This window comes from Pristis pectinata, chromosome 5 (genome assembly GCF_009764475.1).
Source record: "Pristis pectinata isolate sPriPec2 chromosome 5, sPriPec2.1.pri, whole genome shotgun sequence".
NCBI classification, from domain to species: domain Eukaryota; kingdom Metazoa; phylum Chordata; class Chondrichthyes; order Rhinopristiformes; family Pristidae; genus Pristis; species Pristis pectinata.
In genome coordinates this window covers 47,602,942-47,675,030 of record NC_067409.1, presented here as the reverse complement: position 1 = coordinate 47,675,030, position 72,089 = coordinate 47,602,942, and the positions used below count along the sequence as shown (strand labels likewise).

The 72,089-nt window shown below is 41.5% G+C and overlaps 1 protein-coding gene and 1 long non-coding RNA gene across 2 annotated transcripts; one reads left to right on the top strand and one right to left on the bottom strand.

Moving 5' to 3' along the window:
- Window positions 1-33,474: 33,474 nt before the first annotated feature.
- LOC127570956 (uncharacterized) lies at window positions 33,475-41,195 on the bottom strand. The gene is made up of 3 exons (XR_007956433.1): window positions 41,163-41,195; window positions 34,634-34,741; window positions 33,475-33,687 (listed from the first exon to the last, which is right to left on the bottom strand). It is a non-coding gene; the product is annotated as an uncharacterized LOC127570956 (long non-coding RNA).
- Window positions 41,196-41,224: 29 nt separating this feature from the next.
- On the top strand, window positions 41,225-71,782 carry pdia4 (protein disulfide isomerase family A, member 4). Its single transcript, XM_052016629.1, has 10 exons — window positions 41,225-41,538; window positions 56,789-56,951; window positions 57,645-57,850; window positions 60,876-61,014; window positions 61,391-61,596; window positions 62,472-62,630; window positions 64,556-64,707; window positions 65,186-65,342; window positions 66,456-66,689; window positions 71,085-71,782. The coding sequence occupies exons 1-10, from the start codon at window positions 41,457-41,459 to the stop codon at window positions 71,498-71,500; spliced, it is 1,914 nt and encodes a 637-aa protein (XP_051872589.1). The 5' UTR covers window positions 41,225-41,456; the 3' UTR covers window positions 71,501-71,782.
- Window positions 71,783-72,089: the final 307 nt, after the last annotated feature.

The following is a 72,089-nucleotide window of genomic DNA, read 5'->3' as shown; positions in this document are numbered from 1 at the left end:
CAGGACTTCCTAGTAGGCCCAGGTGGGAGGACCCTCCTGTGTGACATGGCTACCGGCCAACCTCACCCCATCGTCCCGGCATCCTGGCGGCAGCGAGTTTTCGACTCCATACACGATTTGGCGCACCCATCCATCAGGACAACCATCCGGATGGTGTCCAGCAGGTTTGTGTGGTACGGCCTTCGCAGACAGGTCAGTGAATGGGCCAAAACGTGCATGCAGTGTCAAGCAGCCAAGGTGCAGCGGAACACCAAAGCCCCGCTGCAGCAGTTCGAACCCACCCACCGGAGGTTCGACCACATTCATGTGGATATCGTGGGGCCCCTGCCAGTGTCAAGAGGAGAGCAGTACCTCCTAACTATGGTAGACTGGTTCACAAGATGGCCAGAGGCGGCCCCACTCACTGACACCTCCGCCGATTCCTGCGCCCGAGCGCTGATCGCAACCTGGGTAGCACGCTTTGGGATACCGGCCCACATTACCTCCGACAGAGGCGCCCAGTTCACCTCCAGCCTGTGGTCGGCCGCGGCCAGCCTGTTGGGAGCATGGTTACACCACACTACTGCCTACCACCCACAGTCGAATGGACTGGTGGAACGTTTCCACCATCACTTGAAATCGACTCTCATGGCCCACCCGAAAGGGCCTAACTGGGTGGACGAGCTCCCCTGGGTCCTGCTCGGAATCCGCACAGCACCCAAAGAGGACCTGCACACCTCATTGGCCGAGCTGGTGTACAGCGCACCCCTGGTCGTCCCAGGAGAGTTCCTACCAGCCCCAAGGGGGCAAGAGGAAGAACCCATGGCAGTCATGGACAGACTACGCGAGAGGCTTGGCAACCTGGCCCCCGTACTGACTTCACGGCATAGACAGATCCCCACCTGCATACCCAAAGACCTGCAGGACTGTAAGTTTGTATTTGTATGGAGGGGCGCACACCGGACACCGCTAAAGCGGCCGTACGAGGGGCCGTTCAAGGTACTTAGGAACAACGGATCCACGTACGTTCTAGACATTGGGGGGAAAGAGAAGGTTTTCACGGTGGACCGGCTCAAACTAGCCCATGTGGACTTGGCGCAGCCAGTCGAGGTTCAGGCTCCGCAGTGCAGAGGCAGACCGCCCAAACAGTGACTGATCCAGGCTGTGGACTTTGGGGGTTTATCGCCGGTTCTGGGGAGTGGGGGGGGGGGGGGGTGGTTATATGGCGACCCACGTTTGACGCAAGTGAACCGGCTCCAAAGTCGGCGCACGTTGGCAGACAGGCCAGCCACAAAATGGCGCTGGGCCTTCTTCTTCAACAGCGAGGGGAGAAAGCCTGCGCATGGGAAGAGGTTCGGTTGGCGCACATCTGACGTCATCGCCGCGCGTTGAGCGCGGGAACTTAACTGCTTAAAAGCCAGCGCGGCAAGATTTGAATAAACCAGTCTCGAGTTCAACCCACCAACTACGTATCATTATTCCTAGCTCAGTGCGTAGCCCATCACTACAGCACAATAATTTTCATTTTTTTGTTGTTACTATTGAAACCAACATTTGCAAGTTAATCAATACAAATAAAACAAGCTGTGTTTAGATTATGTTGTAAATGCAAGGTAATAAGTTGTACCATTTGGTTAGTCAAGAGGATGAGTGAGTTTATTTTTATTGTTGCTGTTTTCAATGTGTTTATCATGTGTGTGCTAATTGCTGATGACTATTTTTAAACACAGTAATTAGCAAACTGACTTAGAACAAGATAATCACCACAATGAAATAGCCCAAAGAGGAATTTGTGCATACATTTAGCTCATAGAGTTAAAAATAGGACAAAAAATACTTCCATGTGTTCACAAACCAGGAAGTCAGAGAAATTAGAGTTTTCTTTTGATAGAATAATGAGTCAATAGATTTTTTTTCTTATTATTTATATTTTTTATGGAGTACTTTTTTTTTCCATTTCAACTCTGGAAACCAAATTTGCTATTAAACTGAATACCAAACTGTAAGTTAATGTTTTGCTATCCATAGCCCTTGTTTCTGTTTAGTTTATTAAAGGATTTGATCTCATGAACAAACCTCTAGGGGTAACCTTTCTCTCTAATTAATTTGCATTATAATTTCCAATTACCATCACTAAATTTCACAATGAAGTATAACAGTTTATTTATTTATTTTCAGTATATAGCCATTACTGACAAGAATAGCATTTATTGACCATCTCTCATTATGAGTGGCATGGTAGTGTAGCAGTTAGTGTAACGCTATTACAGCGCCAGCGACCCAGGTTCAATTTCTGCTGCTGTCTGTAAGGAGTTTGTACGTTCTCCCCGTGTGTCTGCGTACGTTTCCTCTGGGTGCTCCGGTTTCCTCCCACATTCCAAAGACCTACAGGTTAGGAGCTGTGGGCATGCTATGTTGGTGCCGGAAGAGTGGCGACATTTGCGGGCTGCCCCCAGCATGCTCTCAGTAATGCATGAAGATGCATTTCACTGTGTGTTTTGATGTACATGTGAATAATAAATAAATATCTTATATCTTAATTCCCCTTGAGAAGGTGATAATGAACTGGCTTCTTTTTGGTGAAGATATTGCCACAGTGCTGCAGGGAAGGACTTCCAGGATTTAGATCCAGTGATAATGATGTGTGACTTGGAGAGGAACCTGCAGGTGGTAGTGTTCCCATGTGCTTGCTGCCCCTGTGTTCTTGGTGGTACTAAGGAGAAGTCGAGGCAAGTAATTGCATTACATTATGTAGATGTTATGCACTGCAGCCACTATGTGCCAGTGGAGGGAATGAATGTTTAGGGTAGTTAATGGGACGTCATTCAAGCAGACTGTTTTATCTTGGGTGTTGTTGAGCTTCCTGAGCATTGTTGGAGATGCACTCTTCCAGGTAAGTGGAGAGTATTCCTTCACACTCTTGACCTGTCATGTACATAGTGGAAAGACTTTGGTGTGTCAGGAGGTGAGTCATTCACCACAGGATACCTAGCCCTTGAACTGCTCTGTAGCCACAGTGTTTGTGTGGATGGTCCAATTGAGCTTCAGGTCAGTGGTGATCCCCAGAATATTAACGATGGGAAACTCAGTCATAGCAATACCATTGAATGTCAAGAATAGATGGATTAGACAAACTCTTTTTGAGATGGATATTGCCTGGGATTTTGTGGCATGAATGTTTACTGCCACTTATCACCCAATCCTGAATATTGTCTTGGTCTTGCTGCATGTGACATAGGCTGTTTCATTTGCTGAAGAGCTGCGAATGGAATGCAATCATCAGCAAACATCTCCACTTCTGACCTAATGATGGAAGAAAGATCATTGATAAAGCATCTGCAGATGGATGGGGTTAGGACATTGTCCTAAAGAACTTCTGCAAAGATAATCCAGAAAGAAATAAACTATATTCTAAAATGTCCCATACTGCTCTTGAAGGAATCATTGCTCACTGACTAGGCATTGCTTTCTGAAGTTATCTGTGACCGGCCACACTTCACAATAGCTAATGAAGCAGCAGTATCTGTGTTACATTATGTACTTGAGAAATGGTTCCCGGTCAAAATTTGTTGCCTTTTATGTCGATGACTGAAAAGTGATGGGTTAACAGACCTTGCGCAAGGATCAGCACACCCATATACTTCTGGGAGTTTTGTAGCTTTTGAAAGGAAAGGAAATCACAAGAACAGAAACAACCAAGGGGAACATATACAGTAAAACATGACACTGAAAAAGGGTCCATTGACGAGAAATAGGCTGTTTTCATTTTCATACAGGATTGTTAGTGACCAAGCCACCACTGTAGATTCCACTTCCTGATGTTGATCCAGGACAGACAAAGGAGGATCTAAATAAATCCAATATTTATCTTTGGACTGATTATGCTCAGTAATTCCTTGTGTGTGTTTCTAAAATTATGCATAAATGGGGCTGAAATTTGACTGACTGCAATTTGGGACTGCTTAAGATTAGAGTGCCATCTAGTGATGCTTTGTGAATTTTTTTTAAAAGAACTATAGGAACCTAATTTTCTGATCTCAGTGAAAAAGGATTTTGCACTCACAATTCACAGGTACACTCTGCAGCTCGGGAGATGAGATGTGCTGAATTTCTGCTCTAAGCCCCACCTCTTGATTTGACTGGTACACAAAAAGTTTATCCAGAGAACATCAGGAAGACAGGGGTGTTAAGAGAACAACATTTGGCAATTTTTTAAATGTGCAATTCAGTGTAAATGAAGTTGTGGTGGGCACACATAAGTAATTGTTAACACTTCTGCATTGAAAATATGCAAGCAGCTTAGCTACTTTTGATGCTGATGATTTGGAGGTACTGGAGAATGCTTGGCCTGCATAGATTGAATGTTAGAGCCATACAGTCATAGAGCAATACAGTACGGATACAGGCCCTTCTGCCCAACCAGTCCATGCTGACCACAATGTTCTCCCAGATAGTCCCAATTTCCTGCATTTGGCCCATATCCCTCTAAGCCTTGCCCCTCCATGTACCCATCCAAGTGCTTCTTAAATGATACTATTGAACCTGCCTCAACCACTTCCTCTGGCAGCTCCTTCCTTATACAGGAAGTCCCCGACTTAGGAACACATGTCGGCCTGGCCCCCGATCCTACCATGGCGGCGGTACACCTTCTTTGGCCCAACCCCGGGCTAAGTGCGCATATGCAGCTGGGGAACCCCGAGCCAAGCGCGTATGTGCGGCTGGGGCCATGTGCGGCCGCGATCCCCAGCCCAAGTGCGCATGCACGGACACTGTTCCGAGTTGCATACAAAATCGGGTTACGAACAGTCTCAAAAACGGAACTCGCTTGTAACCTGGGGACTTCCTGTACTCACCACCCTCCGCATGAAAAAGTTGCCCCTCAAGTCCCTTTTAAATCTTTCCGCTCATACTAAATCTATGCCCCCTAGCTTTAGACTGCTAGGAAAAGACTGCTACCATCCAACTTATCTATGCCCCTCATGATTTCATAAACATCTATAAGATCACCCCTCATTCTCCTAAACTTGAAGAAATAAAGACCTAGCCTGGCTAACCTCTCCCTATATCTCAAGCCGTCTAGTTTTGGCAACATCCTCGTAAATCTTTTCTGCACTCTTTCTAGTTTAGCCACATCTTTCCTATAACAGGCTGACCAAAAACTGTACACAGTACTCCAAGTGCGGCCTCACCAACAACATACAACTGCAAAATAATGTCCTAACTCCTATACTCAATGCCCTGACTGATGAAGGCCAGAGTGCTAAATGTCTTTGTCACCACCCTGTCTACCTGTGATGCTTCTTTCAACAAACTATGCACTTGTACTCCTAGGTCCATCTATTCCATTACACTCCCTAGTGCCCTACTGTTCGTAAGTCCTACGCTGGTTTGACTTTCCAAAATGCATCACCTCACACTTATCTGTATTGAAATCCACTTACCACTCTTCAGCCCACTACCCTAACTGATCAAGATCCCCCTGTAATCTACGATAATCTTCTTCACTATCAACACCTCCTCCTAATTTCATGTCATCCGCAAACTTACTGATCAAGCCTTGTGTATTTGCATCCAAATCATTTATATAAATAATGAATAACAAGGGTCCCAACACTGTTATGTCCAATTTGTGCTGCCTATTAAGCACAGTTTAATGTACAGCATTTGTACAATACAATGGCCTCCAGTTAGTAACAACAATGTGGTAAACTATATTAGTAACAGCAGACTGGTGAAATGGACAGACATATGGTCAATGCAATTTAATGTGGGTAAGTGCCGAGTGGGAGGATCAGCACAAAGAAACAGTATAACAGAAATGGTACTATTTTTCAGGGGTGCAGGAACTGAAATATGAAAATCGATATACACAAATATTTGCAAGGTGAAGTATATGTAATCTTTGACTTTATCAATAGAGGGACTGATAACTATCGCAAGAAAATTATATTAAACCAGTGTAAGTCCTAAGGTATTGTTCAGATCTGGATGCCAAGTTTTAGAAAGGATTTCAAGACATAGAACATAGAACAGTATAGCACAGGAACAGGCCTTGGGCCCACGATGCCTGTGCTAAACATGGTGCCAAATTAAACTAATCTCTTCTGCCTGCACATCCCTCCATTTCCTGAATATTCATGAACTTGTCTAAAAGCATCTTAAACACCACTATTGTATGTGCTTCCAGGCAGGTACCACTCTCTGTGTTAAAAATGTACCCCATACATCTCCTTCAAACATTGCCCCTCTCATTTTAAAGCTATGCCCTCTAGTATTTGACATTTTCTATCCTGGGAAAAAGATTCTGACTGCCTACCCCATCTATAGCTCTCATAATTTTATAAACTGTCAGGTCTCCCCTCAGCCTCAGATACTCCAGGAAAAACAATCCAAGTTTGTCCAACCTCTCCTTATAGCTAATACCCTCTAATCCAGGCAGCATCCCGGCAAACCTCTTCTGCACCCTCTCCAAAGACTCCACATCCTTCCTGTAATAAGGCAACCAGAACTGCACTCAATACTCCAAGTGCAGCCTAACCAAAGTTTTATACAGATGCAATATGACTTCTTGACTCTAATACTCAATGCCCCAATCATGCCATATGCCTTCTTTACCGCTCTATCTACTTATGTTGCCACTTTCTGGGACATATGGACTTAGACCCCAAGATCCCTCTGTACGTCATTGCTGTTAAGGGTCCTGCCAAGAGCTTGGAAAGACCACAAAAGAGACTTGAATAGCACTAGGGATGAGGGCTTCAGTTATGTGGAGAGAATGAGTTCAAATTGTTCTCCTTGGAGAAAAGGAGGAACCTTCTTAGAGGTTTTAAAATTAATAAGCAGTTTGAAAGAGTAATTGAGAAACTGTTTCCAATGGCAGAAGGAATGGTAACCATTTTTTCCCATATTAAAGAAAAGCGATGGGGATAAGCCAGAAAACTATAGGCCAGTGAGCCTTAGATCAGTAGTAGAGAAACAATTGGAAAAATAATCTTAGGGATTGCATTTATGAAAACCTGAAAAGGCAGGTATTGATTAGGGGGAGTCAGCATAGTTTTGTGCATGGGAAATCCTGCCTCACAAATGTGATTGAGTTTTTTGAGGAGGTTACTGATGAAGGCAAGGCAGCAGACATTGTATACATGGACTTTAGCAAGGTTTTGATGAGGTCCCACATGGTAGGCTGTTCCAGAAAATAAAGGCATATGGGATCCATGATGTTTTGGCAAATTGGATCCCAAATTGACTTGGTGATAGGAGGCAGAGGGTAGTGGTAGAGGATTGTTTTTCTGACTGGAAGTCAATAACCAGTAGTATACTGCATGGATAGGTGCTGGAAGCATTGTTGTTTGTAACATATATAAGTGACTTGGATGAGAATGTCCCTGGTCTGATTAGTAAACTTGCTGACACACTAAGGTTGGTGGAGTTGTAAGTAGCGAGGATGGTTTCCTAAGGATACAGAGGGACATAGATCAGCTGGAAGGTTGAATGTATCAGAAGTTATACCAGAAAGTTTATATAGTTCATATACACACCAATATACCACGGGGAGAGGTAGGGCAGGCTAGGACTTTATTCGTTGGAGCATAGGAGACTGAGGGGTAACCTGACAGAGGTGTATCAAATCATAAATCATGCAATTTACCGTATAGTTTCCCCTTACGTTTGACCTCCCAAAGTGCAAAACCTTACGCTTGTCCAGATGAAACCCCATCTGCCATTTCTCCACCCATATCTGTAACTACTCTATATCCTGCTGTATCCTTTGACAACCTTCCTCACTATCCACAGTTCTTTGATTGAAAGACGATTCTCATCAATGAACTCCATATTCATTCCCTGCAAAACAAGTGACCCTTTTCACACTCCACTTCCAGCCAACACAGTATAGAAATAAATCACAGAAACATACAGCACAGAAACAAGCCCTTTCAGTCCACCTCATCCATGCCAACTATGATGCTTATCTATGTTAATCCCATTTGCCCATATTTGGCCTGTATCCCTCTATACCTTTCCTATCCAAGTACCCCTTTAAATGCCTTTAAATATTGTAATTGTATCTACCACCACTACCTTCTCTGGCAGCTTGTTCTAGATATTATTACATAATTTTCCTCAAATCTATAGGCACTTTACAGGAATTATTTTATTTAACTGTCAAGCGAGCTCAAATGAGGCATCAAATTCCCCTGTAGGTCTACCTACATTCCTTAAAACACATCAAGGAATTAATCCCTTCTCTAACTATATAAATAAATTACCATGACATATCTCTATTTTCTGCTTTGTAGCACCTCACTTCAAGCACTCTAAATCTCACAGAAAACACTCATTCAGAGGAGCTCCACTATGCAGACGTTAACAATCATTTAAAACTTTCAGCCTGCTGAACAACATCAATAATGAATACTCACCATTTCAGAAAAATGCAAGTGAATGAACAGAGTGCACCTAGACTTTCTTGAGTTCAGGAGATTGGGAGCTGATCTCATTGAAACAAGCAAAATCTTTGTGTGGCTTGATGTGATAGATGGAAGGATGTTGTTTCACCCGGATAAGATGCCTAGAGCCAGGGATCACTGTCTTGGAATACTGATTGACCACTAAGGCTGGAAATGAGAAGGAACTTCATCATTCAAATGTTGTTGAATCTTTGAATTTTCTGTCCAAGAAGATGTTGGAGGTTTGGTATATTGAAGAAAGAGATCAAAAGAGTTTTGGATTAGCATGAGAATCAAGGAATACAGCATTGGTACGAGAAAGTGGCATCAAGTTAAAAGATCAGGCCTGATTTAAGCTAAAAGATCAGTCAAAATACCATTCAGTGGTGGTGCAGTTGAACACCCTCAGCAGCACCTTATTTGTAGCTCTACCAATTTGATTGGCTTGGAGAAAACCCTCACAATTAGATCCTCCCACTCCTTCTCCAAGACCTTCTCCAACAAAGGGCAGAAACACAGTCCACAGAATTCTCTCTCCCCTGATGTTCCTTTTCACTCCTTCCACTTGAATCTACAGGGCAGCACCTCAGCACTAGATATCCTGGTGACTGATTGACCAAGGGATTCAGCAAATAAATTGTCAAATCTCTTTTCCTGATCATTGCAATGCATACATGTACAAATGCATTTATAAAATCAAAATATTACAGTATACTTCACATGGCATTAATGTTTGTATCATGATTAAATTACACACAGAAAAATATATTGTGGATACATAGACTTTAAAAACACAACAGAATTCATCAAGGAACACTAATCTAAGATAATACAAGTAAAAATTGGTAACAATAAGTTCATCTTTTCTAGATGTTTTCTTAGTAACATAAAATCTGAAAAATAAAATTTATTTTTTGCTCAATAAAAAGGATTCAAAAAGTTAATTGTTTTCACTCACTTTTGGGGTATGGATGTTGCTCACAAGGCCAGCATTTATTGCCCATCCCCAATTGCTCTTGAGAAGACAGCGGCCAGCTGCCTTCTTAAACCTCTACGGTCCTTCTAGTCCTTCTACAGTACAGTCATATGGCAGTTGGGTAAGGAGCTCCAGAACTTAGACCCAGCTAACACTAAAAACTGGTGATGCATTTACAAATGAGAATGGTGTGTAACTTGGAGGGGAACCTGTAGACGGTGCTGTTTCTGCAACCTGCACGTGATGCCTTTGTCCTTCTTGGTGATAGTGATCGCAGGTTTGGGAGGTACTGTCAGAGTAGCTTGGGTGAGTAGCTGCAGTGCACTTTGAAGGTGGTATGTGCTGGTGATGGAGAATATAAATGTTTGGAATGTTTGATGGGGTGCCAATCAAGCAGGCTGCTTTGATTTAATTGTCAGACTTACGGTTTTGTAGCACTCATGGAATCGGTAAACTAATTTCTCACATCTAATGCATAAGCTTGTACTCTACATAAGAATATTATAGCTCTCACAGTACCATTATTGGTTAGAGTGGTGTGTACTTGCACTAATTTGTAGAAAAAGATCCCAAACAGATTGTCAAATAGGAATGACAGTAGATTTGGAGCAGGAATTGGAAGAATTAATGGGAGTGATTAAAGCAGCTGAAGACAAGTATTGGTTTGTTCAAATATAGAATGTACAACATAGAAACAAGCTGCTTAGCCCAGTTGGTCAATATTGCACCTAAGTCTCCTCTCTTTACTTAATCTTATCAATATAACCTTGCATTTGTTTCTTCCTCCTGTGTTTGTCTAGCTTCTCCTTAAAGTAAACTGGTAAATTGGTTTATTATTGTCACATGTACTGAAGTACAGTGAAAAACGTGTCTTGCATACCGTCCATACAGATCATTTCGTTACAACAGTGCACTGAGGTGGTACAAGGTAAGAACAATAACAGATTGCAGAATAAAGTGTTACAGAGAAAGTGCAATGCAGGTAGACAATAAGGTGCAAGGTCAAAACAAGGTAGATTGTGAGGTCAAGGGTCTACCTTATAGTTCTTATCAACTACTCTTAATAGTTCTCTAAAGGTTTCTGATGCTCAGAAGCACAGCAGAGGGGATCCAGGAGTCAGTGTATTCAAATTATCCAAAAAGACTAGATTATCAGTTGGGGATGCAGAGGTGAGGAAAGAGCAAAGGAGAAGATGCCAAAAGATTATGCAGGTCTGTATGGAGATTTCAGCTGTGGTTGGAGTGAATTAGGAATGCAAGTGGTGTATGCTGAAGAGGAATAATATGGCAATCTTGATGACATGCTGGTTAGCTACTTACTTCTTATTTTCCTGTAGCCCTGTAACAGAACAACTCACATATCACTATTAGAATTGTTTTTACAATATCCATTGTGAAAATTCAAAGCTATGTCAATGCAATGTTCCATAAATTAAAATTCCTGATATACATTGCATCTTCCTTCTACATTGGACTCCTAAATTTATATCAATACACAAAAAGTACTGGGGGAACTCAGCAGGTCAGCCCGAAACGTCCACTATTTATTTCCCTCCATAGATGCTGCCTGACCTGCTGAGTTCCTCCAGCACTTCTTGTGTATTGCTCCAGATTCCAGCATCCGCAGAATTTCTTGTGTCTAAATTTATATCAAGTGCCCATTCACATCTTTTAAAAAAAGCTCAGAAAATAGAACACCTACAGTGTTGGAGATGAGCAGCTATACCTGACTCTCAATGCACATAGCCAGCCATAATTTCAGTGAAAACTTCTTGACTCCACTAAAACTAGTCACTGCAAATGCTAGTAAAACATTTCAGTTGGCCTCAGAATATCTAGCAAGTGCTTTGAATCAAGGTAAGACACAAAACGCCCTATTAAATGCAGCTACATAAGATATCAAGGTTTGTTCTAAGCAATCGGACAAAGAGAGTAGAGACCAGGAAGTTTAATTCCCATTATGTATAAAGTTAATTGAACTCAACTGACACAAAGGTACCTCTGCCACAACTGGCCCTGTACTTCTAGGTTAGGGAAGAAAAATTGGAAACCTTTTCTGCTCCTAGTTGTGAACAAGAACTGCTGCTGGAACCAGATCTGCAAGTTTCGGCTGGGAATGGTGACATTCCAATGTGACGCACCCAGAAGCAATTAGCCCGCCAATAAATGATTACACAGTTAGGATGCTGGAGGGCAATTGCATATAGAAGCATACTCCTGTAAGGAATAAATGTCAAAAAAATTGAATTTAATACAAATGCCCAAATGAATCCCCTGCAAATAAAATCATGGATTTAGGCAATATTATGGAGACACAGATGCTGATGCTGCTTGACCCACTGAGTTCCTCCAGCAAATTGTTTGTTGCTTAGGCAATATTATGTTTGCACCCAGAATCAAGCACTATAACAGGATCTGCGTGGTTCCTGATGGGACCAGGATCAACTGATTCCAACTTAGAAACATAGAAAAAACTACAGCACAATTCAGGCCCTTTGGCCCACAAAGCTGTGCCGAACATGTCCCTACCCTAGAAATTACCAGGCTTACCCATAGCCCTCTATTTTATTCAGCTCCATGTACCTATCTAACAGTCTCTTGAAAGACCCTATTGTATCCGCCTCCACCACCGTTTCCAGCAGCCCATTCCACGCACTCACCACTCTCTGAGTAAAAAACTTACCCCCGATATCTCCTCTATATCTACTCCCCAGCACCTTAAACCTATGTCCTCTTGTGGCCACCATTTCAGCTCTGGGGAAAAGCCTCTGACTATCTACCCAATCAATACCTCTCATCATCTTATATACCTCTATCAAGTCTCCTCTCATCCTACGTCTCTCCAAGGAGAAAGGACCGAGTTCCCTCAGCCTGCTTTCATGAGGCATGCTCTGCATTCCAGGCAGCATCCTTGTAAATCTCCTCTGTACCCTCTCTATGGCTTCCACATCTTTCCTGTAGTGAGGCGACCAGAACTGAGCACAATACTCCAAGTGGGATCTGACCAGGGACCTAGATAGCTGCAACAATACCTCTTGGCTCCTAAATTCAATTTCCCGATTGATGAAGGATAATACACTATATGCCTTCTTAACCACAGAGTCAACCTGCGCAGCCATTTTGAGCGTCCTATGGACTCGGACCCCAAGATCCCTCTGATCCTCCACGCTGCCAAGAGTCCTACCATTAATACTATATTCCGCCATTGTATTTGACCTACCAAAATGAACCACTTCACACTTATCTGGGTTGAACTGCATCTGCCACTTCTCAGCCCAACTTTGCACCCTATCTACATCCCTCTGTAACCTCTGACAGCCCTCCAAACTATCCACAACACCCCCAACCTTCATGTCATCCACAAACTTACTAACCCACCCCTCCAATTCCTCATCCAGGTCGTTTATAAAAATCACAAAGAGTAATGGTCCCAGTACAGACCCCTGAGGTACACCACTGGTCGCCGACCTCCACTCAGAATACGACCCTTCAACAACCACTCTTTGCTTTCTGTGGGCCAGCCAGTTCTGGATCCACACTGCAATGTCCCCTTGGATCCCATGTCTCCTCACCTTCTCCATAAGCCTTGCATGGGGTACCTTATCAAACGCCTTGCTGAAATCCATATACACTACATCTACTGCTCTCCCTTCATCGATGTGCTTAGTCACATCCTCAAAAAATTCAATCAGGCTCATAAGGCAGGACCTGCCTTTGGCAAACCCATGCTGACTATTCCTAATCATATTATACCTCTCCAAATGTTCGTAACTCCTGCCTCTCAGGATCTTCTCCATTAGCTTACCAGCCACTGAGGTAAGACTCACAGGTCTATAATTCCCTGGGCTATCCCTACTCCCCTTCTTGAATAAAGGGACAACATCCGCAACCCTCCAATCTTCCGGAACCTCTCCCGTCTCCATCGACGACGCAAAGATCATCGTCAGAGGCTCCGCAATCTCCTCCCTTGCCTCCCACAGCAACCTGGGGTACATCTCATCCAGTCCCGGCGACTTATCTAACTTGATGCTTTCCAAAAGTTTCAGCACCACCTCTTTTCTAATATCTACATGCTCAAGCTTTTCAGGCTGCTGCATGTCCCCACTACAATCCCCTAGATCCTTTTCGGTAGTGAATACTGACGTAAAGTATTCATTAAGTACCTCCACTATTTCTTCGGGATCCATACACACTTTCCCACTGCTGCACTTGATAGGCCCTATCCTTTCGCATCTCATCTTCTTACTCTTCACATACTTGTAGAATGCCTTGGGATTTTCCTTAATCCTGCCGGCCAAGGCCTTCTCATGTCCCCTTCTGGCTGTCCTAATCTCTTTCTTAAATTCCTCCCTTTTAGCCTTGTACTCTTCCAGATCTCTAACATTACCTAGCTCTCCGTACCTTTTGTATGCTTTTCTTTTCCTTTTGACCAGATTTATTATAGCCTTAGTACACCACGGTTCCTGTATCCTCTTGTGACTCCCCTGTCTCATTGGAACATGTCTATGCAGAACTCCACACAAATACCCCCTGAATATTTGCCACATATCTTCTGTACTTTTCCCAGAGAACATCTGTTCCCAATTTAGTCTTTGAATTTCCAGCCTGAGAGCCTCATATTTCCCTTTACTCCAAGTAAATGCCTTTCTAGTCTGTCTGTTCCTATCTCTCTCCAGTGCTAACGTAAAGGAGATAGAGTTATGATCACTATCTCCAAAATTTTCACCCACTGAGAGATCTGACACCTGACCAGGTTCATTTCCCAATATCAAATCAAGCACGGCCTCTCCTCTTGTAGGTCTATCTACATACTGTGTCAAGAACCCTTCCTGAACACACCTAACAAACTCCACCCCATCTAAACCCCTCACTGTCTGGAGATGCCAGTCGATGTTTGGGAAATTAAAATCCCCCATCACAACAACTCTGTTATTCTCACACCTTTCTAGGATCTGCTTCCCTATCTGCTCCTCAATAACCCTGTCACTATTGGGCAGCCTATAAAAAACACCCAGTAAAGTTATCGACCCCTTCCTGTTCCTAACCTTCACCCACAGAGACTCCGTAGACAATCCCTCCACAACGTCCACCTTTTCCGCAGCCGTGACACTATCTCTGATCAACAGTGTCACTCCCCCACTTCTTTTGCCTCCCTCCCTGTCCTTCCTGAAACATCTAAAACCCAGCACTTGAATCAACCATTGCAGCCCCGGAGCCACCCAAGTCTCCGTAATGGCCACCACATCATAGCTCCAAGTATCAATCCAAGCTCTAAGCTCATCCGCCTTGTTCACAATACTCCTTGTGTTAAAATAGACACATCTCAAGCCTGTCTGAACACTTCCTTTCTCTACCACCTGCCTATGGTACTTACTCCTAGCTTCCTCTATTTGAGAGCCAAACACCTCTTCCCCAGTCTCTCGAGTACAGATCCCACCCCCCAACAATTCTAGTTTAAACTCTCCCCAGTAGCCTTAGCAAACCTCCCCGCCAGTATGTTGGTCCCCCTGGGATTCAAGTGCAACCCGTCCTCTTTGAACAGGTCATACCTGCCCCAAAAGAGGCCCCAATGATCCAGAAAACTGAATCCCTGATCCTTACTCCAATCCCTCAACCACACATTTAACCTCCTCCTCATTCTGTTCCTATACCCACTGTTGCTTAGCACAGGCAGTAATCCGGAAGTTACTACCTTTGAGGTCCTGCTTCTCAACTTCCTTCCTAATTTTCTATAGTCTCTTTTCAGGACCTCATTCCTTTCCCTACCTATGTCGTTGGTACCTATATGTACCACAACCTCTGGCTGTTCTCCCTCCCCCTTCAGGATATCTTGGACTTCTGACAATTTCCAGCATACCCATCCAAGAAGGCAGTCAGCCCCTTAAAGGCACACTCGTCAAGGCAGTCAGACACCAGCACACATACCATGGTAGCTATGGAGGATACAGAGGCCACACGGAGAGAGTCTCTAGATATAGTGAAAGAGAACTGGATTTTTATCAATGAGATAAATGCCAGGAGGGATATGCTGTGCACCAGGGGATCATGAGACCTGCCAAAGGAACCATAAGAACAACTTAGTGAGAGGTGAAGCTAGCTGTCATCTATCTCCACCTATTCAAGCAATGGGACATGTCAAGATGAACTGCACACCACTGAATACAGTTGTCGTAGTGAGCCATCTCTGTAAATGGATCATTCATTGATGTCTTATGATCAGTGCAGGTAGTCCATCAATGTGGGATGAGAAGGGTTATTATGTGCTGTCTGGGCCATTTTGGCTCATTACTGTTGAACTCCATTGGTGCTAGGGATTGGCGTGTGGAGATGGGTACCTTGTCTGGATTGGAGACTGTGATTTAGTATGCTCACGAGAAAATCTCTCTTTAATGAGTCCCTATGTAGTCAATGTGTCCCTTTTCTGCACTTCTGGGAGATGAAGCTGATGGTATTCTGCTGGGCCTTCCCTTGATAATCATCCTCATTCTCCTGCTCCTTTTGCATCTTCTCTTCTTCAGCCTATACCTGATGCCAGAAAGAGAGCAGCGGGGAAGACCCAAGCGTCCCTGCTGCTCTCCCTCTGGCATCAGCTTCTTTCCACAGATTGCAATGTTAAGCAGCTTACAGCATACAGCAATAAGGTCTCTGCTGGGCATGACCTAATAGGCACCCCAGATTGATGCAGGCACCTGAATCTCATTTTCAGATGACCAAAGGAGTTTTCCACAATTATAAATTGGTAAATTGGTTTATTATTGCCACCATTTTGAATGAGGGTTGCAACTTTAGATGCAGCGGCCATGGTTGACATAATGCTGAGGTGTCAGATGAGCAGTGTATCCAACTCTCAGCTCAGGTCATTACTGTAGGCTTCTCGACTTAAGACATCATCAGCTAGCCATTAGCACAATCTGTCCATTATCTGTAGCATCAAACAATCATGGTCCAAAGTGCATTGTTCCTTCTAATTCTCACAGCTAGATCATCCTTTTAAAAAAAGTGATCATACATATTCCAGTAACAGTTGATAAGTATAAATTTTTCAGTATATCTTGTCTTCCCATTTGAATTCACATTTTGAATTTTGAAGCAATCAGCTGCATACAATATCATAACCAACATCATGCAAACAGTTTTGCAAGGGTTAACACAACTCTCGTGTGACTGGTCTTTATGTACTCTTACATACATTTCTCACAACCCACCATCAACCACACACACATACTGGTGAATATTGGTATTTACTTGGCTCTTATTTTAGGAGCACTCAAGAGCTGTGGTTGAACTGGTGTCAGGAGCCAGAGAAGAAGAGACTGACTCTTGTCACCCAAGTTCAATCCCTCTGGGCAGGGCTAGCCATGGAAGATGTCAGCAATTTGGCATCTCGAATGACATACACATCGTGAATACTTTGCAGAATCCTGGTATTGACCATCAGGAAAATCTTCTGATGATCCACAACCAACTGAACATTGGCAGAGTGCAAATCTTTCCAGCTAATGAAAAGGTCTGGTCCAGCAATATACACAGGAATGCTGTCAATGTAAATTGGTAACCTGGTTTATTATTGTCACATGTACTGAGGCACAGTGAAAAACTTTGTTTTGCATGCCATCCATACAGATCATTTCATCACATCAGTACATTGAGGTAGTACAAGGGAAAAACAATAACAGACTTCAGAATAAAGTGTTACAGTTACAGAGAAAGTGCAGTGCAGGCAGACAATAAGATGCAAGGCCATGATGAGGTAGATTGTGAGGTCAAGAGTCCATCTTATCATACAAGGTCCACCTGCACTTGTTGGAAACCAGCAATGCTCACAAATTGCTGTGTCTGAGATGCCACATGATCATCAATGAAACCAAAGTAGATATATTTCTGCATGAATATGGAGAGAGGGTACATTCTGATGGTGCTGTGCGCAGCAAATGGTGAGACCTGAGCAGCTGCTTGAAAAGGTCCTTTGGTGAGGAAGTTGAGATTCAAAGCAAGGTCTTCCCGCAGCATTTTGCAAATCTCAGTAATGACTGTCTTGGAAAATCTGACCCTGCAAATACATTGTTCATCAGGGAGATCAAGGTAGGGTGTAGTGTCTCTAAAGACTCTGTGGGAGTAATTTCTTTGCAGCTGGCCTTATTTTTGCCTCATACCCAAAGATCCCCAGCCCAACTTGCATGGCCAGTCATTACAATACCAACATCAACAGTGGTGTTACTGTAACGTGCTCTGTGAACTTTGAAAGGTTTTGAGCAGTCTGCCATCCTGGAGCTACACAGTCAGCTCTCCTGCCATTAGCAGAATGAAGCTTTAAATAGACATAAAGGTAACAAAGTGGTACATACTACAACTACACAAGATTTCACTCAAAAGCCACAATTTATGTTGGTATGGATGGGAATCTATGGTGTGCAGCTAGCTATGTCATTGGGTGTGCAAATGCCACCATAGAAACATAGCAGTGTCCAGGCCAGTTTCTCAAAGGGCACGATTTCACCTGGAAATAATAGTTAGATTGACCTAATGTGCTAAATCAGTTTAGTACATGATTTGCACATAAAAAACAGGCATTAATGGATCCAATTTCTAGCCTCAACATCCCTGCAAAAGAGAAATTGTTACAAAATATAGAAAAAAATTGGATGTTAAGTCTATCAAGGTTGTAATACTAAAACATTTTGTGCTGGCAGAATATTTTCTCAAACAAGTTGTTTGAGAATACTTAAGCTGTCCATTGCTGCTTTGCTCCACTGCACACCTATTTCCACTATTCTGAAAGCATCTTCACTGGTAGTTTGAGCTGTATTCAGGATCCTTTTTTGTTTGCAGTGTAGCTGTCCCATTATTAATTCACTGAGATAAAGTATATGGTGGAAATTAAATTTACTGATTTGTTTTCCTTTATCCCTCTGGCCCCATTACCCCTTCTCTTTCCCCTCCCCTGCCTTCATGGCCTCCCATCACCCACAACTTCCTCCCTCTGGTTCCCCACCTCCTTCCCTTTATTCCATGGCCTACGGTCCTCTTCTATCAGATTCCATCTTCTTCAGCCCTTTGCCTCTTCTACCTATCACCTCCCAGCTTCTCACATCATTTCCACTTCCCCCCTCACCTGGATTTACCGATCACCCACCAACTCGTGCTCCTCCCCCTCCCCCTCCCCTTTTATTCTGGCTTCTGACCTCTTTCTTTCCAGTCCTGATGAAGGGGCTCAGCCCAAAACGTCAACTGTTCATTTTCCTCCATAGATGCTGCCTGACCTGCTGAGTTCCTCCGGCATTTTTTGTGCGTTGTTCCAGATTTCCAGCATCTGCAGTCTTTCTTGTGTTTTATTGTTACACCATCAATATCTTGATTGCATGGCAACTTTAAATAATATTAATTATCTATTGTTCTAAGCATTCACATACATCATTGGCAGATTTTTAACAGTGTTTACCTATTTACTAGTAGTGTGAACACAAACCACATAATCAAGGGTGAGAGAGGGGTATACTCCTCACCCATCTCTCTAAGAAAAGTCAGTGCTTCTGTGATGGGAAATTGTAATGTAGAGATGAAGGTTCACAAGAAAAAAATTATTAGTCAGGTGCATGCTAAGGAATCTCAACAGAACTGAGGGAAAAATCTTCAGTGCCTCGTCATGTCTAATGAAGTAAGTTGGACATGACAAGGCCTTGGCAAGTAGGATTAAGGAAAACCCCAAGGCATTCTACACGTACGTGAGGAACAGAAGGATGACTAGAGTGAGGGTAGGACTGCTCAGGGATAAAGGGGGAAACATGTGCCTGGAGGCAGAGGAGGTAAGGGAGGTCCTTAATGAATACTTTGCTTCAGTGTAGAACAGGCTAATGTGCTGGAGTATGTTGAGGTTAAGAAAGAGGCAGTGTTGGAGCTTCTGCAAAACATTAGGATAGATAAGTCCCTGGGACCGGAGGGGATATACTCCAAGTTACTATGGGAAGCGAGGGAAGAGATTGCTGGGGCACTGACGATGATAGTTGCGTCCTCCCTGGCCACAGGAGTGGTACCAAAGGATTGGAGGATGGCAAATGTTGTTCCCTTGTTCAAGAAAGATAATAGGGATAATCCTGGGAATTATAGACCTGTGAATCTTACGTCAGTGGTGGGCAAGCTATTGGAGAGGATTCTTAAGGACAGGATTTACGTGCATTTGGAGACACATCGGCTGATTAGGGATAGTCAGCATGGCTTTGTGAGGGGCAGCTCGTGCCTCACAAGCCTAATTGAGTTTTTCGAGGAGGTGACAAAACAAATTGATGAAGGTAGAGTGGTGGATGTGGTGTATATGGACTTTAGTAAGGCGTTTGACAAGGTTCCCCATGGTAGGCTCATCCAGAAAGTCATGAGGCATGGGATCCATGGAGACTTGGCTGCATGGATTTGGAATTGGCTTGCCCACAGAAGGCAGAGGGTGGTAGTAGATGGAGAGTATTCTACCTGGAGGTCGGTGATTAGTGGTGTTCTGCAGGGATCTGTTCTGGGACCCCTGGTCTTTGTGATTTTTATAAATGACTTGGATGAGGAAGTGGAGGGATGGGTTAGTAAGTTTGCAGATGACACAAAGATTGGGGATGTTGTTGATAGTGTAGAAGGTTGTCGTAGGTTACAATGGGATATAGACAGGATGCAGAGTTTGGCAGAGATGTGGCAGATGGAGTTCAATCTGGAAAAGTGTGAAGTGATACACTTTGGAAGAATGAATTTGAAGACAGAGTACAGAGTACAGGATTCTTAGCAGTCTGGAGGAACAGGAGGATCTTGGGGTCCAAGTCCATAGATCACTCAAAGTTGCCATGCAAGTTGATAGGGTGGTTAAGAAGGCATATGTTGTCATTAGTCAGGGCATTGAGTTCGAGAGCCACAAGGTAATGTTTCAGCTGCATAAAACTCTGGTTAGACCACACTTAGAGTATGCTGTTCAGTTCTGGTCGCCTCATTATAGGAAGGATGTGGAAACTTTAGAGAGGGTGCAGAGGAAATTTACCAGGATGCTGCTTGGATTAGAGAACATTTCTTATAAGAATAGGTTGAGCAAGTTAGGGCTTTTCTCTTTGGAGTGACACAGGATAAGAGGTGACTTGATAGAGGTGTATAAGATTATTAGGGGCATAGTCAGAGAGACAGTCAACACCTTTTCCCCAGGGCAGTTGTAGTAGGAGAGTACATGGCTGTCACGTGACAGTAAAAACACTGACCCCACTGGTCGGAGGACAGCATTGCTCCTCGGATCGGAAGTGATACCACTGTCAATCAATGTGTGGCTCCACCCCACCCATCAGGTGTGGGCATAGGGATTGGCTTTGGAAAGGCAGCTTTGTCCCTGAACCTGCCTGACCATTGGCCATGGCAGGCACCTTTGTCCTTGACCTCCAAACCATTGGCCTGTCTAAATCACCTGGCCAGGCTCCACCCAGCCTCCCAGCACTATAAAGAGTGTTGCAATCCTCTGGTCTGTCTCTTTTGACTGCCCCAGGAGTAGTGAGACAATGCTGCAGAGACCACTGGTAAGAGTGGGCATCACCATGTGGTTTGGGAGCATCTTAGTCAGATTCCAGAGAGTGTTAGGGTCAATGCTTGTTTGGGTCAAGGTATTCAGGCATTGAAGTGTTTATCCCTTGAGAAGCTGTAACTTGTTTATTGTGTGTGTGGATCTCATCCTCGTTGCGATTTCCCCCCTCACGTTTGTGGTCTCCTGTGTGTGAGTGTGCATCTGTTCCTATTCATTCTGTCCCTGCATTTGCTTTTGTGATTAAACTACTTTTAGAATCCAAAGTGTCCAGAGTCCTCCATTTTTAAGATTTCAAAAGAACCTTTTCACACAACAGCATCAATAGCCAAAACCAGAGGAGGAAAGTTTAAGGTCAGAGCAGGAAAGTTACAGGGAGATATCAATGGTAGGTTTTTACACAGAGAGTGGTGGGTGACTAGAAGGCACTGTTGGGGGTGGTGGTAGAGGCTGACACAATGGAGAAATTTAAAAGACTCTTAGATAGACACATGGATGTAAGAAAAATTAAGGGTTATGGGCTGTGTAGGAGGGAAGAGTTAGATTGATTATTGAGTAGGTGTTTATATAGGTCAGCATGACATCATGGGCCAAAGGGCCTGTACTGTGCTGTACTGTTCTATGGTGGGATATGTGCATAGTTCACAGGAAGTTGAAGGCAGGTTGAGAGGATCCTGGGCTTTATAAGTAATCCTGAGCTTTGTAAATAAAAAGATATTAGGTATAAAAGCCTCAAACTATATCATGTTTAAACTTAGAAAAAAATTAGGAGTGGCACTGTTGATTCTTCGCTTAAATTTGAGTAAGTTTGGAGTCCATTTATTCAACATTTTCATATGATATAGATCTCTTTTCAATAACCTTTGAATTTAGAGGAGCTGAGCTGACGACATAATAATGCTCTTTTTTCATTGAGAAATATGTCCAGCTTTTTTTCTCTTTTGAAATTTTTTTTAGTTTGTTTCTATTTATTACTTATAATTTTTTGATTTGGAGGTTTTTTATTATATAATAAATCTTTTTCTTTCCCTTGATTTTTTGTATTATATTTGCTTATTAAGAGACAGTGAGGTCTAGATTATATTTTTCATTCTCTATGATTATATATGTCATGATTGTCCTCCTGATCTCTTTGTATCACATGTATAGTCATTGATGTTATATATATTAATCTGTATTAATTTGAAAATTAATAAAAAGATTGAAAAAGAAAAGAGATATAAAAGCAAGAAATTTGTAATGAGCCTGGTTCGACCACGTGGAATATTGTGTCCCGTTCTAGGTTCCACACTTTAGAAAAGACATGAAAGAGTATATCTAAGAGATTTACCACAATGTTTTCAGAAATTAGGAACTTTAGTCATGTGGATAGACTGGAGAAACTGGGATTGTTCTCCTTGGAATAGAGGAGTTTGCAAGGGGATGTGATAGAGCCATTTAAAATCATGAAGTCTATGATGGATGGAGAGAAACTTTTCCTTTTGGTGGGTCAAGAAATAGGGGACAGAGAATACGAGTGATTGGCTAAAGAACCAGAAAAATGACATTAAGAATTTCAAGTCAGAGCAAGTGGCTAGGGTCTGGAATAAACTGCCAGGGGTAATAGTGGAGGCAGTCAATTGTAATGTTACTTAGGAGATTTGTTAATTTTATTACTGATTTCGTTTGGAGGGTTGGATAAGATTATCTGAAAAACAAGGTAAACTAAAACTCAATTAAGCAAAAAAACAAGTTTGGGGAGGCACTTTTTATATTTAATTCAGGTTAAAAAAAATGCAATAATGGAACTAATATTGAGACTAAAGAAAACCTGCCTTGTGTAGCTGACTCAGGCTTAGTTAGTAAATTTGCAGATGACACTAAAATAGGTGGTGTAGTGGACAATGAAGAAGGTTATCAAAAATTACAAGGGGATCTTGATCAGCTGAGTAAGTGGGCCAAGGAATGGCAGATGGTGTTTAATTCAGATAGTTGTTGCATTTTGGAAAGGCAAATCCAGGTGGGACTTTCACAGTGAATGGCAGGGCCCTGGGGAGTGCTGTAGAACAGAGTGACCTTGGAGTACAAGCACATGGTTCACTGAAAGTGGAGTCACAGGTAGACAGGGTGGTGAAGAAGGCTTTTGGCATGCTGGCCTTCATAAGTCAGGGCACTGAGTATAAAAGCTGGGAGGTCATGGTACGGTTGTACAGGATGCTGGTGAGGCCACACTTGGAGTATTATGTTCAGTTTTGGTTGCCCTGCTATAGGAAAGATGTTAAACTGGAAAGAGAGCAGAAAAGCTTTACAAAGATGTTGCGAGGACTTGAGGGACTGAGTTATAGGGAGAGGTTGCACAGGCTCGGACTTTATTCCTTAGCGCGTAGAAGACTGAGAGTGATCTTATAAAGGTGTATAAAATGATGAGGGGCATAGATATGCACTCATTCTTTTTCCCAGGGTTAGAGAAATCAACAAATAGAGGGCATTGGTTTAAGGTGAGAGGGGAAAGATTTAATAGGAACTTCAGGAGTAACTTTCTTACACAAAGGGTGGTATCTATGTGGAATGAGCTGCCAGAGGAAGTGGTTGAGGCAGGTACAAGAACAATTTTTAAAAGACAATTGGACAGGTACATGCATTGGAAAATTTTAGAAGGTTATGGGCCAAACACTGGTAAAATGGGACTAGCTTGGTCAGCATGGACCAGTTGGGCCAAAGGGCCTGTTTCCATGCTGTATACCTCTATGACTCTATCTAAGTCAGTGATAAATCTGATTCTGAATACCATCCCAGTGAGAATATGAGAATGCTTACTTCAAACATCAACAGACACCACACAAACTAATCCACTGTAATTCCAAATTATGATTATCTTTTTCTTCTACAAGAGTTATTACCTTGGAATATAGCAAGAGAACACACATTTAATTTGCAGAAGAGAATGTGCTTTTATTAAAGTAATGCACTTGCTGACAACTGGTCTGAATTTTCTAGCAAACAAATGTATAAAGTGCACCCAAGAGTATAGTGGTGCCTGGCAGAGTATGAAGTAGTATATTTTTAAAACTCAATGCAGTATGAAAATCAGTCAATCAGATTACATTGTTTACATAGTACAGCACACAATAACATCTTGCATGACCTTGTAGTGATTTAGCAAAGCTTCACATGCTTGGCTAATACTTGTATAGTACTCCAGCAGTGGCAATTAAGTTTTGGAAAAATCATTTCATAATTTCTGGTGTATATCCTGAATAATTTAAAGAAATTTTTACACCAGTGAAATAATATTGCTCTTCCTTTAGACAACAAACTTCTACAAATATACAAAGTAAAGTCTTCTATTTGGTTACAGCAGTGATGCCAGTAGAATCTGGGTAGACATGGCCAAATCATTGTTAAACCACATCTGCAAGTTCCTTTCCAAATTACATACCATCTTGGCCTGGAAATATATTAATGTTTCTTCACCACTGAGTTAAAATGCCTGAACCCACTATCTAAACCCACAACAGGAGTAACTTCATAACATCAGTCATTTAAGGTAGTAGCTCACACCATGTTTTCAAGGATAATTAAGTGTGACCTTGCCGGCAGCCCCGAAATAAATAAAGGAGTGAGTTTTAATTGTACTCAGGAAATGTATTATTGCAATTTTTTTTTACGCCACGTCAATTGACCCCATTCTGGCTCTGCCCACAAGTCTGGGAAGGGTCCTGACCTGAAATGTTGTCTGCCTGCTTTTCTCCATGGATGCTGCCTGGCCTGCTGAGTTCCTCCAGCATCATAGTGTTTTTCATCTAGATTCTAGCATCTGCAGTCCTTTGTTTCTCCATAAGATTAGTGCCTCATTCTTGACTTCCAAAGAACCTTCTGGTTAACATCTCCAGATCTAACAACTTAGCATCACGAACAAAATAGTTGGGAGGGTTAAGGATGGAGAAGAATCCCAGGCGAGATGGAAAGTTTCAACGTGCATATTCAACAAGAGGTAAGACCTTCCTCCTTGCTCTCTTCTTCTCAGAGAAGCATCTTGTTCTTACCTCAATACACTATTTAAAGGAAGTCTAAGAGTGAAGTTAAAACCCAGGATACTCTACTCTATTTTTTAATGTCAAGTTAAACAGTATTGTTAGTCCATTTATTAAAATGTGATGATTCAGTGTAATCTATTTGGCTGTTCAGTCCATTGGAATTTCGATTGTACAACCTATTGGTATGGGCTATAGGCTCCTAGTAAGCAAACAATTGTTCTATATCTACACATGTAGTAGGAGAATTAATGCCATGGCCAAATTAGAGAAAAAAAGCTACTACAGAAAAAGGGGGAATTGAACCTCCAGATGTTACATGTGAACAGATGACTGAGGGCTTGAGTTCTTTTCTAAACAAAGTATTCCAACTGGATAAGACCACTAAAGATATCAGAACAAAATATACAATCAATGCTGAGTCTAATGGAATCTAGCTGCTCGATGATATTAAAAGGACATGGGGTAAGATCCAGAGGATGCCTGAGGGAAAGAAGAAAACCGAATGTACGTAAGCAGTCTTATCACAATTAAAAGAGAGAATGTGTTCAGTTACGAAGTTAATACGATGGAGACTGTAAAAAATCTAAAGAACAGATATGTGTGCTAATTGAACAAGTGATAAAACAAAAGAAGTGTGATGGAGTCAAAGTGAAGTGTGCAAAGCTCAGAAACTGAGACAGCATGGGGGAGCACAGCAAGGTGTTCAGAGGTGCAGTCCTGTCACTGATCCTCCCCCTTGGGATACAACCCCTACAACAGATGATAATCCAAAGCAGCGCCTCTATCTAAACTTAAAGGAATTGCAGAGTGAACATGATACTGATGCTACAGCGACCTTTAGTGATTCAAGTGATGATGACAATGATGAGAAAATAGGACTGGCACAACCATGCCTCCACTAGCTCCATTAAAGTCCAAGACAGTGAAGCTGTGCAGGAATGATGATGGATTCTATGAAAGAAGACAAGTGTTTTCTCACAAATCTGCTGAACCTGAGAAAATTGATAGATGGTCCAAAGAGGTCCCACATCCTAAAAAAAAATGGAGGTTCAAAGACCTGGACTGACCTTCTATGTATTAAGAATGTATACAACCTGCACCCATATGATGGCATCCAAATTCTGTCCACTATGTTACCTCCTCGTCAAGTCAAGCAGCTGATCCTGACATGGGAGATGATAAGCAAAATCTACAAAGTGGTTGGAATGCCATTAAGATGTGGTTGCATGACCAAACTCCAACACCAACAAACTGGGGAAAGGTAGTCAGCTGTAGGCAAACGATTTCCAATGATGTCCCTGAACTTGAGGTATGCTTCAGAGCGGTGTGGTTGAACCACTCAGTGCCAACAGTAAATGAAGATAACATAGGGATCTGACTGTGGTCCACTGAAGTCAACTTTTATGGATGGCCTGAAGCCAGGTGTTGCCAGAATGGTCAGGTTAACAAAATCAAATTGGAATGTAACTGGCACCTCAGTCAGAGGATGCCACTAGTAAAGTGGAACGAGACATGGAAGTTCCTGTAAGAGCATTACAGGCAGGACTGCCCGTTGACCAATGAAAGAAGTGAGATTAAGTCCCTAAAGGAGCATGTCACTATTGTGGTAAAATGGGACATTGGACTAGAGGTTGTAGGGCCAGATAGCAAGGTGGTCAAGGGAGACAGGCTCCACCAATGTCGGAAGACCCTGACCTGACGGCATGGTTTCATCAACTATTGATCAACAAAGGCAACTTTTGGGCGCAATCTCAAAGTCAAAAAAAGACTAGCTCCTTCCCTGTGGCCCTTGCTCACCCTGATATAGGAAAAAACAGTCTGTACATTACTGACTAGAAACAAATATATAGAATTCTTATTAGATACTGGAGCTGAGCTAATGCGTATAACCAAAACTATTGCTCAAAAATGCAGTGTACCACTGACCAATATTCACAAATATGCATATGGTGCTGGAGGACAGAAAATTACTCTAACCAAAACAAAATCAGTTGAAGTACAGCTTGGTCCTCATCTACAAAAAAATACAATTTTGGGTGGGAGACATCTCGCAACCTCTCCTAGGAATGGATGTTTTGTTGATCCTAAACTCCACCCTTGAGTTCGTGAAGGGTAAGGTCACCTGGAACCTAACGTGGCTGGTCACACCTGAACTAACAATTCACCCAATATGGTCAAAAGAAAAATGACTGTGGCCTGCTGGAAATAGACCCTGTCATGTTTACTGGAAAGGTGCCCCCATGTACTAAGCAGTATCCTCTCAGCAAAACATCTATGGGAGGTATTTTACCTATCATTAATCAGTTGGAGGAATGGGGAATTCTTGTCAAAACTCACAGTCCATCAAACGGTCTGGTTTGGCCTATTAAGAAAGTGAATGGGATCACAGGATTGCCAATCAATGCACTGACAAGTTAACCCCTCTAGTGGTCGACCCATCAACCATTTTCAATGCACTAAAACCATCACAAAAGCGGTTCACAATCAATGACATGTCAACAGGTTCTGGTCTGTACCCCTGGCACCTGAATGTCAACCGTGGTTGGCTTTCACGATCAATGGACAACAATACCAGTGGACAAGGCTGTCACAAGGGTTCCACAACAGCCCAACTGTCTACCACATGGCTCTAAGGCAACATCTGAGGGACTTATCAACATACAATATGTGGATAACATCCTGATTACATCTGACATTGCATACCAGCACGAATGCGACTCTGCTTACTCGACTATCTAACCACCAAGGGCCACAAAGCAAGTTGGGTCAAGGCACAATTGCAACAAGAGGAAGTAATTTACTTGGGACAAAAAATTTCCCATGGTAGGCAAGAAATCACCGAGGATCGTACTAAGGCTATCAAATCAGCAAAACCACCTGCAACAGTCCAGCAGCTCCGATCATTACTACCTTGAGTCCAGATACAAGTGTGACACCTCAGTGTATTGCAGCAACCCTATTTCCAATGTATGGTGTTGCAAGATCTATAATGGAAATTTAAAATGTTGCTGCAGCTTTAGAAAAAGTAAGCAATGACACTGCTGATACCTTACAGAAAGTTCCAGCAGAAATGGTTGCAAAGCGTAAAATGGTTCTGCAAAATCGTATGGCATTTGATCTTCTCTTAGCCATTAAGGGGGGGAACATGTGCAGTTATAGGCAAAGTGTTGTACTTACATACCTGCTGATCACATGTGTAAAGAAGCAGCCAAGATACATCAATCCGATGGGTGGGATTTCTTTGATTGGATCAAATCAGCCCTAGGGAGCTGGATGATACAAATTGTAATATTTGCTCTGGTGCACCTTATTGTAGTTTACATCTTATTTGTATAAGGGCCATCATCAATAGAGCTGTTTGACTTCATGTGAGTTTCCCTGCCCAGAAGATCAACAACCATACACTTCATCCACCTGACTATGACATATCTGTATGAGTAACACCTGAGGTGTTTATAACTTGGGATTGATTAAGTCTTATACTTGACGCTGGTACCACACGTTTTTCTACCTCTGAATTTTCAGATGAATGATTCAAAATGTTGTATTTAGAATCAAAGGGGGGACCATTGGATTGGGTCCAGATTGTTTTTCTTGTTTTCTCTTATGTTTTTAGTTTTCTTTACACTTTCTTAAATGTTTGTGTGACCACCTGTTTCTGTAAATATTTTCAGACTGGTTTTCAGTACAAGGGAGAGCATGAGGACAAGTTCTTTGTAATTTGTTTTACTTGCTGTTCCCTGCTGTTACTAGCTTTTCCTTGTTGTCGCATGCTGTCACTGCCTGACCTGTATTCTCTGATGAACACCAAATAAAAAAACATGGCAGTATCAATAGATTGGTCCTTCATTCTTGACTTCCTAAGAATTTTCTAGTAAACATCATATCCAGATCTAACATTGCTCAGCAAGTGAAAAAGGAAGAATTGCATTCCTTTGCATTGGCATTTCCTAAATTTGTTTGCCGTGAATGAAATAGTTTTAAGGTGCAATGACTAATTTGAATCAATTTTCACTGACCATTGAAATTTGTGTTTACAGATATTAAAAATTAAATAAGAATTGGAATAGTACCTACCAAAATATGCAATTTCCTGACTGCATACAAAACAGAAGCTCAATTCCAACTTGAGTATGAACAATTACAGGTAAGCAAAATACCTTGTTCCAAGTAACTGGTCTATTCCCAAAACATTAATTTGTATTTTCTATTTACTGATGACAGCCTGGTGCTTACAACATCTTTTGTACTTAATTTAGCTTTTCTCTTTTTCCTTTCACCAAACTACATTCCGATTCTTGTTTTGGTGTTAATCATTTGTTTTTATACTAGTAACTGGGAGTAGCTAAGAGTAAATACATTATTTGGCATCACTTCATGACTTTCTATTCTCCTTAGCGATGCTCACCCACCAAAAGCACACATGCAAGATTCAAGTGCGCACTATTCAATGTTTCTGGACAATTATATAACATTCTTAAGTGGAACTAAGAAGGACTAGAATAAGAATACAAGCTGGTAATAAAGTGAAGATATAGACCATGGGTGGCACAGCTAGTAGAGCTGCTATTTCACAGCTTCATTGACTTGGATTTAATTCTGACCTTTGGTCTGTGTGGAGTTTACATGTTCTTCCTGTGATTGCATGAGTTTCCTTCAGGTGTTCCAGTTCCCCAAAGACAATTGGCCGCTGTAAAAATATGGTGTGCATGCAAGTAGTGGAATCTGGGGGGAGGGGGAGAACAAAATTAGATTAGTGCAGGATTAGTATAAATAGATGCTTGATGATCACTGTGAACTTATTGGGCCAAATGGCCTGGTTCCATCTTCTATGACCCACAAAGAAGCCTCTTTAGGATGAGAAAACATCTATCATGGCAGAGTGCTTTGGAAAGACAGCTCAGAATACAGGGGCAAGGTAACCAACATCAATGGAGGAGTTAAGGTAGACAACAGTACTCAATTAATATTATGAAGCACCACATTATTATACATAATGTTATAGCCAATTGTAGTGTATATAAAGTCTTTGCGGGGGTTGTAATTGAAGATATCAGAATTCACCAGCATGCCAAATTTACAAACTTGACAACTGTGTATATTGGAACACTAAGATCATTTCACACTTTGAATTGTTTGGCTAATGTGACTTGTTTTTGTCATTTTTCATAAAATTATAGAATTGTACAGCACAGAAATGAGCTGTTTTGACCCACCTCGTCCATGCTGACCATGATGCCCACATACATTAATCCCATTTGCCTGCATTAGGCCCATATTCCTCTATGCTTTTTCTATCCAAGTACCTGTTTAAATGCCTTTTTTTTAAAATCACTTGCTCTCTTCTCTTACCCTCTCTCTCATTCATTCACCCTCTCAGGAAGATTTGTTTTGGGTGACTGTGTGGGACAATTCTTTCCCCCTCCCTCCCTCCCTGATTCTCCCTCTCATTTTCTCTCTCTCCCTGATTCTCCCTCTCTTTTTAGTTATATATTAGTGCGATTCTTTTCTTCCATCACCTGCCCTCTGTTGCTCAGAAGTATCTCTGTCAACTTGAACCACAGATGTTCAGTAAGCAGAGCTGAACTCCAATGTCAAAATAGTGGAACAAGACAGTGGGGTCAGTTCTTGGGTCAAAACTAGTCATCTATTGACCCATACCAAAGATTTGGCTGAGGAGACAGATTGTTGTGATTATGAATAGCGAGGAGATTATAAAAGGACTTGAAGTGGATAGAGATAAGTTGAGTGAATGGGAAATAAGGGCAGATGGTATAAAATGTGGTTTAAAAAATGTGAAGTTAAGCATTACTGCACAAACCAGAAAAGTTGATTTTTTTTTTAAAAATATGAGAGATTGCATGATACTGATGTTCACAGGGACTGAGGTGTACATTACAAAAACCTTTGAAAGCCAACATGCAGGAGCAGCAAGCAAATATGAAGGCATGTTGTAAACTGACATTGATTATGAGAGGGCTTTAATACAAGAATAAAAGATACCTTACTGCAATTATGTAGGATTTTGGTGAGATGGCACCTGGAATGCTGGGCTGTATGCTGCTCTCCTTACCTAACAAAAGGGGTGCACAGTGACACCCATTATAGTTAGACTTGGTCAAATTTTATTTTTAATCAGTAAGCATTAGCAAATGCGGAACATTATTCAGAGATCACAAAAGAAAAATGTTTTGATCATTAATAATTTAATATGTACATTGAAAAGCACACAAGTCCATCAAATGGGGAGCCAATTTGACCAGAGGTAAACTTTTCAGCGTGGAACAGACAGCGTGAGGAGCAGGAAATTTGATGCAGTTGCAGAAAGCAAGAGCATGTCAATGCTTGGCATCAACTGTGGATTGCAATAAGAACAGTGATTTGAGAAACACATAGTCTGAACATACCTGGGATCATAGGTGGATTCAAACTATGACGAGTGGAATTTCAGTTAGAATCCACATGGAATAAATGGGAGCCAGAGACAATCTGTTGGATCTTAAGTGAACACAACAATGCATACTCTCCATTTGAGCAGAACCTCTGTAATCTGCCTGGTCCAATCCATGACTGTAGTGGCAGCAACATTCTAAGGCAAGAAAAGTTGATTAAATATTTCCTGATGATTCACAGATCATGACTGAAAAAGAACAGCAGGTTGTGAATAGTCATCAATTTCTTCATGCTGTTCCTCCTGCTCCTTTTCATACTCCTCCTCTTCCTTCTCCTGCTTCTGCCATTGTTCCTCTTCCTGCTGCTGCCACTAATGGCCCCATCCAGTACAGACTGGATTACACACCACATTGTGGCAACCCATTAATCGAATTCATTAATTGAACAACTAAAAATGCACTGATGCACTCATTTCAATTGAGTCGCTGAGGTGGTATATTGTGCCTTTTAGAATGGTGATGCATTTAAAGTAATTTGACTAGTTCATTCTCATTGTTACTAGTTTTGGTTTAATTTACTTGGATATGTCAATAAAGCGTTAACTTGAGTAATGAAGTACAATATTGTCAAAACTTATGGCTTTTATGTTTTCCAAAACAATTTCCAATTTACCTTGGGTTAATGTTTATTAATTAATTGAAATTTATCTTTATAAAAATGCATCAATAAATGCAAACTTTTCAATACTTCCCAATTTTTCTGTAACAAGGAAAAAATAGAAATTACACTAGATCAGCAGCATAAAAATAGAGTTAAAATACAAAGCAAAGGAATTTTCACAGTCCCCATCTCATGGGAGATAATTTTGACTGTTTACTCAATACCAGGTTACTTTTTACATCCTAGTCCTGTCTTTCCTGGGGGTAATTTCATATATCTCTTTGGTTTACCCCACCTGGAATCTTTTTAAATTGAGCTTTGGGTTTTCCTTTTCTTACATGAGTTTGTTTCTTGCTTTATTGATTATGGGCTTTGTATGTGGAATATGAGATGTTGTTCTTTAGAGTTCCACTTGGGTATTCCACATTCCTCATACTTCCATTGGGTAGCCTACAACCCAATGGTTAAGAACATTGAATTTTCCAATTTCAGGTAATCCCAGTATTCCTTTTCCACTCCTACTGGTACCTTGGTTCTCTCTCCCTTTGTTCATCTTTTCTATCCCGTTACCTTGATTTGTCACCTCCCCTGTCTAGTTGCATCTGCCCATGACCAACACACCTATCTGCCTGGCTTTCTTCTCCTCTTCCTTGAGATACCCTTTCTATCCCTTCCCCATCTGGTTCCATCTGCTCATCATCCCTCCCTTACCTAGTTCCACATCTTCCAGTCTCTGTCTCTACCTTCCCGATCCCCTTCACCCATCAGCTCCATCTCCCTAAGAAAATATTTTTTTCCTTATCTGGTTCCACTTATCACCTGCCAGCCTCTGCCTATCTTCCCCCTCTCCCACCTGGTTCCATCTGCCCATCACTTCCCATCTCACCTATCACCTGTTAGCTTCATCTCACCCATTAACTCCATCTCACCCCTCCCTCTCATTTCTATATACTGGATTCCGGTAGAAGATACAGGAGCCTGAGGGCACATACCACCAGACTTATGGACAGCTTCTACCCCACTGATAAGACTATTGAAGTACACTATATCCCTTATACAATGAGAAGGACTATGACCTCACGACCTTGTTGTGACCTTGCACCTTATTGCACTGCACTTTCTCTGTAGCTGTGACACTTTACTCTGTACTGTTATTGTTTTTACTTGTACTACATCAATGGACTCTGTACTAACTCAACGTAACTGCACTGTGTAATGAATTGACCTGTACGATCGGTATGCAAGACAAGTTTTTCACTGTACCTCAGTACAAGTGACAATAATATACCAATACCTTGCCTCTACATTCTGAGTCCTGATGCAGGGTCTCAGCCTGAAATGTTGACTATCCCTTTGCCTCCACAGATGCTGCTTGACTTGCTGATTTCCTCCAGCAGTTGTCTTTATTTGCTTTTTCATTGATAACGTTGATAAAGAATACTGTTAACAGAAAGAAACCAGGAAGACAAAAGCATAGAATGGAGATCGATCTTCAAAGTTAATGTGTCTGTTCAACTCAGCTGTAGATGATGCAGGAAGGTAAGGTTGTAACGATTAGAGCGAAATATTGCTCAATGCTCAGTGGCAATGGAATTGCAATCCTCAGAGAAACTGGCATCTGGGGACAATATCATCACCAAGCAGGCAGGACAACCAATCAGATTTAAGAATTCTCAGACAGCAAGCCTGGAAGTAAAACAAAATAATTTATTTTAATATTAAGCTTTCTTTAAATTTGCTTGGATTATTTTACACTTTCAGTATTGTTTACATGATTAAAATAATTTAAATATTAAGTTTTAAAAATGGATTTAACTGAAACTTCACATGTTTTGAGGAAGTTAGGTGTAACCATGAAATGAACGACAGCTGGGTTGAGTTGAGATCAATATTTCTGAGGTAAGATTAACTAGAATTGTGGAGGATCATTAAACTACTCTGGTTTAAAAAAAACACAAAAATAGGCATGTTGGAATGTAAAGTAGTTGTATAGCTGATCAGGTGATGAGATAGCTGAGATAAAATGAAACAAGACCGTGGAAAAAATAGGAAATTGAGATCAGACCACAGGGGAGTGCTCAGCCTGAAACATCAATTTATAATATTCTATAAATAGTCAAAAGAGCTCACATCCAGGTGCAATGTCAGAACAGCTAACTTGGACATTTGACTGTATCTAACATTAAGAAGCCTTAGTAAAATTTGACAAACTTTTCACTAGATGGAGACATAGTGGGCATAAAATAAAGATGAATATGTCAGAAATCAATTATCTCATAGCGTGACTTTGTTAGGGGAGTTCCTCACAAAAGGGTTGGGGCAATGTCCTTCCATCCTTCATTATTATGGGTATGAAAGCAAAGTGGTTAGGTTGCTCAGTCTGCAGAGGCCTAGATCATTTATCCTGAGATGAGTTTGAATCCAATCACAGTCGTTGATTAAATAAATTTGCAATAAGCAAACTAATCTCAGTAATAACAACCATGAAACTACCAAACTATTGTTAAACCCATCTGCTTCACTATTATCCTTCAGGGAATGAAGTCTACTTTCTTTACCTGGTCCAGGTACAGCAAAGTAGTTGACAGTTAACCACACAAAATCAGGAATGAACAATAAATGCCAGACTTACCAGAAACATACACATTCCATCAAACATAAAGGCTGGAACGGAGGATGATGTTCAATTCCATTAACAGCTCCTCAACTAATGAATGTCCGTGCTTGCTTCCATCAAAACCTGGACATTATGAGATAGAACATCAGCTATGTTCTTAATGAATAGCAGAGCAGGCTTGCAAGGTCAAATGGGCTACTCCTGCTCCCATTTCTTATGCTCTTATATTATGTTCTTATGGAGTCATTTATTCCAAATTGCCTTAGATCAGTAGGTTTTCTTCCTTGGAGAATGCTAGTGTAGAGGATTGGTCTTTATGACAATCTGATTAGTTTCATGGCTATCACTACTAATATCAGATTTTTGTTTTAAATTACAGATTTATTTGATTTCAGGAAGTCAAGTTCCCCAACCACCATAATGCTGGTCTAGTAATTTCGCCATTATTTGTTTCTAGTGACAATTAACATCTGTAGCACACAAGTGCTGGGCAATAACCATCTCCCACAATAAAGTCCAGCCACCACCTTCTGCCTTTAATGGCTTTCCCATCACTGAGACCACTATCAATGTTTGGAGAGTTGTAACTGACCAGAAACTAATTGGACCAGACAAATAAATACTATGGCTACAAGTGAATATTCAACAACAACAACTGACTTAACTCCCAACTCCCTAAATCGTTGACATTACCTACAGGGCATTAGTCAAGGTTGTGATGGAAGACTCTCTGCCTGCCTTAGTGTGTAGCCCTAACCACACTCAAGAAACTCTACATCATTCAGGACAGAACAATTTGTTTGATTGGCAGCTCTTCTACTACCGTGAATGTTAACTGCCTCCACCTCTGACATGGCATTGGACTATTGATCTGGAGATATGAATTTGAATCCAACTTTGTAGCTAGAGAATTTAAATCCAAGTAATTAAATAAATCTGGAATTTAAGTAAATGACATAACAGTAATTGTAACCATAATTTTACTAGATTGAGATGGAAATTAATGTCCTTCAAAAAGGAAACCTACCATCCTTACTTGGAATGATCAATGCTGTGAGGCTGGAGTCACACAATCTATTTGACTCTTATGTAATAAAAACAGAAAATGTTTAAAGTATTCAGCAAGTCTTGCCAAATCTGTGGGAAGAGAACCAGCCAACATTTCAGGTCAAGGTCCTTGGTAAGAAGTGGGAAGGAGACAAAAGGAGCTTGTTAATTTGCAGGGAGGGGAAGGGCGATGTCTCTAATAGGGTAAAACCGGGGGTGGGGGGGGTAACCATGGGAATAAGCTGTAAACAAGGTTATCTGGTCAATGAGTGAATAGGAGCAGTTAGAGAATGAGGACAGAAACAAAAGAACCTAGCAAAAGAATGTAGAAGTCACGAAATGCAGAGCACGAGGGCAAGCCCAACAGGTTAGGCTGGGTATAACCTCCACTCCCAGAGGAAAAGAAGGGGGAAAAAGAAACAACAAACAAGCTGAGCCAATATCACAGAAGGACAACTGAAACAGACAGAAATCAAGTTACCCGAAGTTATAGAATTCAATATTGAGTCCAGAGGCTGAAACGTGCCCAGATTAGGTTCTGTTCCCCAAACTTGCGTGGGGCATCATTGTAACAGCACCACTGACTGATAGGTCAGAGTGGGAGTGGAGTGGAGAATTAAAGTGGCAGGCAATGGGTAGCAAAGCAGTCACCCAATCTGTGTTTGCTTTCTCCAATGTAGAGAAGATCACAGTGAACACCAGATGCAGTACACTAGATTGGAAGAAGTACAAGTGAACCACTGCTTCACCTGGAGAGACTGCTCGAGTCCCTCAATGGTGGGAAAGTAAGAGGTGAAAGGACAAGTGTTGCATCACCTGCAGTTGTGAGGGAAAGTGCCACAAGAAGAGAGGGGAACTGGTGGGAATGGAAGAGTGAAGCAGAGAGTCATGAAGGGAACAGTCCCTGCAAAAAGGAGAGGGGAAGATGTGTCTGGTGGTGGAATCTCCCTGAAGGTGACAGAAATTGCACAGAACAATCTGTTGCATGCGGAAGCCAGTGGGATGGAAGGTAAGGAATGAGGTGAGTTCCATCCTCGTTCTTTCCCAGAGAGGGGGTGAGAGCAGAGGCATGGGAAATGGATGCAGTGCAGTCAAGGGTGTTGTTAACAATAATAGAAGAGGAGTCACGGTTCAGGAAGAAAGAAAACATTTTAGAGGCACCTGTATGGAAAATCTTCTCATTAGTGCAAATACAATGGAGATAGTGGACTGTGAGAATAAAATGGGGTCTTTACAGGGGACAGGATGGGACGAAGAGTTGTCAAGAAATCTGTGGGAGTCAGTAAGCTTGTGGTGGATATTAGTAGTTGGCTTATCTTCTGAGATGGAGGCAGAGAGATCCAGAAAAGGGAAGAGTCAGAGATTGACCATGTGAAGGTGAGAGTAGGGTGGAAATTGGTAGAAAAGGTAATGAAACTGTAAGTTCTGCCTGAGTACAGGAGGCAGCACCAATGCAGTTATCGATGTGCTGGAAAAAGAGTTGAGGGAGTAACCCTGGGGAGGACTGAAGCACAGGCTGTTCCAGACATCACACAAAAAGACCAGCACAACCTCTTTGAAAAGAAGAGAGTCTCTGTGTCTGTGCTTGTGAATTTCACCTTGCAAGAGTCTAAACGAGGCACATTTGCAAATTGTTACTGGTTGATTGGCATACTAACAGCAGCAAATAAAGGGAAGGCAGGTATATGTGGACTGGCCATTTTGGTAGTGGCCATTGTGTGAGTAGGCCAGTTTTAGAGTGGGGGGTATTGAGGCTTTGGTTCAAGAGGCTTCTGTGTAAAGAGGCAAATGTAAGTCTCTGGTAAGTTCCTTCCTTCCTTTCTTTGATTTGTCGTTTCTTTTAGTGCCAGGCTGAGTAGTGAGAATGGCTCCAGAGTCAGTGGTGTATTTAGCTTCTGTGATGTGGGAGTCCTGGGAGACATCCAGTCTCCCTGATAACTACATCTGCATGAGGTGCATCCAGCTGCAGCTTCTTACAGACTGTGTTAGGGAATTGGAGCTGCAGCTGGATGACGTTTGGCTCCTATAGGAATAATGGAGAGTATGTAGATAAGAGCTACAGAGAGACAGTCACTCCTAAGTTGTAGGAGGCAGGTAGCCAGGTGACTCAGGAGAAGGATGGAGAATAGGCAGGTAGCATGGAGTACCCCTGTGGCTGTTCCCCTCAATAACAGGTATACTACTTTGGATACTGTTGGGGGGAAGCTGAAGTGACCAGGTCTCTGGCAGTGAGCCTGGTCGTGTGGTGCAGAAGGGAAGGGGGAGAAGAGGAGGGTGGTAGTGATGGGGGATTCCATAGTAAGGGGAGCAGACAGGAGATTCTGTGGATGTGATAGACTCCTGGATGGTATGTTGCCTCCCAGGTGCCATGGTCAAGGACATCCCAGATTGGGTCCAGAGCATTCTGAAGGGGGAGGGAGAACAGCTAGAGGTCATGGTACATATTGGTACCAATGACATGGGTAGGAAAAGAGGTGAGGTCCTGAACAGGGAATATAGGGCGTTAGATAGGAAGCTGAAAAGCAGGACCTCAAGGGTAGTAATCTCTGGATTGTTGCCTTTGCCATGTGCCAGTGAGGGTAAGAATAGGATGATTTGGCAGATGAATGTGTGGCTGAGGAATTGGTGCAAGGGGCAGGGTTTCAGATTTGTTGATCATTGGGATCTCTTCTGGGGAAGGTACAACATGTACAAAAGGGATGCGTTACACCTGAACTGGAAGGGGACCAATATTCTTGCGGGCAAATTTGCTAGAACTGTTGGGGAGGGTTTAAACTATTTGGCAGGGGGGATGGGAACCAGAGTGATAGGTTGGTGCATTTAGTGTACAAGTAGATGCAAAGTGTAGAAAGATTGTGAGGAAAGATAGGCATTTGAAAGGGCAAAATTGCAGTCAGTTGGATGGGCTGAATTGTATCTACTTTCATGCAAGAAGTGTCAGGAACAAGGGTGATGAACTTGGAGCATAGGCTTGTTCAATGTGGGAACAAGTTCAGCCAGGTGAATGAGTGTGATGATGGAAGGGAACTGGTTGGGCCTCTGCTCCAGGAGGAAGTTGAGGGCCCTCAGACTATCCTGATGTGGGATGGAGGTGTAAAAGAATTTTACATCCATGATAAAGATGGGCCTGTTGAGACTTGGGAATTGAAAACTGTCAATGTGGCAGAAGACATCAGAGGTGTCAGAGATATGAAGGAAAGGACTGGACCAGTAGAGAGGATTGAGTCAGGTAAAAGTAAATAAGTTTGGTAGGACCAGAACAGGCTTAAATGTAGGTCTGCCAGAACAGTCCTGCTTGTGGATTTTGGGCAGGAGATAGAAGTGGGCTGTGCAGAGCTGGGACACAAAGGCTGGAAGGTGTACAAGGAAAATCTCTCAAGGAAATGAGGTCCATGACTATTTGGGTGACCATGGTCTGATGTTTGATGGTGAGGTCATGATCCAAAAGGAGGTATGAGCAGGCTTCTGAGAGCTGTTTGGTTTCTGCAAAATAGGTTAGTTCACAAGAGCAACCCTTGTCAGTGGGTTTGAGGATATTGGGGTTGGTTCCTAGTGCAGTGCTGCAAGTTCAGAAAGGAATAGAGCATGAGGGGAGTGGAAATGTCAGAATGGTCAATGTCACATTGGCAGTTAGCAATGAAAGCTCTAAAGAGGGTATTTGCCAGAAGTAGGTATTCATGTGGATTAGGTACTGAAAACAGATGAAATGGTCCACAGTTTGCGGTGAAGGCATCTGCCCAAAGAAATGGGCACAGGTGGCAGGAAGAGTTCAATGCCACATTGAGCTCAGTTAATTGAGACAGAGATTTAGTGGAATACAGCTGAGTCCTCTACTGATCATTCAGGATCAGTGGGGAATATCAGAAAAGTGAAAACACAGCAAGGGTGAAATGGGGGTGGGTGGGTGGGGTGGGGGGGGGGGGGGGGGAAGAAAGAGACAGGGTCCGAGGAAAGTGGAAAGACCACAAGGGATATTGGAATACAAGAGCTGTTGGAATTTACTATCTTTGATCTGAAAGGAAGAAAGTGGTCTATTGCAGTTATCTATTGTTTGATGCTTAATTGCCTTACAAGCCCATTGGTTCAAGAGAAGTAGGAGTGGTATATAAACATCAACTTTGCCAGTGTTTACCATCCAGGAGATGCAATGTAGCAACTCGTCATGGCTTCATGGACAACCTCCCATGCCTGTGACTGCACCCTCAAGGGACAAGAGAAGCAGGTGCATGAGTACACCATGCTCAGCAGATCACAAACCTCCCAACTTAGAAATATTATCAGAAGAACTGCAGTGGTTCTTGAAGGCAGCTCATCTTTTCAAAGACAATTAGGGCTGGGCAGTAAATGCTGTAACTGAATTAAAAAAAGCTAATTCTGAACAGAGCTGGAGCAAACAATTCAAACAAACCTGTATTCCTATAGTACAAATTGTAGGTGTAGCCCAAATGCCAATGGCATACTAAAAAATGCAAATCTCTTCTGGTAATTAATTTGTGGTGTATCTGGAAAGTCAAGAATTAAATATTTCACTTCAAAGCTGCAATAAACTTCAGCTATTAACAAAGTATGTTTCTCAGATTAATTCAGGGGACCTCATTCACATTCTGAGTCAGAGCCTTGCAGCACAAAAGACAAGCCTCACCCAAACTCATCCACTCCAACCAAAATAATAAGAGGAATAGATAAAGTGGACAGCCAGTGCCTCTTTCCCAGGGCACCAATGCTCAATACAAGAGGACATAGCTTTAAAGTAATGGATGGGAAGTTCAAGGGAGATATCAGGGAGGTTTTTACCCAGAGTGGTTGGGGCATGGAATGCACTGCCTGAAGTGGTGATGGAGGCAGGTATGTTGGTCACAGTCAAGAGATTGTTAGATAAGCAAATGGAGGAATTTAAAATGAGGGGATATATGGGAGCAAGGGGTTAGATAGTCTTAGGTGTTGTTTAAAGGTTGGCACCACATGGTGGGCTGAAGTGCCTGCAGTGTGCTGTACTGTTCTATGGTTCTAAAATGCCTAACTGAGCTGGTCCAATTTGCCTGTATACATTCCCTATCCACATACCTGTCCAAATGTTTTTAAAATGTCATAATTGTACCCACCTACACCAGTTCCTCTGGCAGTTTGTTCTGAATATGTACCACCTTCTGCATGGAAAAAGCTGTCCTTCAGGTTCCCCCTTAAATCTTTCACCCCCACCTCACCTTAAATCTATGCCCTCCAGTTTTAGATGCCCCCTACCCTGGGGAGGGAAGACCGACCATTCACCTTCTCTGCACCACTCATAATTTTATAAGCATCAATGATGTCAGCCTTTTGCGCTCCAGCGAAAACAGTCCCAGCCTACCCACTCTCTCCTAACTCAAGCCCTCAGTACAACATCCTTACATTAAAACACACAATCACCACTCACTTTCACTGCACCCCATTCCTCCAGCGCACTTATTTAAATCAGTGCGACCTATTCCCGCCCCGGGCTCGCTCCTCCGCCACTCACCGACACCCACGTGCCCGCTGCGCCGCGCCTCCGACGTACCGAGTGGCACTGTCCCATTGGACGGCGCGGCGGACCAATAGGAAATGGGCAACTCAGAGGAAACGACCTGAGAAAAAGAACGAAGCGGAGGGCGTGCCTGCAGATAGACCACGAGACACAGAACGGCGGGCGGTTGGAGAGCGCTGGACGAGGGTACCGGAGCGTGCGGCGGGGGCACGTGAGCGTGGGGGAAGAGCCCGGACCGTGACGCAGTGCCCGGGGATCTGGCGGCCGCAGGGGCGGGGGGAGAGTTGAATGGAGCTGAAGAAAGTGTCGCTGTTGTTGCTGCTGCTGGCGCAACTCGCCGTGACCGCGCTGGCCCAGGAGGATGTAGTGGGTAAGCACCGTTCAGTAAATGCGTCTCTGCCTGGCGCGGGGGTTCGCTAGCCGAGTCAAAGAGGCTCCAGCAGAGAGGCCGCTGTGAAGCAGTTTGGTCTCGTTGCCTCGACAGACTGGGTCCGGGTGTGCAAGGGGTCCGGCGCTTGCACCAGGGTTTGTCTTTGAATTCACTGCCCATATGCTTTCTCATGCGAACAAGAAGTGAGTGGTGGAGTCGTACAGCACGAAAACAGGCCCTTCGGCCCATGCCGACCAGGATGCCCCATCCAAGCTAGTCCCATATGCCAGCGATTGGCCCATAACCTTCTAAACCTCCCCAATTAGTGTACCTGTGCAAGTCTCTTTTAAAAGTAGTTGTTGTTGTACTTGCCTCAGCCACTTCCTCTGGTATCTCATTCCACATAAAACATTACAGCATGGTACAGGCCCTTTGGCCCACGATGTTGTGCCAACATTTTATCCTACTCTGGGATATATCTAACTCTTCCCTCCCACAGCCCTCCATTTTTCTATCATTCATGTGCGTATCTAAGAGTCTCTTAAATGTCACCACCTCTGCTGGCAGTACGTTCCACACACCCACCACTCCCTGTGTATAAAAAAAACTTGCCTCTGACATTCCACCCCCCCCCCCATACCATCTTCCAATCACCTTAAAATTATGCCCCCTCGTGTGAGCCATTTTCACCCAGGGAAAGTCTCTGACTGTCCACTTGATCTATGCCTCATCATCATGTACACCTCTATCAAGTCACCTCTCATCCTCCTCCTCCTCTCCAAAGAGAAAAGCCCTAGCTTGCTCAACCTATCCTCATAAGACATGCTCTCCAATCCAGGCAGCATCCTGGTAAATCTCCTCTGCAGCCTTTCTATAGGAAGGATATGGAAGCCTTCATGAGGTGACCAGAACTGAACACAATATTCCAAGTGTGGTCTAACCAGAGTTCTATGCAACATTACCTCGTGGCTCTGGAACTCAATACTCAGACTAATGAAGGCCAACACACCATACGCTTGCTTAACACCCCTATCAATGTGTGCGGCAACCTTGAGGGATTTATAGATGTGGACCCCAAGATCCCTCTGTTCCTCCATGCTGCTCAGAGTTGTGCCATTAACCTTGTATTCTGTCCTCAAATTTGATCTTCCAAAGTGTATCACTTCACACTTTTCTGGGTTGAATTCCATCTGCCACTTCTCAGCCCAGGTCTGTGTTCTATCAATGTCCTGTTGTTACCTACAGCAACTTTTTACACTATCCACAACACCAACCTTCATGTCATCTGCAAACTTACTAATGCACCCACCCACGTCCTCATCCAGGTCATTCATAAACATCACAAAGAGCAGGGGTCCCACAATAGATCCCTGTGGAACACCACTGGTCACCGACCTCCAGGCAGAATACGCTCCATCTATGACCACTCTGTCTTCCTTGGGTGAACCAATTCTGAATCCATACAGCCAAGTTTCCCTGGATTCCGTGCCTCCTGCCTTTCTGAATGAGCCTTCCATGAGGAACCTTATCAAACACCTTACTAAAATCCATGTACACCACATCCACTGCTCTACCTTCTTCAAAGTACTTTGTCACATTCTCAAAGAATTTAATCCGGCTCATGAGGCACGACCTGCCCCTCACAAAGCCATGCTGACTGTCCCTAATCAGCCTATGCTTCTCTAAATGCCCATAAATCCTGTCTTTAAGGATCTTCTCCAGTAATTTGCCTGCCACTGAAGTAAGAATCAAGTAAGCACCCTTTGTTTTTTAAAAAAAATTGCCCCTCAAGTTCCTCTTAAATCTTTTGCCTCTCACCTTAAACCTATAATCTCTAGTTCTTGATACCCCCACTCTTGGGGGGGGGTGGTGGAATACTGAGTGTATTCACCCTATCTATGCTCCTCATGATTTTGTGCACCTCTGAGATCACCTCTCAGTCTCCTATGATCTAAGAAATAAATCCTAGCCTGTCCAACCTCTCCCCATGACTCAGTCCCTCAAGTTTTGGCAACATCCTTGTAAAGTTTTTCTGTACTCTTTCCAGTTTAATGACATTTTTCCTCTAGCAGGGTGACCAAAACTGAACACAATACTCCCAAGTGTGGCCTTACCATCATCTTGTACAACTGCACCGTGACCTCCCAACTTTTATACTCAAAGCCCTCACTTATGAATGCCAATGTGCCAAAAGCTGCCTTCACTTACCCTGTCTACCTGTGACTCCACTTTCAGTGAACCATGTGCTTGTACTCCAAGGTCCCTCTGTTCTACAACACTCCCCAGGGCCTTGCCATTCACTGTGAAAGTCTAACCTGGATTTGCCTTTCCAAAATACAACTCCTTGCACTTATTGGAATTAAACTCCATTTGCTATTCCTTGGTCCACTTATTCAGTTGATCAAGATGCCCCTGTAATTGTTGATAACCGTCATTGTCCATTATACCATGTATTTTAGTGTCATCTGCAAAGTTACTAACCATGCCTTGTACATTCTTATCCAATTCGTTGATATAGGTGACAAACAACAATGGGCCCAGCACAACCCCTAAGGCACACCACTAGTCACGGGCCTCCGGTCCTGTTTTGGGGAAGGGTACAGCCTACCACCTCTTGCACTACCATGGACTTGTCTGATCGTTATTTTTGTTTTGAATTCTAGTGTCTTGTTTTGCACAATCTTTTCCTTTACTGTCTTGTATAATTTATATTTTGTGTATTGTTTGAATCTACGTGCCTATGATGCTGCTGCAAGCAAGTTTTTCATTGTACCTGTACCTCACTTGTGCAGATGACAATAGACTTGTACTGGGCAGGGCAGATAACATCTGTGGAGAGAAATGCAAGGTTAACATAGAACAATACAGCACAATGCAGGCCCTTTGGCCCACCATGTTGTACTGACCTTCAAACCACTCCTAAGACTATCTAACCCCTTCCTCCCACATATCCCTCTATCTTAAATTCCTCCATACGCTTATCTAACAATCTCTTGAACTTGACCAACTTATCAGCCTCCACCACCACCCCAGGCAGCGCGTTCCATGCACCAACCACTCTGTGGGTGAAAAATCTCCCTTGAACTTCCCACCCATTACCTTAAAGCCATGCCCTCTTGTATTGAGCATTGGTGCCCCGGGAAAGAGGCGCTGGCTGTCCACTCTATCTATTCCTCTCAATATTTAGTATATCTCTATCATGTCTCCCCTCATCCTCCTCCTCTCCAATGAGTAAAGCCTTAGCTCCTTTAGTCTCTCTTCATAAGCCATGCTCTCTAATCCAGGCAGCATCCTGGTAAATCTCCTCTGCACCCTTTCCAATGCCTCCACATCCTTCCTATAATGAGGCGACCAGCACTGGACACAGTACGCTAAGTGTGGTCTAATCAGAGTTTTGTAAAGCTGCATCATTACCTCGCGACTCCTAAACACGATCCTACGACTTATGAAAGCTAACATCCCATAAGCGTTCTTAACTTCCCTATCCACCTGTGTGGCAACTTTCAGTGATCTGTGGATATGAACCCCCAGATCCCTCTGCTCCTCCACACTACCCAGAATCCTGCCATTTATCTTGTATTCTGCTTTGGAGTTTGTCCTTCCAAAGTGTACCATCTCACACTTTACAATTTGATAACCTTTCACCGAAGAAGTAAATGTTATTCTGTTGAGCTAACATGAAACTATCAGGAGTTTCTTTGCATTAAAAATGTTTAATGTTTTAAGTTGAACGCAGTGTTCTATGCTTGTTTATAAGCCAATAGAATGATTTTTATTCTCTTTAATTTCCCGTAGCTGTATTCTGACAATGTATAGACATCAGAGTAAAATGATTTAAAATATTTATCCTATTGGAGAGACTAATCAATTATAATAGTGATCAATTGGAATACAACTTATTTAACAATTAATGTAAAACTAATTTGTGGGTTTTTTGTTAGAAATTGTGTAGCTTCCCAATTCTGCAGGCCCATTTATAGGGAGTCTTTGATTTTTGCACCAGATCTGACCTAGTGCTGAATTGGAGAGACTGCTTCCTTGTGATGTGATGTTGGAGGTCCTCAGCAAGACTAGTCTCTGTCACCAGACTCCACATCTGCCTGAATGTCTGAACAAGTTCCTTTCTGAACTACTGTCAACATAGTTCACCCTATTGTTGTTTATAACAAAAGTTTGGCTCGAACAATTGTTTTTAAGTTTACCTTGCATGACCAGAGATTTTGGAGATATTCGAGGTCGGTAATTAAATCTGTAACAAAATCTGTAACAAAATCTGTAACATTGAACCGAATGCTAAAGTAAATTAGAGGATGGTGGACATAAAATTGGTATGGATAGTCATGTGATAAGACAACATCAGCATTTAGTTTTATACCAAACCAGGTTTTGACTTAACCAGCATGCAGTGAATGCATTGCTCTCTGAATTTGTCCAAGGTTGCTGATTGTTCTGAGGTCAAAGCAGAAAGAGGTGGGAGAAGAGAAAATGGGGGTTTTCCAATTTAGTCACTTAGTTTGTACATTCACAATAGAATGTGACTTGAAGGTTGTCATCTAATTGTTGAATTCTTACCAAATTTTTTAACAGATCTTTTAATCTGAGAGAAGTCCCAGTGCACCCAGCCTCTGCTTAGCTCCCTCCCCACGTTCCCCAATGCATTTATTTTTGAGATCCATCATTAACTTAAATTAAGAAGTTAGAACAATGTATAATACATCTAGCGTAAAACAACCAGGCATTTTGGAATTACCCCTCAGTCATACCTGGTTGTAAATTGCAGTATTTCGTTGACATTGAGTGTGAGACAAATTTATTTCTACCTTAATTGATAATTACATAATCTAAGGTTCAGCACTGTTCAAGTTCTCCAATTATTTGGCTGTAATATAAAGATTTTTTTTTCTAGATTCTTTGCATTAGCAATCAATTTGCACTGCTTCCAATTTGATATAACCTGTAGATTTATATATTGAGTTAATGTTTAATATTTGATAGAGGGCCTGTAAACAGTTGCTACATTACTAATCAACTATATAGTGAGCAGGCAATTTTTAGATGGCTGTATGATCAAGTGCAATCATAAAACATTAAGTGTTTGCTCTTTGAAGGCTGTAACCACTTGCAAAAAAGTTTCAGGAGTTGGCAAAGTACAGCCTAGTAGTCATAGGGTGTATTGACAACCCCTAATCCACATCCATCAAGAAGACTTCATCTTTAATCAGTAATCAAATTTAGAAAGTTACAAAATTTCAGTAATTGCAACTGAATTCATAGCCTCTTTGGAGATGCATATTTGGATTGTATACCTGTCAGACTTGTGCCTTCATTTCTAAATTTGAACTTGCTACCTATAACAGAAATCTAAGTATGTTTGAAAGATTCTCCATGATCCAAGAATTTAAGACTACACAAACTTGCACGATCATCTTCCACATGAACTTACAGTTGAGAGCAGGAGTTGGTCACTTGACCTCTTAAACCAGATTTGCTATTTAATTTGATGGTTGATTTGATTGTAACTTCAACTTTGCATTTCCATGTACCCACAGTAATTTTTCACCTCCTTTCTTATCAGGTTCCTACCTATTTCTACTTTGACCATCCAAATATTCTCTCTGTCCTTTGGGGAAGAGTGTTCTAAAGACCCTTTAAGAGGAAGAAAATCATCTCTGGATTAAATGGGGGTTGTCTTATTTTGAAGCAGTAAACTCTAGTTCTAGATTCTGTCACGAAACATCCACCACATTATGCCCCTTCGGAATCCTATGTTTCATCCTTCCTAAGGGAAGGAGCCTAATGCACAATATTCCAGATGAGGTCTCACCAATGCCCGGTGTAACTTAACCATAATGTTCCTATCTCTGTATTCAATTTCCCTTCTAATAAATGATTGAATTTCTGTTAGCTTTCCTAAGTACTTGCTGCACCTGCACATAAGCCTTCTATGAATTGTGCACTAAGACAGCCAGATCCATCTGTGTTCTGGAGCTCTGCAGTTTTTCACCATGCTTTGTTTTCCTGGCAAAATGGGCAATATCACATTTTCTCATACTTCATTTGCCAAATCTTTGCTTTCATTAAACATTGTATATATATGTTCTCTGTAGCATCATTGTGTCCTCCACACAATTTACTTTCTTATCCATCTTTGTGTCATCAGTACATTTAACAACCATGCTTTGGGTGCCTTCATCCAAGTTATTAAATTTCTGGATCTGGGCTTTACTGGCAAGGCCAGAATTTATGACCCATGTGCTGCCACTTTCTACCCTGGCACCTCCTGGTGAAAGTACTTCTAAAGCACTTTTGGGTAGGGAGTTCCAGGATTTAGACCCAGTAGTGATGGAAGGATTGGTGATGTATTTCCAAGTGAAGATGCTATGCAGTTTGCAGATGGTGTTCATATGTACCTGATGCCCTGATCCTTGGTGGTAGAAGGCCACAGGTTTGGGAGGTGTTGCCAAAATTGTCTGGGTAAATAACTGCAGTGCATTATGTAGTTAGTACATACTGCAGTTACTGCACTGGTAGTGGAGAACATGAATGTCTGGAGTGGTTTATGGGCTGCCTTGCCATCAGTGGTTGGTAGATTTTAGTCCATTATTAAAGATGAAATTGCAGAGTACTTGGAAGTATATGATAAAATAGGGCAAAGTCTTATGGTTTTGTTAAGGGGAGATCTTGCCTGATAAATCCATTAGAATTCTTTGAGGAGGTAACAAGCAGGTTAGACAAAGAATCAGAGGATGTTATTCACTTGAATTTTCAGAATCAGAGGATGTTATTCACTTGAATTTTCAGAAGGCCTTTGACAAGGTGCCACACATGAGGCTGCTGAACAAGATAAGAGTCCTTGGTGTTAGAGGCAAGGTACTAGCATGGTTAGAAGATTGTGGGGTTAAAGGGGTCTTCTGGATGGTTGCCTGTGACTAGTGGAGTTCCACAGGGGTCAGTGTTGGGACTGCAACTTTTTTCTTGTAGATTAATGATCTGGATGAAGGAACTGATGGCATTGTGGCCAAGTTTGCAGATGATACTAAGATAGGTGGAGGAACAGATAGTGTCAGGGAGTCTGCAGAAGATCTTGGCCAGGTTGGGAGAGTGGGTAAAGAAGTGGCAGATGGAATGCAGTGTGTGTGTGTGGGGGGGGGGGGGGGGAGCTATGCACTTTGGTAGGAAGAATAAAGGTGTAGGCTATTTTCTAAATGGGGAGAAAATTCAGAAATCAGAAGTGCAAAGGGTCTTGGGAGTCCTAGCTCAGGATTCCCTCAAGGTTAACTTGCAGGTTGAGTCAGTAATAAGGAAGGCAAATGCAATGTTAGCATTCATTTCAAGAGGACTAGAATATAAAAGCAAGGAGGTACTGCTGAGATCTTAAATGGTGTTGGTCAGACCACATTTGGAATATTGAGTCAATTTTGGGCCCTATATCTAAGGAAGGATGTGCTGGTGCCAGAGAGGGTTCAGAGGAGATTCAAAAGAATGATTCCAGGAATGAAAGGCTTAGTGTATGAGGAGTGTTTGTTTCTGGGCCTGTACTTGATGGAGTTCAGAAGGATGAGGGGAGGATCTCATTGAAACATACCAGATACTGAAAGGTCTGGAGAGAATGGACTTGGAGAAGATTTTTCCATTTGTAGGAGAGTTGAGGATCTGAGGGCACAGCCTCAGAATAAAGGGATGTCCCTTTAAAACTGAGATGATGAGGAATTTCTTCAGCCAGACGGTGGTGAATCTGTGGAATATGTTGCCACAGAGGCCTGTTAAAGCCAAGTCATTGGGAGTATTTAAGGCAGAGATGGATAGGTTCTTGATGGGTAAAGGGGTTAAGTGTTATGGGGAGGAGCTGGGAGAATGGGGTTGAAAAAAAAACAACCATAATTAAATGGCAGAGCAGAGTCAATGGTTGTGAATGGTGTTAAGCTTAAGAGTTGGTGCTGCATTTATCCAGGCAATTGGAGAGTATTCAGTTTCACTGATTTGTGCCTTGCAGTTGGCAGGAAGGACTTGGTGTCAGATGGTGAGTCACTTGCTGTAGGATATCTAGCCTTTGACTTGCTCTTGGAGCCACAGTATTTGTGTGGCTGTACATTTGAGTTTGTCGATGATGATAGTGGGGAACTTGGTGATGTGATGCCGTTGAATGTTCAGAATAGGTAGTTAGTTGGAGATGTCATTTTCTTGTACATCTGTGGTGTGAATGTTACTTAACAGAATAACAGCCTATGCCTGAATGTTGACTCTGTTTTGCTGGATGCAGGTGTGGGCTGTTATGTTTACTATGGGATTGTGAATGAATTTGAATATTGCACTAATAAGCAAAAATCCCCCACTTCTGACCTTGTGATGGAAGAAAGGTTGTTGATAAAGCAGCTGATGGTGACTGGGTTTGGGACATTCCCAGGGAAACACCTACAATGATGTCCTGAGGCTGGGATGATTGACATCCAGCAACTATGACAATCTTCCTTTGAGGTATGACTCCAACCAATGGACTGTTTTTCCTTTGGATGCCCACTGAATTCAGTTTTACCAGGAACTTCAATGCCACAACCAGTCAAATACATTTGTGATTTTATCAGCAGTCCCTTTCATTTCACATCTAGAATTTAGCTCTTGGATCAAAAAATAATGAAGCCTTGGCTGTGATGAAGTCTGGAGCCAAATGGTGATGATGAAAACCATTGCAGGCATGAGAGAGGAGATTATTGGTGAGAAAATGGTATTTGATAGCTCTGTCAACGATTGCTTTGGTGTTTTAGAGTAGGCTGGGCAGGAATTAGCCAGATTGGGGTTATTTTTATGTAAAGGACATTCTTGGATAATTTTCCATGTTGGATAATTGCCAGTATTGAAACTATACTAGAACTCACCAGTGGTGACAAGATTTCACCACCTTACCCATTTTCCCCCTCATCCCCTTTCAGCATTTCAAAAGGATTACTCCCTTCGTGATTCCCTGGTCTGCTCTTCTGTTCCTACCACACACCATCATATGATGCTTTCCCATGCAACTGCAGGAGGTGTAACATCTGTCCTATCACTTTCCTTTGTACCATCCAGGGACTCGAAGAGTCTTTCCAGGTGATTCACTTGTACTTCTAATTTGGTGTTTGCATTGTGGCCACCTCTACATTGGAGATGGGGGGGGTGATCATTTTGCAGAATACCCACATTCTGTAGGAGTGATCCTGAACTTTTGCCTGCCACTTTTTTTAATTCACTGTGCACTCCTACTCTGACTTTACTATCAGATCCCCCTCTTGCGCTGTTCTATTGAGGCCCTTCACAAGTTTGAATAACAAACAACATGCCCAGAAGCAAAAGGTGCAGCTGGTGGGACTTGATATTGAATTCTCCAACATTAGATAACTTGTTCTTTTTGATTGTATGAGAATTGGCCACTTTTGCCCACTGTCCTTTTTTAATTTTGTACAATCTGGCCTCAGTACGTCCTAATAGGTCAGTCTACACAACATTAACAACAAGAACCTTAATTTGATTTTACCTGTCTCAACTCTACATTGTCACATTACTTCACCCGAGCAGAGAGACTCCCTCTGTCCACCCATCACCCTTCTTACACTCCCTTCCTGTTTCTTTTTCAGTCCTGATGAGAGGTCCCAAACCTGAAACTTCTTTTCTTTCCAGAGGTGCTGCCTCCTGCAGAGTTTTTTTTCTAACGCATCAACATTCAAATAATCTGCCTTTCTGTATTAGAAGCAGAGGATAACCTCATACTTTTCCGCATTAAACTTTGTCTGCTTTGCACTTGCCAACTCACCCAACTTGTCCAAATCACATTGATTGAAGAGACTGGGAAATCGGAATCAGATTTATTATCACTGACTTGCATGAAATGAAATTAGTTGTTTTGCAGAGCAGCACAGTGCAAAGACATAAAATTACTATAAATTACAAAAATAGTGCAAAAAAAAAAGGAATAACGAGGTAGTGATCATGGGTTCGTGGACTGTTCAGAAATCTAATGGTGGAGGGGAAGAAGCTGTTCCTGGATTGTTGAGTGTGGGTCTTCAGGTTCCTGTAGCTCCTCCCCAATGGTAGTAATGAGAAGAGGACATGTCCTGGATGGTGAGGGTCTATGTGATGGATGCAACCTTCTTGAGGCACTGTCTCTTGTAGATGTCCTTGATGGTGGGGAGGGTTGTGCCTGTGATGGAGCTGGCTGAGTCCATAGCCCTGTGCATTGTGAATACTGTGAATTGTCTGTAAGGTATGATTCTGTGAGTACAACTACGCAAATTGTTGCTTCACTACTATGGTACAACTCTCCCAGTTTAGTCACCAAGTCCCCATTTGTTTGAGGAGGATTTTGCAAGGTCAGCTGAGTTGGAAGCACAGTTTTTATGGTCATCATTAGTAAGGCCAGTTGATAATTTTTTTTTCCTTCTCCCAAATTAGTTTTTAATTGCATTTAAATTCATAGCTGTCAGAATAGGATTTGATCTCCTGGATTTAGTCGAGGTCTCTGGATTAAATGAGTGATAATTTAACCACTACACCACTGTCATACCCATTAATATGAACTGTAAAATGTTGAGACCTTAGCACTGATTGGCACACCAATTATGGCATCTTCCCCATTAGAAAAAGGCCTCCATTTATCCATATTCTGTTCTCTCTTGGCCAATCATCTGTCCACCTCGTACACCATGTCCTTTTATTTTCTGCAGTAACCTTTGAAAGTGGTAGCTTATCAAATGTCTTTTGGAGATCTTATGTTCCTTACTCTTGTAAGGTCTGATTAGTACACTGTATATTTAATACTTCAGTAATTTAAGCTTATGTGCTCAGTTCTAGTGATGATGTTCTACCTAGATGGTGCAGAGAACTGATATTGCTGCATCAGACAAGTTGGGTCACAGCTATAAGCGTTTCATACTAATTGTAATGGACCCTTATTCAGGACTTGGTATTTGACAGATCTGATGCAAGGTTTCGGTCCAAAACATCAACAGTTCCTTCCCCCGCCCTCTCAGATCACAGATGATGCTCGACCTGCTGAGTTCCTCCAGCAGATTATCTGGTGAATGCAGTCCCATTGTGATTTTTGTGAAGTTCCTGGGTTTTAATTATAACTAAAGAAAGCAAAGTATTTCCAATTTGGCATGACACACCATTTGAAGGTAATGGTATTCCCATGCACTGGCTGCTTTTGTTCTGATGGTAGAGACAAATGGTTTATAAGTGAAGCTTTAGCGATTTGCTGCACTGCAGTGGATGGCATATATTGCATCCATGTTGTATTATTGGTGAAGTGGGTGAATGTGGGATGTGATCAAATTAACTTTTTTTTTCCCTGAATGGTGTAGAGCTGCTTGAACCTGCTGTATGAAAGGTCTTTTGCCTTTCTTAGTGATTGAAGGGTTTTAAAGAATGGGGTCAATCCTAGATACTCTGTTTTGCTTCAACTTTAGTGGCTGGTCCAGAAAGTTATTTTCCATTAGTGACCCAACAGGTCGCATTACAGGCCCTCCCAGGGTTACAAACATCTGACTTGTGGGGACACCCGTACAAGTGAGCTCTTATATTAAATTCAAATGAGAACCAGTCTTTGCGGGGGGGGGGGGGGGGGGGGGGGGGCATCACAAAAGAGTGTTTACTTGTAACCTCCCTGCAGTAATCAGATACCATTCTCAAGAACACAGGCTGCCAGATGCATTGTGGGAGGCCATTTAAGAATTGCTTTGAAATTGACAAGCAATTGCTTCCATTGATACTTCTGCAATGATACCCCATTAAATGAGTAACATTCACTGATACTTTGAGCCCATCAAAACATGGCAGACATGAGGTATTTAAGAATTGTGTATTCATATTCATAAATTGCCAGAGATTTGAACAACTAACTCTGGATTATTTACACACATTCATCTTGATAGCATACTCTTAAATGGATTTCTGAAATTAAAAATGAACATTGCCAGAATTAGCTTGAGTTTCAATCAGCACGAGAAACTAATTTGCAATATGTACATCATGCCTCAGTGCTCAATGTCAATGTTAGTGTGGTGAATATATCATTCTGCACAGAAGGCTATTCATTCATTATAGCTACTCTTTGAAAATGCAGTCTAATTAGTTGGATTTTCATGGCTCCTCATTTGTCCAGTTTCATCTTTGCAGTTTATTTTTGATAACAGCTTTGTCAGTGTGCCCTGCCAAGAAGTTAGGATGTTACCTGTAAATCTGGGAACCTGTATTGTTGAGAACCCACTTGGGAAATTAATGATAAAGTGCTACAATTAATCAACAAATTCTCTTTTGAGAATTATAAAACTATATTAGTAGTTCCTTTGAATGGAAGTGACAAGGTTAGTGCAGCATAGATTTTGAGATGCTTAAGAATCCTAATAACTTGCATTTAACCTAAACTTATCAATCTTTTAATCATTTCCATTAAAAATATGTATTCTAGTGCTAAATGTTTTACATGAGACCTTACCTCTAAAACTGAAGTGAGGCTCTGCTTCTTGCAGGCTTAGCCCAGACATGCATTCTGGTTTAAGTGTGTTAGATTAACACTTAGTGCACTATCAAATTAGATTTTAAAAACTTTTGGGAGAGCTGGCTGGACGTTTCTGCATTTTGGACAGTGTTTTTGTAGCTCATGGAATTTTTTTCTGTTCTTTCTGACAGTCATTGTTGGCTTTGTGCTGACAATGTAGCATGAGAATCAAAAGGTCATGTGGGAAACTTCTTCACTTTTGTCATTGGGCCTTCTGATCATTAGGTTGATTTGCCATGCTGCTATTTGTTTTTTTTAATCCTTTGTATCTTCACTTTCTTCTTCCCACCTGCAAATTTTGAAGTTGTGCAATTGGTCATTTATCTTTTCCAACACAAGGATGTTGTTTTAGATGGATCCCTGCAACACCCAAGAAATCCCATGAATAATTTCCTTGGACTAGCCTAAAGGCTTAACTTTTGCAGGCGTGGCTTTTTGTAGCCTGGTTGAGTGCATACGATGGTTAATGTTGACATGAGACTGCAGATGCTGGAATCTGGAGTAACAAACAATCTGCTAGAGGAACTCAACGGGTCAGGCAGCATCTGTGGAAAGGAAGAAATTGTTGACATTTCAGGTTGAAACCCTGCATCAGGACTGAGTGGAGAGGCAAGATGGCCAGCATAGAGGGAAGGGGGGTGGGGGGGGGGGGGTGGCGAGAAAGGATTCCGAGGTGATTGGTGGACTGGGGAGGGGTGTAAGATGCCAGGTAGGGGTGGTGAGTTGGAAGACTGGAAGGTGAATGATAGATGGAGGCAGACAAACAGGAAAAAGAAGAAAAAAGACGATTGTGAAGTTTTTCCATCTCTGCTGCATCCACTCTCAAGATGAGGTTTTCTGTTCCAGGAAGTCTGAAATGTCCTTTTTCTGGAGGTGCGGCTTCCCTTCTGTGGTTGATGGAGCCCAATATCGCATCTCGTCTGATTTTCATAGTTATGCTCTCACTTTGCCTCCTCCCAGACAGAACAGAGATGGTTCCCCTGGTCCTTGCCTTTCACCTTATGAGCCCCTGCATCCAGCTTATCATTCTTTGTCACTTCTACCAGCTGCAACATGATCCCACCACCAGCCACATCTCTCCACTCCTTTCCGCCTTCCGCAGGGACCACTCCCTCTGTGACTCCCTGGTCCGCTCATCCCTCCACACCCATCCTTCCCTTACCCCTGGCACTTTCCCCTGTCCTTGCAGTAGATGTAATACTTGGCCTTGCACCTTCTCCCTCACCATCCAGGGACCTAAACAGTCCTTCCAGGTGAGGCAAAAGTTCACATGCATCTCCTCCAACCTTGTCTACTGCATTCGATGCTCCTGATGTGTCCTCCTCTACATCGGTGAGACCAAGCACAGACTCTGCGACTGTTCTGCAGAACACCTACACAGTCTGTGATGGCCATCCTGAGCACCCAATTTGTAGATCATTTCAACTCCCCTTCCCATTCCCCCACTGACTTGTCCATCCTTGGCTTTCTCTACTGCCAGGATGAAGCCCAGTGCAAATTGGAGGAGCAACACCTTGCATTCTGCCTGGGTAGTCTACAACCCAATGGCAAGAATATGAGAGTTTTCTAATTTTAGGTAAACCTCCCCCTTCTCCCCCCATCCTTTTTTTCCTCCTCCTTCCCCCCTCCACCCCCCAACACCTCTTCACCCATCTTTGTCCCCTCCTGGCTCCATCCACCCACGGGTGTCCCTCCCCCACCCCCTCCACCCTGTTCCAACTGTCATTCACAACTCCCTTCCCCTCTAATAGTTCCCATTCTCGCCTCCTTTACTTATCCGAATCCAGCTCTGGTAGCAATCCTGCTTATCTCCCTCCAGCAGCTGTCTCCCATCGTCACACTTTCTCCCCACCCCCCCCCCTCCTCCCACCACACACACACACCTTGCACCATCTGTTTTTTCTTCTTTTCCTTTTGTCTGCCTCCATCTATCATTCATCTGCACAGTCTTCCAACTCCACCCCCTCTCACCTACCCTACCTGGCACTACCTACCTGTCATTTTGCACCCCTCAGTTCACCAATCACCTCAGAATCCTTTCTTTCCACTCCCCTTCTCTACACTGGCCATCTTGCCTCTCCACTGTCAGTCGTGATGCAGGGTTTCGACCTGAAATGTTAACAGTTTCTTTCCTCCCACGGATGCTGCCTGACCTGCTGAGTTCCTCCAGCAGATTGTTTGTTTGTTACTCCAGTGTTAATGTTAAAGGACATGAATGAGAATTTGAGTTCAGATGTAATATCAGAATGGTTTGTATCCTTGGTTAGCAGAGGTGAAAACAAATAGAGGAAGAGGATATTTGAATGTTGCTGAGCTCCACGATTGGCAAATAATTAAGCCATGCTGTAACCCTCAAATTTCTTGTGATGACTCGGGATTGAGTACTTTGTATGTTGCTGGTTATTTTCATTCATAACTAAAAGCAGTAAACATTGTATTACAATACTGTTGGTTTGTCATGACTAATGCATATCTGTACAATTGTTTTGCTATGCCCAAATTTTAAGATGGGGCCCTATTTGATAAGCTAGAGATTTATTGTGGTGTCACAAGAATTTTAAGTTTTTTCGGTATTTACACTGGGGTCACTTGAATTTATAAGTAGTATTGTCTCCCTCCAGCAGCCCTCTTGTATTAATGTTGTGAATGAACACTTCATCTAAGATGAAACCAATGCCAATTAAATGCCATCTTTACACAGCATTTAATTTTTTTTTCTAGAATCTGATGGGGAGGAGGAAGAGGAGGAGGATGATGATGAGGAGGAGGAAGAGGATGACGAGTCAGTGAAGGAAGAAAATGGTGTTTTAGTTTTGACTGATGCAAATTATGATTCCTTCATTGCCGACAAAGATATTGTGTTGATTGAATTTTATGCCCCTTGGTAAGTGTAATTTTAATGAAAAAGGTTACTTATTCATGTTAAGATATGGATGCTTGCTAAAATGCTGCTAATGTTTTGCCCATAATCTTTTTTCAAAATCAGCCATTCAGCATGTGTCTGTGCCAGCTCAAAAGCTGTCTCACTCCTTTGCATTTTCCCAATAACCCTCCTTTATAACAAGGAGACCAGTTCCATTTTCTCCAATTTTGCTTGGGACACCGTATTTTAGCTGAAATCTAGCCATTAATTTATAAACATTTATAGTTTTCTTTCTGAACTATGCATCCAGTTTTAAAGCCAGGTCCCTGGACCTTTAAACAACTTCATCAATTTGTCCAGCCACCAGGCAAGATCTGTAAACTCCCAGATTTGTTTCTGCACCCCTTTTAAAATGTCACCATTTATACTACTGCTCGGATTTTCATTCCATAAAGCATTTTGTTGTACTTACGTTGAATTTTATTTGCTGTCCATTCTAATTGTCTTAAAAAAAAATTTTGGTTTTGTGTGAATGGATCATGAAATGATCAGCATGAATTTTTTTGGGACAGGTTGTTCTTAAACTGCATTTCCAAATAACTTTGAGATTTGTTTAAATATTGTCAGCTGTTTATAATGTTTTGTATATAAAGTTCTGTCTTCCATTTACCAGGATAGTCATTTCCTAGCCTTGTAAATTCTCTTAATCTGTAGGTGTGAACACTGTAAACGATTTGCACCAGAATATGAGAAGATTGCAAGTGAGCTAAAAGAAAATGAACCTCCCATTCCAGTTGCCAAAGTTGATGGCACGTCACAAACTAGCCTGGGCCAGCGGTTTGATATTGGCATGTACCCCACCTTGAAGATTGTGAAAAATGGACAAACAGTTCATTATAAAGGAGCATTGGACAAAGAAGGTAGGAACATTTTGTAATCACTTGGTTTCATTAACTCTTCATAAAATGCACTTGCTGATAGTGGCCAACTGAAGTTTAAAGCAAGAGTTACTTATGTGGGCTAACTTTGTGGATTAATCCTAGAATTGACCTATTGTTTTAATCATTGTACAATTTTTCAGTGTTATACATGTGGCAAAAATGGAGGTTAATTTGGTACGGTATTCTTCTAGAAGAATGTTTTAAGTTCTCAATTTATAACCTCTTCTAGTTTTTAAAGTTGCCCATGATTTTTACATTTTCTAAGCAAGAGCATTGAATTTTCTAACTTGAGTCTCTCCTTTCATGTTGAAGGCACTCTGGAGATTTGATTACATGACATTCTGATCCCTTGATATCTGATCATGTAATGCTTAATATATTGACGCCTACAAATGTTACTCCATACACCTTTTATTATCATTAGCATGCTTCAGAGGAATTTCTTGTCTGTATTTGTGCCATGAGCTTATGCTTCAAGTTCTTAAAAAAACCAAGAATCCATATGATCAAGGATGGAGGTAAAATCGATAGGGTGGTAAGGGGATGCATGGAATAATTGGAGAGGGGAAATAGAAAGTAACTCTGATTCATCAAACCGTTGATTGATATAACAGAAAATGCAGCCATTCAACCCATGCTTGAGTTAGGTCTCCAGCAGACCTATCCCATTATTACTTGTTGATCACTCTTTGCCCATGGATCTTCTTTTTATATTTAATACATATCTAATTCTCTTGTAAATATTATATTTTGTCACTGGAAATGGTTTCTTTTTTCTGTTTAGTTTCTCCCTGTCAGGAAGTGCTATGGCTTTGACTTGATTCTGGATCACCAATCCAGGCCATATATTCAAGTCCTACCATGGCTGTTGGAAAATTTAAATAAAGTTAATTAAATTTGAATAAAAATTAACTCCAGTTGTTGTGAAACCCCATTTGAATCACTAATACCCTTTTTGCACAGGTGCTCTTGTTACTTCTACAAAGTTCCTCTCCCTAGTATTTTGGGACATGCCTAAATTTTTACAGATTTGTCAAAAAGACTGTCATATTCAAAATCATGCCTTTTCAGCAAATGCCCTGGATTTTTGCTATGATTCTTGAATATGACTGAGCTATAGGCAGGATAGATCTTTAGAGGTGGCAGCAGCACAGGGATATCATTAGAAGGGAGTGATTGCAGAACTTTGCATTGACTTTGGACTGCATGAAGTCTTGTGACATTGAGTCAAATGTGGACATGGTGATTACTATCTGCTACTTTTTCTTAGCTAACGAATCTGTACTTATCTACATTGAATAACACTTGTAAGCACCTAGTAAGTAGGAGGTGGACAAAATATACTCTAGGTGGAAAACTCATGGTGGTCACTTCTACCATGGCTGTCATGGATTGATCCATTTCCATAGATGGACTGGTAAGGATAAAGTCAAGTAAGTTATCTCTGCTAGCTCACTATCCTGCCATTGACCCAATCTGGCAGCTTTGTTCTTCAGGAGTTGGCTACCTTGATCATTGGTGGTGTTCTCTTGGTGACATCTTCTATGTCTGTTTTACTTTCATTGTTTCTTTTAAGCATTGCTCAACATGGAGTACTGATTCAATAGCTAAGGAAAGACAGCATGTGGAAATTGGAGGAAGTTTCCTTGCCCATGCTTGATAAGATGTTTAGGGGACTTGGGTCTGCATTTGATGTTGAGGATTCCCAAGACTTCTTCCCACCTGTTTACCTTGAACCTCCACCTTTTGGTTTCTATACTGCCTGTGGTACATTCTGTACCTGGGAATTGTGATGGAGTTGTTGCCTGTAAGGGACGAGCCTGAGTATGACTGTCGAGCTATTGCTTGACTCGGTAATGGATTTCACTCCCACTTAAACCGGTTCCCAGACGTTTGTTAGGAGGATTTTGCAAGGGCTGGGAGTGACTTTGAGTCTAGGTTTATATGCTGGATAGATTTTATCCATCAGTGGATATCCATCCACTACTTGGGTCTTTCCTCATCTCAACCTATCAATCTAGCTATCTGTTCTTCCTCATGGTCATCCTGTTCACATCAACCATGAGTTCCATATTCCTGCCACTTAACATTTTTATAAAGCAGCTGGGTCCTTTCAAAGGACAGTTAATAGCTGCCTACCTTGCTTTGGGTCTGGAGCCAGACTTGGCAAAGATGGCAGATTTCCTTCAACAAGATGGATCTAAATCAATCGCGTAAATGCTGAAGGTAATCATTGTTTCTAATTTCCAGATTATGAGCCTGAATTTCCATTCCACAACTGTTACGGAAGGATTTGAACTTGCACTTCTGGATTGTTAGTTAAGACCTCTGGGTTACTAACTGTGTAACTTAACAACAGCTTCATCAATGTTCCCTACTGTTGTAACTTCAGTGTTTGTTTCTGATCACCATTTCTTTGGGATTATCATTAACGAAGGGGAATGTGGTGATGGTAATGCTTTTGAAGTTTTGGGCGTTAGATTTTTTTTGTTGAGATGGTAGGTGTGGACTGCTTCATTTTGAGGAACTGAATGGAATTGAACACTATGTAAATGTTAGCAAATATCCATACTTCAGACCATATGATAGAGAATTAGAGTTGAAGATTTTTGAGAATGATGGTGATTTATAAATATCCCTTTTTGTGTGCATAAGCCATCTTTTTGACACTTCAGTGTTTTCTTGATGCAGGATCTGTAGTGTACATGAAAATTATCTGGTTGTTAGACAAGGATCTTTTTTTTTAAATCACCTTTTAAAGCACAACTAACAGAACCTACACTTTTTGAGATTCATCCTTTTGTGATAAGCATTAAGTTTTTTTTTTCAAATTTTATGGTATTCAGTTCCAGAATCAGTTAAATAAACTGCCTAGATGAATTTCTCCTTGGAAATGTGATCTAATTCCATTCCAATTGATTCACATATCTGTAAATGTCTTTTAAACAACTATCTGGTTGCATTTTAAAAATACTCAGTTCTGATGTTCTCAATTTTTGAATAGAAATTATATCTAAAGTGAAAGAAGTCGCTTCTCCCGACTGGGTTCCTCCACCTGACGCAGCCATCACCTTGACTGATGAAAACTTTGAAGATGTTGTTAATGATGCTGATATCATCCTAGTTGAGTTTTATGCTCCATGGTAGGCACCTGCAACTTCTGTTTAATCTTATTTTATGTAAGTGGTGACATTCTTTGAAATTATGCAAGACAAAGAATTGGAAATACTTTAGCACATAGTGTCTATAGTAATTTTATGCATTTTAAATAGTTACTGTTTTTACTGTATACATGATCATTAATCCATTGCAGATTTATCTATTCATGTTTTGGGATCGGGATATCATTGGCAAAGCCAGCATTTATTGCCCATCTGATTTATTCTTGAAGGTGGTGGCTCATCAACACCTTGAACGTCTGCAGTTCTGCTGAAGATACTTCCACTGCAAATAACTTGTAGTTCTAGAGTCATTTTACAATAGTCGCACGCCAATTGAATTCACTGCATTTTGTTACAGGTGTGGACACTGTAAAAAGCTTGCTCCACAATATGAGGAGGCTGCCCAAGAACTCAGCAAGCGTCCTGTGCCGATTCCTCTTGCTAAAGTGGATGCTACTGCTGAAACAAAGCTTGCTAGCAAATACCAGGTCACTGGCTATCCTACTCTGAAAATTTTCCGCAAGGGTAAACCTTTTGAATATAATGGACCAAGGGATACAAACGGTAATACATCTTTCCTCATATTTTAGTATAACATTATTAAACAATGGATGTGTTTTCTGCAAGAGTTTACTCTCTGGGAATGTCTATTGTTGTGAATTAGACTGAAGTTTGCAGGATGACAGCATTAATTTATTCATCCCATGCAGTTTGTATTGAGCTTTTTTTTACATATAGAATCTATAAGTTTGATTTTTCTTTCAGCCTATGTTGAGGCTGTATAAGGTAAGATGTCAGGAAAAACAAAGTGAAATAAATGGGAAGGCAAAGAAAGGGTCAGTAATACAGTTCCCTAAACACGGGGATGCTTAGGAAGTTCTGTTACAAAAGATGGATGTATAATTATCAGCAGGCAAAAGATGATTGTATGCAATGGAAATGCCATGATGGTGGCGGTTGTAATTTCAGCCAATGCTGTAGTTTGACTAGGGAGTTGATGTTGACCTAGAGTAAGTAGAGGAGCACCACACTATCTTTGCCAGATGGACATTATTGTATCATGCTCTGAAACTAACCTGCTTCATTATTTTTAATGCACAATGCTAAATTGGTTGGAAGTCCTTGATTAGCTAATCCCAATTTGAGCAGTACCAAAATTGGCTGCAATGCTGCCACAAGAAACTTGGCTATTGAGTGACCCATGGTAAAACATTGGATTTGGGATCCTTGTTTCAGTCCTTGTTTTTGTGGGATCGTGTGTACATTATTTGGCAAGATTCTTCTCGGGAGCTTTAAATTCTATCTCTGCTAGACTATCTCAAGGAAAGGTTGGGGGAGCAAATAGGAATGCATAATATTTTTGAGTACTGTGTATTTTCAACATCATACCAATGTCAACATTCAAATAATAAAGCTCATGTTTATCTTTTTAAATGTAGGTATTATTGAACATATGATTGAACAGGCGGGCCCACCTTCCAAACAAATTCAAGTTGTAAAGCAAGTTCAGGAATTCCTTAAGGATGGTGATGATGTTATAATTGTGGGAATTTTTAATGGAGAACAAGATCCAGCATATACCATCTATCAAGATGCCTGTGAGTAATTTGAAGTGCCATAGAACTGTTTGTTGGAATATGTTGTGGGTAATTCTGGCTGAAGATGATGGTTTAAAATAGAAAATGGAGGAAATGGCATGTGGGTGGTGAAATACTTGATGTTTCAGGTTGACTTTGTCAGAACTGACTGGAAGTGCTTTAGTAATTATTTTTAAAAGTGAAGGTTTACTGAAAATATCTCCTGAGACCAAATGTACTAAAGGGCAGTGAAGCTGAGAATTTAAGGTTTTTTTTTTGAAACCCAGCTGTATGATGCAATTCAAAATGAAAAGATGGTGTTGTGGTAGGGAAGAGGTTAATGTGGATGTGTAGCGAATTCCAGGGAAATGAGTCTTTCAGATTAAGTTTTATTAGAATTTTGAAGTGCGCTATCAGTAATTGCATTAGTGTCTCCTAATGCCAGAAGCCAATTTGAAATGCTGTGGGCTCTTAAATAATTGTACCTTTTCCCCTTTTTTGTTTTCCTCTTCAAAGCTTAAATGTGGTATCTTAAATCATTTGCATTTACTAAATAAGTTTCAGGGTGTGGAATGGAGGGTTAAGTAAATAGTAAATGATGAATTGTCATCAGAATAGAAATTTACAATGACAGATACAATACTGGTGTTTGTTTCTATAATTAGTGCTAATTAAATTTACCAACTCTAGAATTCCGTTAGCTACCTTAATACTTATCAGATAATGACTTCATGTCTAAGAAACATTTTCTCCCAAGTCCCACTACTGTCAATAGACCTGTTCCTATGCAGAGAATAATTATTGCTGTTTTTTTTCAGATGCTACACACTTTCCTCTTTGAATCATATTGTTTTTTGTTTGACCTCCTCCAGCTTCATTCTGTCTTTTTGCTGACATAGATCCAAAAGAAGCAGTAGATAATATTGATTAGTTTATCCTGAAATTTGTTCAGTTTTGTGCTTGAGGCAATTTCATTAATGTTTAGACATTTTGGGCAGCTTGTCAGTGTCCTTTTCATTGTGCTAGCAGAATTTTTTCATAAACTAGGTAGTACTTTATAAGCATATCACTTTTTTTGAATCTCAAGTGAGAGTAAAACATTTTCCATGTCCCATATTATTTAACAAAAGTATTCTCCTGCCTGTGGAATCTTATCTTTAAAGCTATAAGAATTTGTTGATATTCTTTACTACAGCTGCAGTTATCAAGTGAATAGTTTCCTTTGCACAACTAAATGTTATATACATTTGTATAGTTTGCATATCTAATACCATCTTTGTCTTAGTTGTGGCAAATCTTGTATACTTCCAAAAAAACTAACATTTTATTCCATAATAGCCTTTGAAGCATCAGGCAAATAATTAAATATTAAACACTTAAGTTGTCTGTCCACTGATTTGCTTGGAAGGAGGGAATATATTGGAAATAGATTTAAAGCTTATGCACCTTTTGAAATCTAAACACTTTAATAATTTAATATTGGTGTTTAAAATTCTGACAAAACAGAAGTGATCGAAAGTGTTCAACTTTAATCATCCCCTTAGAAGAAAATAACGCACATGTTTAATATTGGTTTAAGTTTCATTGAGCTGGAGGAGTTTTCCTGAAACTGTGGAACGTTTTGAGTATTATCTTCCTCCTCTTCACAATTCTAGTTGTAAATTGAATCACTTGTAAGAAAGAAGCTCCAACTTCAAAGTAACTTGAACCTAGCCATTTCCAGACTTGAAACTGCTTTCTTCCTTTTCAGTGGCAATTTGTAGGAGTTACTGAGGATCATAAGTGGCAGTTTTCTATGATTGGAGAAACAAGGGGGAGAGAATCCCTACTAAAGAGGTCCCTCAGTGGTGGCCATGCTGGGTTTTATTATAGAAATTCCATAAAAAGGAATCTTGCAGGTTATCTGCAATGCATACCATCAGAATAACTTAAAACTTTTCTTCTAGGTAATTCCATCCGTGAAGACTACAGATTACATCATACCTTCAGCAGTGAAATACAAAATTTCTTAAAAGCATCATCTGGGCAGCTAGTTGTAATGCAACCTGAAAAATTTAATTCGCCATATGAACCAAAAATGCGTACTTTGACTATCACGGTAAATGTTTCCTTGATTCTATCAATCTGTTGCTGAACTCACTTAGCTGTGATTCTAGATATTAACTTTGGTCTCCCCCAAACTACCTCCACCTATCAACAAGGCAGCTTAATCGCACCACATGCATTGGTCTCTTGCTGCACTGTTTTCCCTTTACAACCAGAACACATCCAACTCAAATTTTCTTGTGCTTGCATAACATTGAGTTAATACACAAGCAAACTCTAACCCTAAAACACTTGACATACTATGTTCTTTTATTGAGAAAGAAGTGGTTGATTGCTTGGTGGTTCTGGTCAAACTGCTTTTTGTGCAGAAAACTTAGTTATCAAGTATTGTTTTGGGCAAAGTTCTCCAAAGTGACGTGCTTCACATTGCCTTGCCTAAAAATTCTTCATGGAACTTTTAGTTGAAATATTAACTTTTTTACCAACTGGCTTGCATTTCTAAACCTTGAACCTTTAACTTGTTATTGCAGGATAATATGTCCCAGTCTGATGTGACTGATTTTATTACAAAAAATAATGTGCCTTTAGTTGGACATCGTAAGCAAAGCAATGATGCAAAAAGATACAGCAAGCGCCCATTAGTTGTGGTATACTATGGAGTGGACTTCAGTTTTGATTATCGTGTGGGTGAGTGCAGGGCATGCAATTTACAATTAGATGAGTGATTAGATTGTTGATGTTGGAGATAATTGCCCCAAATATGCGACATAATATCAAAACTTTTGGTGCTCATATTACCCTACAGAACTGGAGGTGGTGATAAAGGGAAAAAAAATGGAGATGAGGTGGCCTTTATGTAAAATGGTTAGACTACAGACCAGAATTTTAAGTCAGCTGCCAAACAACTTTGGATTTCTGATATGTGTGTAGCTTGCCACCAGTTCCAAAGTGGCTGCCATTAATTCACCACAGGCTGTGTTATTGGCAACTTTCTCCAACAGAGTTGAGGAATATTGGTTGAAGTGGCCTGAAATAAAACTATTTGCAAATGTCCCTTGATCTTAAAACTATGAAACCCTTGTTTTGAGAACTAAATGCATTTTCAATGGTGTACCAAAACCATAATTACTCATTGTAAAAGGGTTCTAAATACAAACAACTTTGATTCATTTTCAGCATAACTGAACTTTCATTTGATAGATAAACTTTATTTACAGCACGGTAACAGGCCCTTCTGGCCCAATGATTCCACACTGCCCATTTAAGCCCATGTTAACCTACCTGTACATCTTTGGAATGTGGGAGGAAACCCACGCAGACACGGGGAGAATGCACAAACTCCTTACAGCGATGGGAATTGAACCCCAATCGCTGGCGCTATAATAGCGTTATGAGTCTTATCTATCTCCTTGTCTTTCTTCCCCTCCCCCACCCCCCCCACCACATTTTGATATTGTCATCCTGCATTCTCTTTAGCACCCTAATGATGAAAATAAGGGTCTCCCTTTTACATTCACTATTTACAGTGAGTATCTGCTGTCCCTACTCTTCTAATTCTGGTATCAGTACTGGTGTTCTACCTATTCTTGCCCTATCCAACATTCCTGTCCCCACTAATTTTGAGCTTTATTTCTTCAATTGCATTCATGTGAAAAGCACTACATAGTTGTCATTGCCAGTAAATTTAACCAGCTGTATTTTAGGGTCATACAAATTTTGTAAATTAAATGTTGGTGTATTTAAGGATTTGGTACAACTTGCATTTTAACTGTTTGATTATGTTGTTCATTCTTCTGCCAGCTACACAGTTCTGGAGGAAAAAGGTATTAGAGGTTGCAAAGGATTTTCCTGAGTATACTTTTGCAATTGCTGACGAAGAGGATTATTCAACAGAGCTAAATGATTTGGGTCTTGGAGACAGTGGTGAAGAAGTGAATGTGGCAATTCTGGATGTAGGTGGCAAAAAATATGCAATGGAACCAGAAGAATTTGATTCAGATACGCTGAGAGAATTTGTAATAGCATTTAAAAAAGGTATAGTATCTTGTATAACTATGAAGGAAACAGTAGCAGTCCATTTGGTTTTGGCATTTGTTAAATTGAGAGTATTGCATGCCATTAACCCATTTTTTAAAAAATCTGCACTTTAAAAATAAATCTTAATAGCACAGTAAGGGAAACTTAGGAGAACTTTATCCAGATAGAGTAAAATAAGTTTGATTTTTTTTTGTCGGTGATACTTTGTGAAGTTTAAAAAGTAGGTAACATCTTTGTTTACATCTAGATCATTAATGTACTTCTAATGCTGATTTTGTACTTTACAAAGATTTTTTGTGCATCATTTATTGAACTCCTTTGGAAGTTCACAAGTGCATCATTACTGACCTTTTATATATTTTTTTTAAAAATTGCATTGTCAACTTAATGTGGGATTAGTAGTGTCCATTAGAGTTCATGCACTTGGATGCTTTTCAATGGTCTTAAAATCTCCAGCTGCCAATTGTATGGAATTCAATGAAACACTTTAAATTTATGAATCCTTGCATTACAAAATGACCCTTTAGGACATGTATTAGAGAGCTGCTAGCACCAGGAATTGTACTGTGTTCTGACTTACTGCCTTAAGGTAAGAAGAGGTATCAGCAGAGAGAAATCAAAAAATGATATTTGGTATGAAGGGGAATGTTGTGGAACAAGTCATTATGCTCAAGTCCGATGGCCTTTCAGAGCTGATCAGCGTATCATACTATAAAGAAAAGGGAAAGCACTAGATGGTAAACTTGAACTTCTAGGAGACAAGTTACAGATAGGTTGACTTTATTCATTCATTGGAAGCCTTTCCATGCTGAGTATTTCAGGCTACAGTCTCTATAGTGTTTAAAATGTATATTTTTAATTTCTTTCATTCCTTCTGGAATCTATTACTGGTGACTCTTAAACAACATGTATGCCAATTGGTCTTGTATACTCAAGTCCCTTTACTACGTAAAGGATAAATATCTTCAGTAAGCCTCCCTAAATTTACAACAGGCAGGAATTGAACTACCTTTGGTTGTCACAAGCCTGATTAGAGGATTTTGCAAATGACAAACCAGAGTTTATTCTTCTGATCTGCCTTAAACAATTACAATTTCATGTAGTAGCTGACCCTGCAACTTCAAATAACTTTCTTGCTCTAAAGTTGCAAGCATACCCTGTGTACTTGCATCTGTTTCAGTGGTCACTCCAGTGACATAGATCCATCTTCTAGTGACTGCTGAGAGCAGCCTTCAGCGCTGCAGTGACTTGAGAGCAAGCTCTGCTGGCTGTTATTAGCTGACTCTAGATTTTCTTTTACCCACCTAATTTACATGACCTTAGAGGCTTAGTTATACAGCATGGAAATGGGCCTTCTGGCCCAACCTGTCCATGCTGACCAAAGTGCCTTCCTGATCTAGTCCTATTTAGCTCCATATCCTTCTGGACCTTTCCTATCCTTGAAGCTGTCCAAATGTGTTTTTAAATGTAATTGTACCTGACTCTACCACTTCCTCTGGCAGTTCATTCCACACACCCACCAGTCTGTGTGGGAAATCTTGCCCCTCAGGTCCCCCTTAAATCTTTCCCACTCACCTTAAACTAATGTCCTCTAGTTTTAGACTACTACCCTGAGAAAAAGACTAATAATCCACCTTATCTATGCCCCTCGTGATTTTACAAACCTCTATAAGGTCACTCTCAGTTTCCTTTGCTCCTGGGAAAACAATCCTAGCCTATCCAGTCTCTCTGTGTAACTCAATCCCTCCAGTCTAGGCAACATCCCTGTGAAATTTTTTTTGCATCCTATTTAGCTTAATCACATTCTTCCTACAGTATGGTGACCAGAACTGTGCACAATATTCCAGATGTGGTCTTGCCGATGTCTTGTACAGTTGTAACATGACGTCCCATCTCTGTACCCAATGGCCTGACTGAAGGCAAGCATGCCAAACACCTTCACCAACCTGTCTAGCTGTGTTTCCACTTGTAGGGAACTATATGCTTGTACCCCTAGGTGTCTGTTCTACAACATTTCCCAGTGCCCTGTCATTGACTGTATGTCTGGCCCTGGTTTAACTTCCCAAATGCACCTATTTGCACTTGTCTCAGTTAAATTTCATCTGCCATTTCTCTGCCCACTTTCCCAGTTGATCAAAATCCTATTGTAACCTTGGACAACCAGCTTCACTGTCCACTATACCACCAATTTTGGTGTCATCCACAAATTTACTAATCATGCCACCTACATTCTCATCTGGATTGTTTGTATATGACGACAGCGACCCAGCATTGATCCCTGCAGCATACAACCACAAGCCTCCAATATGAAAACCAATACTCCACAACCACCCTCACTCCTTCCAAGCTAATTTTGTATCCAATTGGCTGGCTCACCCAGCAGCAAAAGTTCATACTTGCCCTTAACTATCCATCCCACTCCCAATCCATTTAGCCATAGACTACAAATACAGGAAGTCCTTGGATTACGAATGAGTTCCGTTTTTGAGTCTGTTCGTAAGGTGAATTTGTAAGTCGGAACAGTTATGTACAGTTCACATCTAGCGTCAATTAGTCCTAAATCACTACAAGCTTCAGTTGTTTATTGCTATATATTAAGGTCCAAATGGAATTTTGATTCCAGTTTCATTATAATTCCACACACAATGTGAAGCAATCTAAAATACAGCATAACTTGTTATCGCCGGGACATGTGAAGACTGTCATCAGTCTTATGTGCGTTTGGTGTCATTCATTACAGTGCAGTACTGTGGAGGTACAGTTACCACATCGAGTGAATTTTGTGTATTTTCTGACTGACGGACAAAAGCAACTTAAGGACATCTGTAGAAACAGATCTCGGTCATTACCCGGGGACGACCTGTCGGGGGAGAGCGAAGTGCTGGATAGATAGATGGGGGGAGACGGGGGGGGGGGGGGAGACAGACGGGAGAGGGGGCTGCTGACCATTCATGGTGTCACTCATCATTCGGAACTCCTCGAACATCCCTGCCCCAAAATAGTGGTACAGACTGTAACACATGAAATCCACGATCCAGCCGTTCGCCACCTCCATCACCTGGAAAAAGTCAACACTGACAGGCAAACCATTCTGCGCCCAATTCCGCACCTTCTTCCCGCTGTTCGTAAGTACGGGCGTTCGTAACCCAGGGACTTCCTGTACTGTAAATCTTTAGACCACCCTGGCCTTGTATGCAGATATGTAACTATATTCTCTTGTTTCTTATCTGCTTCATGTCTGAGTGCAATTCAATTATCACACTAAAATGTTGCATTTTGTGATCAGATACATCAAATGACTCTAAATCTGTTCTACAACTTCCTTCTGCACCACTATCCTTTGGTTGTACATGTATCTTAAAAATATGAATATTAAGCTCACTGGGTCACTACTGGCTCTTTGGAGCAACCCCATCCCTACCCACCCCACCCCACATACTACCCTTTAATCTTTTCTCTCGCATGCCCATTAATTCCCCCAATACTCCTATTAACCACTAGCACTAGGAGTAATTTAGAGTAGGCAATTAACCGACCAGCATGTCTTTAGGATGTGAGTAGAAACCAGAGGGGGCACCCATGTGGTCATAGGCAAACTGGAGACTCCACAGAGACAGCACCAGGGGTTAGGGTCAAAGTTTGGGTGGTTGGAATTGAGGCAGCAGCTCTACCTGCTGCACTACTGTGCTGCCCATCTGTGGTAAACCTTCAACCAATTCACAGATGTGCAACAAATAGGTTAATTTAATGAACCAGTTCATTGTTAAAGAAGTGGCATTGTATTTGATATTTGGCTGTTATCATGCAAAGGTATTTGCTGAGAAACCTAGAGCTTTTCCTATTGCTGAGCTGAACAGGTTTCACTGCAGCAGTGATCTGACCATAGCATTTCCAGGGGCTTTTGGTGATGAGCCCAGACTTGGTGGAGCCAAAGTCACTATTTGGTGGAGGTGATTCTTCTGGATAGCCAAACCACAGATTCAAAGGAAGAAACAGTGAAACTTCAAGTACATGTCAGTTGTTCCAGCATTTTCTTAAGCTCCACAACAAATCTTAAATGTTGATTTTATTTTTTTAAAAAGCCCCTTGGTTCCTCATGACATTTGAAGCTCACTTCATTGTTTGTGAAAGCCATAAAACTATCTTGTATAGTACAACTACCTGGCTTTTTGCTGTTGGTTATCTGGAGTAAAATGCATTTTTGCTGTTGGTCTACAATCCTGAATTTTGCCTCCTTTTGAGGGACTAGAAACCCACCTGTAAAGGTTTTTGTCATTATATCTACTACAGGACAAATATTTTTCCTTCTATTTTTGAAGCACCTCTCCTTTCTCTGCACTTTAAAAAAACTATATAAATGGTTGTATGAATTTGCAATCCTTTTTCTTTCAGGTAAATTGAAGCCTGTTATTAAGTCGCAACCAATCCCAAAGAGTAACAAAGGACCAGTAAAAGTTGTAGTGGGCAAGACATTTGCTGAAATAGTTATGGACAAAAAGAAAGATGTGCTAATAGAATTCTATGCACCTTGGTGTGGACACTGCAAAAAACTGGAACCTGTGTACTTGGAACTTGGTAAAAAGTACAAAAATGAGGAGAACCTGATCATTGCAAAGATGGATGCAACAGCAAATGACATTCCAAGTGATAAATACAAAACTGAAGGCTTCCCTACTATTTACTTTGCACCAAGCAACAATAAAGATAATCCTATTCAATATGACAAGGGTGAGCGAGACCTTGATTCTTTGAGCAAATTTGTGGAAGAACATGCAACCAAGCTGTCAAGAAGCAAAGATGAGCTATAAGAATTCTGTACTACTTTATCCAATTGTAGGGAACCTTGGAAGGACGATAAACTTCCAACAATGCAGTTTGGGAATTAAGGTGAAATGACTAGTTTCAAAACAATTCCTTAAAACAATCACTGGCAATCGGAGATTAAACCCTGTCCGCAAGAGATTTGTTACAACCAGTGTAATCAAAGTATTTGCTGAGAATGTGTGAAATCACAATTTTGTGAAGTTTGTATGGTTTGTCATCTTTATATTTTGGTAAAAAATCTTCAATAAAGATCATCCAAGGAATAATCGTTTTTGAATGTATTTCTTTACTGGTCATTTCTGTCTCATTTCATCAGCTAGAATAATCAAAATGAATCTATCAGGATGAGCTTTTCTGTTCCTCATTAAGTTGGTGCATGGAGGGCAGTTTTGGTGTGCTTACACCCATTATGAACTATCCTATTGCTTTAATTGAAAGTGACCACCAAGCTGGATTTAGAGCCCTGGTTCCAGAAGCTAAAACAAAGGGATTCTGTTCTATTGCAAGGTAGTCTTGTCCTTTTAAGAACTTTTATTTTGTGTAGATTTTTCTGACCCTCCAATTTTTGCATTT

Coding starts and splice junctions, on each gene's coding strand:
- pdia4 (XM_052016629.1), top strand. CDS start 41,457: ATGGAGCTGAAGAAAGTGTCGCTGTTGTTGCTGCTGCTGGCGCAACTC. Junction 56,952..57,644: donor ATTGAATTTTATGCCCCTTG/GTAAGTGTAATT, acceptor CTTAATCTGTAG/GTGTGAACACTGTAAACGAT. Junction 66,690..71,084: donor TGTAATAGCATTTAAAAAAG/GTATAGTATCTT, acceptor TTTTTCTTTCAG/GTAAATTGAAGCCTGTTATT.